Source organism: Dermacentor albipictus, chromosome 5, assembly GCF_038994185.2.
Source record: "Dermacentor albipictus isolate Rhodes 1998 colony chromosome 5, USDA_Dalb.pri_finalv2, whole genome shotgun sequence".
In the NCBI taxonomy this organism is placed as follows: Eukaryota; Metazoa; Arthropoda; class Arachnida; order Ixodida; family Ixodidae; genus Dermacentor; species Dermacentor albipictus.
This window is the reverse complement of record NC_091825.1, coordinates 54,802,297-54,874,385: the sequence shown is the minus strand read 5'-3', so window position 1 is coordinate 54,874,385 and position 72,089 is coordinate 54,802,297. Positions and strand designations below refer to the sequence as shown.

At 46.4% G+C, this 72,089-nt stretch overlaps 2 protein-coding genes and 1 pseudogene across 2 annotated transcripts in view; 1 reads left to right on the top strand and 2 right to left on the bottom strand.

Moving 5' to 3' along the window:
* Window positions 1–26,191: 26,191 nt before the first annotated feature.
* On the top strand, window positions 26,192–43,713 carry LOC135913241 (uncharacterized). The gene is made up of 5 exons (XM_065445844.1): window positions 26,192–26,368; window positions 33,180–33,328; window positions 39,267–39,334; window positions 40,539–40,622; window positions 43,455–43,713. Exons 1-5 carry the CDS (start codon window positions 26,255–26,257, stop codon window positions 43,604–43,606), a joined length of 567 nt encoding a protein of 188 aa, XP_065301916.1. The 5' UTR covers window positions 26,192–26,254; the 3' UTR covers window positions 43,607–43,713.
* A 3,779-nt stretch (window positions 43,714–47,492) lies between these two features.
* LOC135913240 (piggyBac transposable element-derived protein 3-like) lies at window positions 47,493–50,251 on the bottom strand (annotated as a pseudogene).
* Window positions 50,252–69,382: 19,131 nt separating this feature from the next.
* The window catches only part of LOC135913237 (uncharacterized), a 17,439-nt gene continuing 14,732 nt past the window's right edge, over window positions 69,383–72,089 (bottom strand). Inside the window, exons 4-5 of the mRNA XM_065445842.1 lie at window positions 71,243–71,329; window positions 69,383–69,688 (exon numbers count right to left, since the gene is read on the bottom strand). Of these exons, the coding sequence (XP_065301914.1) occupies window positions 69,549–69,688; window positions 71,243–71,329 (227 nt within the window). The 3' untranslated portion in view covers window positions 69,383–69,548. The remainder of the gene's footprint in view (window positions 69,689–71,242; window positions 71,330–72,089) is intronic.

The window sequence follows — 72,089 nt, the reverse complement described above, 5'->3', positions numbered from 1 at the left end:
TAAGCCTAATACGCTGCACGCTCTACAGGCGGCAGAACGACGTGTGCTACGGGTGCGGTGACTTGGGTCACAGAGTCGACGTCTGTCCTAATCCTGACAAGAAGAGGTGCCGCGGCTGCAGAGCCAACGACCCGGCTGCAGACCACCAGTGCTCGCCCAAGTGCGCCCTCTGCGGGGGCCAACACCCGACGGCGGACAGCAAGTGCAAGCAACGATACCAAATCCCTTACGTCGTGCGGCGCAGGAGGCGTCGACGCAGAAATGCGAAGAAATCGCAGCTGCAAAGCCATCCGCAACAGCTAGAGAGTAGATCACGTGATTCCAGCGTGTCAAGTGCCCCCAGAGGAGGACGTTCGACAATGCCGACACTACAACAGCGCAGCCGATCGAGAGGCCGTTCTCGCTCCAGGGGGCGCTCCCGCTCCCAAGTGCGCATTCAAGAAGGGCCGACCTGGACGGACCGGGCCAAGCCAAAACCGCCTTCACAATCAAACGTAACGCAGGTAGCATTGCCAAAGCATAACAAGGAAGACTCTAGAATAGCTCAGCTAGCGGAAGAAAACGCGCGCCTCAAGGCGGAGATTCAGCAAATGAGGGCGGATTTCGAATCGTTTCGGAAACACGGTTCCACTCCTCAGCTAGTCGACCAACAGCAGCAGCAGGTACCGCAAAGTACACCGACCCCGCAAGGGGAGCAGTCGGTTCGCTTGGTCAAACGCAGGGCCCCTCCCCTGACGGAGGAGGGAAACCCGGCGGAACCCGAGTCCAGTAGCGTCCTATTGGGAATTAAGCAGTCGATTAGCTCATTGCAGCTAATGGTCCAGCAACTAGCGGAGAGCATGGTAGCGCTCGCGGCGAGAGTGACGCGCATCGAAGCACACGTGGCGCCTGTGGGTGCTAAACAAATCCAAGGCATCAATCATGGCGACCAACTCAACTAGAGAGCTGTTAGTGTGGCAGTGGAATTGCGCTAGCTTCAAAAAGCGCAAGGCTCCGCTGCTACAGTTCGTTGCCTCACGGGCGGACAAACCGCACGTTATAATCTTACAAGAAACTTTGGGTAGCGAGGTGTCCCTGCCCGGCTACCGGGTCGCCTCGTCGAAATTCGAACAGGGTAAGCGCGGAGTGGCGACCCTCGTCGCGAACAAATGCTCCTTCCAGGAACGTGATTTGAAATTAGGCAACGCGAAAGCGGAAGTAACCGTGATCGAACTCATACCGAACAGTTGGCTGAAAAACAGCGTATTCGTAGTGAACGTGTACAGCCCGCCCTCTGACCACAGACAGTCGTTCACATCGATAATAACGAAGGCGGCCTCAATGGCCAGGGGGGCCCCTCTCATAGTGGCAGGCGATTTTAACGCGCCCCACGGAGCATGGGGTTACGCAAGGCCAGTGCCTAAGGGAGAGCGGCTATTGGTGGCAGTCACTACGTGCTCTCTAGAGCTGGTGACGGACCCCCGCTATCCGACTCGACTAGGCACGTCGGTGGCGCGGGACACGACGCCCGACCTGACCTTCGTCAAGAACGTGCGAGGGGCCGAGTGGCGCAACCTGCACGAGAACCTCGGCAGCGACCACTACATACTGGCGGTCACGATCCCCATCAGGGCGGCACCACCGAGAGAATTTAAGGACACCGACTGGGACGCCTTCCGCAAAATAAGGAAGGAAGACACAAACGAATACGCGGATCTAGACAGTCTTTTTAGAAGGCTCAAAGAGGACGTTAACACCGCGACGAGGGTTGTCCAAACTGAACTGAACGTGGAAAGGATGGACGCGAGATTGGCACACCTATTAGAGGCAAAGAATTACATCACGGCCAGGTGGAAAACGCAAAGACTGAATCGCAGACTACGAAAGAAAGTAGCGGCACTAAACCGGGAAATCGAAGCGCACTCGATCGAGCTTTCCAAGCAACAGTGGAACGAGGTGTGCGCGTCGGTAGACGGACAAATGAGAACCGGGCGCAAATGGAACCTCCTAAAGCAACTGTTAGACGACAAACAATCCAAAGGAAGTCAGCGATTGGCAATCGATAGGATTTTACAAAAGCAAAAGGAGCAGGGCAAAACGGAAAGCGAGTTCCTAAAGGAGCTGGCGGAGACGTATCTGCCACTGGGCCCGTCAGGCGACGGCGACTATCCACAATACGCCGGGGCAGAGGTCGAAGAACTCGACGCGCCTTTCACGGAATCAGAAATTTGGGATGCCTTACAAGGCCTCAACGGACGCTCCGCTACAGGCCCGGACGGGGTCTCGAACAAACTGTTGAGGAACCTAGACGGAAGGTCGGTCGAGAAGCTCACCGAAGAAATCAACAGAGTGTGGGAAACGGGAGAAGTACCAGAGGTGTGGAAAGAGGCCTCGGTTATACTTATACCGAAACCCGGTAAACCACTTGCGGCGGAGAACATGCGGCCAATATCGCTCACCTCGTGCGTAGGCAAGACGGCCGAACATGCCATACATAACCGAGTATCCCGGTACATAGAGAGAGAGGGCCTCTTCCCACATAACATGGTGGGCTTCAGACCGGGCCTCTCCACACAGGACGTAATGTTGCTACTCAAAAAGCATATAATTGACGGCATGACCAGAGACACCAGGGGCATACTGGCCCTGGACCTAACGAAAGCGTTCGACACGGTCAAACACAGATTTCTAATGGAAACGATCCATAATGGAAACGAGCCTATATCACATGACTCACTGTTTGCCTCGATCCTACTATCCCCTTTTCATGTTTTGTTAGGAGGTCCCCCCGACAGTTGTTACTTCGGGACCTCCGAATGTTGTACTTATACCCATCTTGTATTTCTTTTGTCAAAAATAAATATTGATTGATTGATTGATTGATTGATCTCGATGATGGGGCTCGGCCGGAAATTCCACTCTTACATAGGCTCCTTCCTCAGAGACAGGAAAGCCATGATCAAAATTGGACAGGCCACGTCCGATTGGTACACGCTGGGCGCGAGGGGCACCCCACAAGGGGCGGTGCTCTCCCCACTATTATTCAATCTGGCAATGAAAGGGCTCTCTGACCGGCTGACGAGAGTGACCAACGTCAATCACGCCCTGTACGCAGACGACATTACGGTGTGGTGCCCGGGAGGGTCCGACGCAGAAGTCGAGCAGGCTCTTCAAGAGGCGCTGGATACAACGGAAGAGTACCTGAAGGAAACGGGACTCCGTCTGTCACCCAACAAATCGGAACTGTTGCTGTACAGGCCCTCAAAACAAGGCATGAGGAATTTGACGCCGATCGATCAAATACCGATCAAATTACATACGAATGCCGGCCAGCCGATTCCCAGAGTGGACACTATACGAATCCTGGGGCTGCTAATTGAGGCGAAAGGTGGTAACACACAAACTGTCATGAAACTAACGTCCAAAACGGAGAACATGCTCCGGCTGATCCTCAGAGTGACGAACCGCAGAGGAGGGCTCAGCGAGAGCAGTCTCAGTAGACTTTACCACGCCTTCCTCATGAGTCACGTCAATTACGTAGCCTCGGCGCTAAAATGGACCAAGAGAGACGCGGCCAAAATAGAGACACTGATGCGCAAGAGCGTCAAAAGGGTGCTAGGTCTCCCGATCACTACAAGCACGGAGCAGCTCGATCGGTTAGGGGTCCACAATTCACTATCAGAAATCATCGAAGCGCAGACCAAGGCACAGGTCGTGCGGCTGTCGACCACCAGGGCCGGCAGGCGCATCCTAGAAGAAGCAGGGATAAATGCCGAGGCAGAGTGCAACGCACACAAGATTGCACTCAGCGCGGCGGTAAGGGGCACTTTCAAGGTAGAACCGCTTCCGAGAAACGTCCACCCGCAATTCAACGAGGGGCGCCGAAAGGCGAGGGCCCGAGCACTGCTGAAATCGACCGCCAACTGCCCGGGCCTGGCGGCATTTGTAGACGCGGCCCAGTATGGGCGCAGCGACCGGTACGCGGCCGTCTCGGTACGCTGGGATGGCACAATAATTAACGCAGCATCGGTCAAGGGGGTAACGTCCGAAGTGGCCGAACAGGTGGCAATAGCCATGGCAATGAGAGACCCCGAACGTCCTCACGTCTACACAGATTCGCGATCGGCGGCAAGAGCATTCGCCTCGGGCTCGATATCCCGGGAAGCGGCGGCCGTCCTCGGCAGCGAGGGAGCCGCGGGTCAGCACCTCGTCACATGGTTTCCAGCCCACATGGGGGCCGACGTGCACCCCGAATTTCCCAACGCCAACGAGCTGGCGCACGGACGCGCGCGAGGACTCACGCACCGCGGCGATCGTGGCGAGCGAGGTGGCGGGGAGGGAGGGGAGCACCGAGACCCGCTGCTCACCTTCAACGAAGTAACAACACACTATCAGCTGTCGAGGAGGACCTTCCCACTCCCCCACGCTAAACTCACGAGACCACAGTCATCGATATTCAGAATGCTTCAGACAGGGTCGTTCCCCTCGAGAGGCAGACTGAGCCGTTATTCACCAGAAGTAGAGCCGCAGTGTACGGATTGTGGCGAATCTTACTGCTCGCTAGCGCACATGCTTTGGCAATGCTCCGCGTTAAGCGGCACCGTGTTCACTAAAGAAGAAGACTGGGTGGACGCCCTGCAAAGCGATGACCACCAGACCCAGCTCCGGGCCGTCCAGAGGGCTCACGAAAGGGCGGAGGCTCACGGGCTTCCCGTCCCAACGTGGGTGCGGCCCGCGACCCCTGCCGCCCACTAAACCAAGAGTGGGTGGGGAGGGGTTCCTCAGGACACATTAAAGTTATTTCCTCCTCCTTACTGTTGCTATAGATCTAGGTCACAATACATTCTAACAATATACTGTCGAATAAACGTATGCTGAACATTCGAAGTCTCTGCAGTGTCCGCACAAAGTGCTCTGTTTCCTATATTCTCCAACAAGTATATGCTATCAATTGATCAGAGGAAGAATCAACCGGACTTTGCAGCCTTAGTTTCGCATTCTTGGGTAAGTAACAAAAAGCCTTAAACCAAAATCGTAGATCCCACGCCTTTCTTTTCTTTAAATCAATTTCACGCGAAACATTTTCACGCTTGCGGGAACTATTACTAGGTGACACATATGCGCGATAGGCGAGCAATTATGTGTGTGACGTGAGCTTCCCTGTGGCGATTCCTGCACGACGACGCCAGCAGCATGGAGCCAACGACAAAGGCATGATGATGACAACGACAATGACTCAGCTTCCTTTTAAGCAGCAATATAGCCACCCGCTTGGGAGATGCGCTGTAAAAGTGGTGCTAATTGTGAATTCATGGCGGAGCATGCGCGCCAATTTTTTTCCAAGCGCTAACTGGAACGAGTATCGCGTGTAGCACGGTTCAGTCACGCCTTCTATGCCTGCATGTGTGACCTTATGGGTGGAGCGTGTGGCCATGACGACGGCAGCTGCGGTTGAAATCCCAACACCAGCCACCTTTTATCTTCGTTGAAAAGATTCGGGTTGATGAGGCAGGACAGAAACATTACTACCACGAAGTACCTTGTAGCAGTAAGAGAATTGGTGCATAGTAATCTAAGTTTGATTAAAACAAAGATCCACTTTTCAATACCTAACGTCTCAACTGTCGTAGCTTGCATATTGTGGTATACGTATCACTCACCTGCCTCATCTCTAGCAGCAGTAGTTATTTTCTCGCACTCACAGATGACGTTACGCATACGCAAGCTGGAATCAAAAGCTAGCACGGGAAAACGAACCAGAAGTCGAAATTATTTTGCCACGTTTTCTATGTTTGTCATACTGTTCCTTTGCAAACGCTTACTTCCAGCGCCAGATCACTCTAAGGGGCTCCCTACGCCAAGATGACGAGATATCGATTTCAATTTGTTGCGTCAAAGACATGTTATTGTTTATTTCTTTTTGCTTGCATTTCACTCTGGCATGATAATAAATAAAGGAAGAATGTTACACTCATAGAGACAGATACAGTGGTGTGTGGTAAAGTGAAATCAAATTATGCACATTAAAGCGCACAAAATTCACTTCATACAAATTACAGCGACCTCCCGACACATAAATTTTTCTGTGACAACGAAAGGAAGTAAAAATAAATGTAAACGACGAAACAACGCTTAAAATTCACAAAAAGGGGCTTGAAAATGCAATGGCATAGGAAAACGTTTCCCGACAGGCTCGTATCTAAGCACATAGAATCCGAGAAATCGTTTTCCCTCCTATTGTGCCCCATATTTTATGAAGATTACTGTATTTCAGAAAAAAAAATATCATAAATGCCTACGGAAAGAAGTTTTTAAAATAAGAATAAGAAGAGAATATTTAACAAAATCCTTTAATATTGGGAAAGAAAATATCTAACATCATAACTATATACAACATTGCTGCGCAACATTACATAAGACATCAGAATTACAGGACGTCTATTATTGTGATATCTGTTCTCGGCAAGGGGTTCTTGATTTGTAAAGTTTTCGCTGAGAATTTTAAGCTGTGACATGTTAGTCAATTTGTGCGAAAGAATGTGGGGCCCATTATAAAATCTGTTTGCTGCTGCCCCAAGAATGTGTCCACTGCTATTAAGTGGCAGAAACCTCATCAAGATGAGATCACCGGTTGCCCAATTAGACAATTTATGTGTTTTACGTGTATTTAAATGGCCAATCTGGAATTCACCCGGTGGTCAAACTTAAGGTGATTTTAAGATATTTGATAAATAAGAAAATACTTACCAGTTGACGTCAGAGAAAATACAAACTAGAAGGAGAGGCGGCGGCGAGAGTCTGATTATAGGGCACTACTTGGTAGAAAAAAAATGCGTTGGCAGAAGCGTAATTTCAGGACACCAATTTATGGCACATCAAAAGATCATTGGAGAACTAAAGCACATTTTACAGTAAATGTGAACTGAAGGTTTAGTTAAGTTAGTGAGTGCAATACAATTAACTGTGAAGCAAATAAATCGTTTATTTAGATCCTACGCAAATGCGACTTTATGTCATGTTAGCTTTGCCTTTGCACCAGACAAGTAACAACTATCACTTTATGCACCGTTTTAGTTTATGCGCTACACCGCTGACATGCGTTGCCGAAATTCAAACCCCAAATCAGGTAGATACAAGTTGTGAAACTAGCGCTGCGATGTATGAACGACGAAGATGGTCTATAATATTTGTGGATACTGTTACATATCACTAAGAGCTATGTGTGCTCTAGAAATACCGATTACTTCAAAATGTAGGAATATGCTTTATGTCGTGAGGTATTATATATATCTGCTGAAAAAATGACCGAACCTGGAACAGCAGCAGCTACGCCAATGCTGGGAAAGTGGGAATGAAAAAAGGGAGTTTCGCTTTAACACTATGACAGCAATCTAGGCGATCAACCTCCTAACAGTAATCTTCTTGCTTTGTGCCCAAGCGCATTGACAGCAAATCTGATAAGTCAACACACTGGAGCTCTATCGTTGTGGGCTCTATCGCCCATGCTGGACTAATCTTTATATCCATTGTCTTACCCCCATATGCAGAGATGCAACTTAAATCGAAGCACATGCTTGACTTGATCCGAGTGACGCCTATCGGGAACGCGCCGAAGGAAACGCAGTGAGCGTCTTTGGGCACGTTAACGCCAGGCGTCATCTAAATCAAGTCAAGCATGTGCTTCGACTTAAGTTGCATCTCTGCATACCGGGGTTATAGTGCATTCTTAAAAAGATGAACTCAGGCAAAGCAGGCGGTAAAGCATGATTTACCATAGCGCACTCAGAACAATTTGGTGGCACAATAGCTTTTTCTTGGGCGAATTGGTGTTTGCTGAACGACATAACCCAATTTACTGGAAAAGAAAGATTCTAAGGGATAGTCATAACAGCAAGAAAGGTGGCGCTAGGACTCTGCCCACTCGAAGATAAAGTTAAAGCGAGGCAGCGATGTTCTGCCTAGGGTCCGCGCTTGGAAGGAAGGACGCGTGTTCACCAGCTACAGTCTAGTTTCGAACAGCACGTGCAGCGGCTTGTAAATGTCTGATTTCCTCATTCGGTCATCACAGAAGTGGCAGAAAAGTTGCTGCAGAAGCTCAAACGCAGCAGTAATCCCAAGGCTGGCGAGGGAATTAAGCAGTGTCCCCGAACAAAGGCTCAGGTGGTATCTTATTTGCACAATGTGACCCCCAACCTCAACAACGTGGCGAATGTGGTACCTGTCGTGCTTTCACCCCGAATAAACTTGCTCGCCTATGCCCCCGAATCACGGGATCTGCTCGGAAAACGTGTGAAGTCAAGGACGAAACACGCTACGTGCAAAACTGTGTGTCACTGCGGCGGTTAGCCAGATACTATGTAGTTGCAGAAAAACCTACGTCGAGCAGTCCGACCGTTGTGTGAACGACCGAATGAGAGAACACGCAAATAATTTCAAGAAAACGATATCAGTACCCGTCTCTCTGCGCATTGCAGATCGTGATGCTTTAAGCCTCGCTTTTCTGATGTGAGAATCCTGTAGTATTAGAGATAAAAGCGCGCGGGAACTGCTAGAGGCGCATCACATTCATATCAGCGGTCAAGCATGTGTTAGTTTCGTTATATGAGGCGAAACTGAAATTGCTAGGTTTGTCGCAAACAAGACAGCTTGTCCCTGTTTTTCTGGTGTGGGAATCGCAGGTAGCAGTAGACATAAAACAGCGCGGGAACCTCTAGAGGCACATCACATTTATATCAGTGACGTCAAGCATGTGTTAGTCAAGCACCTGTTTTGCTACATGATGCGAAACTGAAATTGCTAGGTTTGTCGCAAACAACATGAGTTGTCGCTTGCTCTTTGCGGCTCCATGGTGTCAAGAAAGCGCATGGTATATATGCAGCAAGCTTTGTACCTAATAAAATGCTGTGAGTAACGCCGCCTTTCTTGCTCTTCTGTCTGTCATTTAGAATATTATTCCCTTTTTTGCGCTAAAATATCATATAGTTCAGCAGTGTAGCGGCAGTTTCTAGCATTTGAAGCCATGACGCGCGAGTTCATGGTCCATGCTTATTCGTACAAATTTTCTAGAAAGGATAATAACTCTAATGGTGTTAAGCAAGTTAACCAAGGTGGGTGATCATTACTGAATATTGCCTTTCAGGAAGCATGTTGGTTTCCACCACACCGCTGGGGCAACGCCGGATGCAACAAACTTTACAGTTGGCAAAGGTACCTAAATTTAACATTCTCACTTCATAATCGTACTTGTCAAACTCAACTCTTGTTCGACTGCGTCGTAACGACGGCACAGTGCCTGCACTTGTCATCCAATGCTCATCGAACAGAGCCATGGGGCAATGTTCGACAAACACCCGTGGAAATGTTTTCTCTCGTACCATAACACAATTACTTGAATGTATGCCGCCGAAAGAAATTTTCCGCACTTTACAGCAACATGTGCCAATCAGTCCTGTGTGAAGGTGCAAGTGTATGCGCTAAACATTGGAACATAGTTAAAAATCTTCAGCAGGACCGCTGCATTCGAGGTTTCTTCCTACGTTATAGCTCACGTACTTGCGACGGGAGCTCAACGTCAGATGTCTTATGGCATGAGACGTTTCCAGTACAGGTAGTCCCTTGTGGCTGTTCTACATCAGCTGAACGCGAGTGTCTTTGTTCATGGCACGTGCATCACAAAACTCATGCACATCAACTCCAGTGTCCTGAAGTTTGGTGACAATTAGTTCTAGTGGCACTGCCTTTAAAACGGGGAGTAGACGCCTGGCCTGCTTGGTCTGAAGACATTCTGCCGCACTAATTGCAGTAAACGCCTAGCCTACTTGGTGTGATGACATTCTACTGCACTAATTGCAGTTAAGTATTGTGCCAATGTCTAGTTGATTTTTTTTCTTTATTAAAGCGTCTACACTATAGTTCAAATTTATCTACAACTGTAACGACCACGGTATGTGGTCATGTTATTTAATGCTTGCTTTCCAGTTGTCCTAAACCTCTGTCTTCTGAATTCCAAATTTTCGGTGAAAACTCAACCAATCTGCATGGGCAACGCCTGCTTACACGATAAAATTATTTTGCCTTTATCTTACACCTTCTTCTTGAAGGAACATCCAACACCTCTCTCCCCACTCTGCTTCCGATCATTACTCGCGGTTTCACAATTAAACATATACGTTTTTATTATTTAAACTTCTCTGACCCACCTCCACGCGCGCGGTTAATCTTCTACCCATGGCGACGAGACAGGATAGTGTTAGTTACATAAATAGTGGAAAGTAAATTAGCTGTTGCTCTTGAGATAACAAATTTCTTTATAGTAACGTTGGCTCCTGTCTGGCGCACTCCCATATTCGATCACTGCTGATGACTTCCTAATTCTGTCAGAATACGCGTACTGTAAGCTTTTTTTTTAGCCTGTAGAACTTTCTTTGTGGTTTGATAACCCCATAGACTTACTGATTTACTTCGAATTGCTATCTTTTTGCAGATTCCAACAAGGTGGAAGTGGCGTACATAATTTGGAGCGACTACAAAGACTGCGCCATTACGGAAGTTCCATATTACACAGAACGTAAGAATTCAGTCAAAGGGCACTCAATCCATCGCTCAATCGAATTACTTCTTGCGGTTGACCCTAAGCATACGTGACGGGTGCACCATTAATACTAACCAAACAATTAAAGAAAAGCAGTTTGGACAGTTTCTGAAATGGCGTCCACGCTCCTAAAATTAGGTGCCGAACGTTTCTGCTTAACTACACCGAAGTATACATAATAAATGAAGTAGGCGCATTTTAAACTTTCCAAAGCGGCCATCTTTGTGTTTTTAGCGTGAAAGAGATTGCAAGCTTATCAGTAACTCAGGGCTCGTAGCGCCGCTATCTGAAAAAAACAAATAAAAAAACCAATTTAGCTTAAAAAAGAAAGCGATGCCAAAGCGAGTTTTTCTGCGTGTAATATCTACGTGCAGACGTGCTCAACATTATAATCATAGAATGAAACATAAATACAACGTCATCTGCGATTATGAAATTGCCAACATCGGGGATTCTGCCAGTGCTGGAAATCTAATTTTGATCAGAAATAACCATTTCATGCCGATTTGTTTACCTGAGATAGGTCGCATGTCGAAGCCTCGAGGTGAGCGAAAGGTGTTGCATGAAATTTAACAAAAATTGTGCATTTGTCTTAGCTAGAAAACAGGCTGAAAGTCTTCATTTATGACACTGTTACATAATCTGCTAACCAAGTTGCTGGGATGCGCTGAAAATAAAGGAAGGCACTGTATGTATATATCATAACCCGCGATGGCGAGAGACCTGGCCGGTGCCCTTGCAACGACGATCGGCGAAATTTCTTTTAGCGTAAGAGGTGAAATAAGCAGTAGTTCTCAATTCATCTGACACTGTGCTGAGGGGATGCGTGGACTGCTCTGTGGAACTGACTTTTAACTGAACTGAACTGATATTTCTAGAAAAGCATGAGACTTATTCGCATGAAAGAACACAAATTGGCGATATAAACTTGTCTGTCTTTTTTCACTTGAAGCTGTTGAAAACATCAGTTGTATGTTATCAGGCGTGGTGTAATCTCGATCGACTCTCTAAATCATTTATAGAGAGCAACAACCGTTTTGCCAAGAAGTCTGATGGCGGCGAGCTTTTAGACATCACAGCTTGTGTGTTTTTGTCTATATCCCTAGGCTGTTTAGTGGCCAAGGCATTGCATGACTGAGTTATGCATTGCAGGATTGGTCGCGGTGGCTACACTTCCAGGGGGCAGGGGCGAAATGCAAAAATGCTCGTCTACTTAGATTTGAGATGCAGGTTAAAGAACATCAAGTAGTTAAAATTTATACTGTGTGCGTCGCAGCGGCATGCCTCATACGTTGACAATAGTTTTAGCAAGTAGAACCCCAGAACTTTATTTTTAACAACGTGCTGAATTTTGGGTTATTATTATAGCATCAGACTTGCTGGCGCGACCGCCACTTTTCTAAAGCATTAGTTTCTATCAATAACTCAAGGGAAAGGAACGACGTTTGAAAGTTTACATCGCAAGCAATAGCCCAAACACTGTCTTCATTGTACCTTCATTGTACCGTCATTGTACAGAAGACGATGTACATAGACCATGTAGCATGGACTCGAACCCTGAGAGCCGTAATTACTTTCTGAAATTTGACTTAGATCGGACATTAGCTAGAATGATGACCCACAAGCCGCGCCTGCCCAGTGTTACTCACAAACCAGTGCGAGTGCTCGATTTCAGGAATTGGTCAATAAATTCAATGTGAAGGGTCTTCCTTATATTATATCCACGTTAGTGGACAAAAGCATACGCTTTCATTGGATCAGCCACATTAAAGCACATGAACATCTTTATGCCCCAGCATATAACCACAACTAGAGGTGAGGTCATAACAAAAAAGAGCGATGTTTCATCATCATCATTTTTTTTAATCACCCAAGGGAGGAGTGTGTGTGTGTGTGTGTGTGTGTGTGCGTGCGCGCAAACACACACACACACACACACACACACACACACACACACACACACACACACACACAGTACAAGTGATGGCAACCCCGGCAGTAGAACTGGGAGTACAACCGGCAGTATAATAGAGCAGTCAGAAAGGTGTTACGTTAGAGTAACAACGCAATGGTGGCAGGTTAAGGGTTTAAAAAAACAAGACAATAGGTCCCTAAATTTATCTGAATCACTTTCATTTACTATACCGTTTGGTAACGCATTCCATAGTCCAATAGCAGTAGCTAAGAAAGCTTTGTTGAAGGCATTAGAGGTATCATGCAGACGTTGTAGATTCAGGTTGTTGAACAGACAATGAGAAGTACGGCTTGGCCGAAGCATAATACTGTTCCTGAGGTATGGGGAATTATGTTGTGAAATAAAAAAAATTGAAATCTGCCTACGAAATGTTAGACTAGGGATGCTGATGGATGATTTAATGCCACTTATACGCCAGTAATAAGAGTTTGAAAGCGATAAAACATGCCGCGCGATTTTGTACTGCTTCACACAAGTTAATAATGTAAGTCTAATGAGGATTCCAAATTGCTGAGGCATACTTAAGTTCAGCCTGAACGGACGTTTCATAGGTAATTTGGTATACGAGAATAGGAGACACAAAAATGGATGTTTTAAGCAGGTCAAGTGATTTAGAACAGTCGTTCATAAGATTCGTTATGTGTGCAGACCATGCAAGTCATTAGCATTGTAACGCCGAGATAACGGCAAGAATAAACTTGAGTGAGGGCTGTAGAATTTAGAGAGTACTAGTGGTTAATGATTTGCCGCTTGCGAGTTACACACATGTACTTGAATTTGCAAACGTTGAGGGATAAGAGCCAAAGAGAAAGCCAATTTACTATTTTGCTTAGGTCTTCCTAGAGTATTAATTAGTTGGTCGTTCTGGAAGGATATGCGCCGATACAGGGCGTAGTCATCACGATTAACCGGACTTAAGGTACAATGGGAGTTTGCGAGAATGACGGCCCAGGAGCTATTCTTTCAGAATGAACAGCCGAAGCAATGATTTCGCTATAGCTGTTTCATTGAACATATCACATACCAACTAGCCCGCATTGATCAATTTTCGCGTTACAATATCTTGGCCTCGGTTAAATTATTCTGACGCACGGTGCACTAAAGCGGGTGAGCCATTCTACAGAGGATGCTAAATCCTCAAGCTGCAACCATGGCCGCACGAAATCATGGCCTAACAAATCTGCTCCCCTTTCTGAGAAATTCACAGGTGCTTTTATATTTGACAACGGAACGAAGAAAACACTGAAATGTGTCTTCTGCCTTTCCTCTTGCAAGAAAGACTGAATGTCTAGAAAGTATGAAAGTTCATCTGTGAACTGGCGTAGAAATCTGCTGCCCTCTCTTTGTTACCCTCCGTACTAAAACTAATTATTGTGCCTGTCAATCAACCTGATACCTTGCTCGTGATGGTGAGTCGATGCAGTGTAGTCGGCATCATCTGCCTAGTTGACAATATTTGCACTCATAAAATTCGGTTTAACATTTCGATTCAAAGCACCAGCAGTGTACTTTCCTAGTATTTCGTGGGTGTCAAAGCTCTCAGAAGATTCCCTTTTCGTTTTCTTTCTCTGCAGAATGCACCCTATGGGTGTCGAAAGAAGTGGAGAACCTTGTACCTCTGTACTGTCTCGAGCAGTTTCACGACATATGTGGCGTCGTGGTGCCTCTTCACGACAGCGACCTCTGCGAGGATGACGAGAATGACGAGGAGGACGACGACGAATAAGCGTCGAAAGCACACACTTGAAAAGCCGCTGTTTATATCCCTACGGCTGTCACGGTTGCACACTGAACGCGGCCGAGTTCTTTACCAAATAAAGCTTTACTTGGAAATATTGATGATATGATATTACGCCCAAATAAACTTCCTGTAAAGGCGCGTCCGCGCTAGCGGAGAACATGCAGTAACGGCCATCCGGCCTCCAGTGGTGTGGACCGTCTGCCGCGCGAGAGGTGTCCAAAGTACCATGTCCAAGGTTCAGCCGGTGCATTGCCCGCCGCACGACCGACGGACCACTCGACGACCGCAATGTGCGCCTCCCCACCACCGACACCAACATAGGCTGCAGCTTCTGTTCCAAGCAAAATCATTTCCGATAGATAAAGTGATGGGCAAATTGTATATTTTCTGAAAAAAAGATACACACTGTCAGACGTTAAACACGAACGAGAGCTCCGATACTTGTCGAGCTCAGCTGCAGTGCACGGCCACCGGCGGCAGACGACCAGCTCGACTGAGCTCGCATCGCCGCCGACGGCGCCGGTAATATTAGCGCATTTACTTCTTTGTGTATAATTATTGCGAGGACTGAAAACAAAGGCAAGAAAATATTGCGGCTTGTGAGTGTCGGTGATTTAATCGAAAGCGCCGTCAGCTTTAGCTTTGACGTGAACCGGGTAAGGGCGCCGCCCAGCGATCAGTGGTGGTGAGGTTGCTGTCGGTGCCAGAGTGATCCCTCCTCGGCTGCTGATTGGCCACTTCGCTATACGGCTGCCGCACAAATGGGTCATGAACCCATCCTCTCTACTGCAAATCTTTCCGTTCGCGAGCAAAACCACCGTCGAACAGTGGTGCGCGAACGGCAAATAGAATGCGGTGAGTTGCCGTGCTGGTAACGTGGACGGACCTTGACGAATGTGACGTTGGCACGAACGCGTAAAATATGCTCTTGAGTGGGATGACACAGCCCCCTGAAGCTGTGAAGCAAAGTGCCACATCATGACACTAAAGAACGCAGACAGTGAGCGCTTCGGTTGTCTCCGCGCAGTGGAGGCTACAACGCAGTGTAGCCTGGTGTAGGCGGCGTAGTCCTTCTGCTGACGTGACGGTGCGATTTCGGCACATGGTTTGTCTTTCGCGCCCGATTAACCTGTGACGCCTCGTCGCCTGTGGAGTGGAGCTGCAACACGCAATCCGCAGTGTTTACACGTCGCCTGCTGCTGCACTTGCTATGACACCAAGTAAGAAAAATGCTGCACCAAGCGGTGCAGAACGCCAACGACGTCGGCGGGCGAATCTCACTGTGGTTCGGCAAGAAACGCGCCTACTTGAAGCAGGACGCCTTAGCACGTTCGTGGCGCACGCTGCGAACTCTGCCACTCACATTTCTCAAGTCGAGTGCGTTGCTAATCTACTGGCTGCTCAAGACACTACGGAGCCTGACCAAAATGATCGTACCTTTAGCAAAGCGACTGAGCAGCAGGACGCCGCTCGCCAACAGGGCGCCCGGCACCAAACAAGCCTGCAAGACGGTCGCGCAGCGATCTACCTACAAGCCGTTCAGTTTCGTTTGTTCGGTTTGCGAGCCTCAGTGCGCAATAGCAGATTTGCGCAGTGCTCTGGCGCGAGCTACAGCGCATACAAGTGTTCTAGCTCGTGCTTTGCCGGACGCGGCGTAACGTGCCAGCCGTGTCAAAGAAATCTAATGCACTGGAACGGCTTTATCACGTATTGCTTGGGGCGTCCGAAATCCTTCTTTATACAGGCAACGTCATTGTAAACGTCGCGCGGCGCACAGCTCACAAAAGAACAGGGACATGGTTAATTCGTTGGTTATACAGGTCATTAAAGCGGAGCGCAGATGTAGTTCGTGTCGGCATGAGGGAAGCATAAATACGGTTTGAACATCGCGCTGCTGCGTGTGTTGCTTCAGGTGTTTTACCCGGTCGCGAGTCATTCGACAGGTTTAGCTTGTGTGACACCTGTGCTGTGGTAGGGTGCCGCTGATGACTTTTGCAACCTAATTCTTCAGGTACAGTAAACATGATACAGCTTATGCGAAAAATCGTTTCACTGAAAACGTCAATCTCGATAAGAGTTCAAGTTTTGCTGGTGTTCCCTTGGCCTGTGTTTGGGGTATCTGCCGGTCTGCCCTATATGTCGCACGAGAAAGGGAAGCGATATACGACACCTTACGTGCACTGCACAAACGGCAGCCAATGGTTCTTCGCGCAGCCTCGTTGCGTATTTCTCAATGAATCGGTGGCCTTACATATGCTTGATTGCTTTTGTGGGGCTCAAAATACGACGTCCGCCTCAACTTTTTGGGCCACGTTTTTAGACCATGTGATATCCCATGCATGTACGGTACCACCACCTTTTTTGTCCTTTCATCGCTGCGCTCGCGTTTACCACCCTGTTCAGCTAGTTCTTTTAGCGCATTTTCCGCCACTGATGAAAGTACGTGGATAGGGTAGCCTGCTTCCAGTAGCCGCACTTTTCATTTCAAGAAACTCCCCGGCATCCGGTGGGGGAATGATTTGCGGAGCGCATTCCCAAAACATAGGTTTGCCATTGCTCACTTCACCAACTTTGAATGTGATCAGGCACGCGGAAACAGCATCTTTGTTTCCCTTGGGTGATATTCCCAACAGCAATTATTGGCGGTCAAATGTAGTGTTACGTCTATAAACTGGGTAGCATTATTGTTAGGTAGCTCATGTGTAATAACCAGATTGTCGAGACATTCATTGAGCAGGGCAACCACGTCATTCACTGTTTCGTTGCTATTGGTATCGAAATCATATATCATGAGGTAGTCGTCCACGTATCTAACCATTTTTAAAATCTTTGGAGTTGCGAGTTTTTTTTAGTCGTCTGTCGGGGTGGGCGAAAAACAGATCGCTAAGGGCAGAGGCCAACCATGACTTGATACACACTCCTTCGTCCTGAAGATAGATGAGCCCGTCACATTCAACATAGGTATAGTTTAAATGAAACGCTAGAAGCTCTAGAAACCAGCTGGATGAAATGCCGGTATGAGTTTCAAATAATATTACGCCATTGTTATCTATGCATTTGTCAGCCGTGGCTGGGATATGATCCCGTGGCCTCATGCTTTACAGCGCAACACCAAAGCCGCTAAGCTATTAACGGCGACTGATACAAGCACTTATGGTCGATTATCAAAACGTGAATTATGAATAACTGTGACAAAAAAAAAATCCAAACACTTCCCATTCAATAGTCACGGCTTTTGACTACACGTTTACAACGAATACAGCAGAGAACTATGATAATAGTGAATATACATTATGGATACCTGTGACAAAAAAAAAATCCAAGCACTTCCCATTTAATAGTCACGGCTTTTGACTACACGTTTACAACGAATACAGCAGAGAACTATGACAATAGTGAATATACAGCGAATAATACTGACACATTTAAAGCGAAGCTTTCTCTGCCTCCTCCTTCGACTTTTCCGCTGCTGCTTTTGCTGCACGCCGTCTTGCACGCCGCATCGGGAGGAGGTTCAGAGTGCAAATATGCGTGGACAGAGAGCGGAAGATGAAGAGAAGCGGAAGAGGAAGATCGACGCAAAAAAAAAAATCTCCATCGGACCTCTCCATCGCGTGGCATGTCTACAATGTCCTATGGAGCTCCCTGGGCGTCGTTACAATAGCGTCTTCACAGCTGTAATTATCTGTGACCCAGCGCAAACGTATTACCGAAACTGCAGCCCTTACCTTTCTATTAACGAGCAACTCGAAAGGGAAGGTAGGTAGAATGGTTGAGAGGCGGGAGGGGAGGAGGGAGAGAATAGGTAGAACGACGCAGTGATCAAACAAATGAAGAACAGCCCTTGCCACTGGCGCAGTTCCCATGAAGAGGGAGAACGCCGCAAAGAAAAATATAACTTGAGAAGGCAAGGAAATGCTTCTGCTATAGACAAAACAGTGGTTTGTGGGCAAACTGGATGCATTGTAACCTATCTGTTGTTTCTGGAAAATAAATACCATGTAAATTTATCAAGTGGACTACTGACGCAGGGCGTGCAGACGCAAAGCCGCATTAAAACACCGTATGGCTTAGGCGACACTTCTGTGCCCGCAGCAGTAGCTTTGCAGCGATGTCATTCCTCAAGGTCGCCGGTTCAATCCTCACTGTGGCAGCCGCATCTCGACAGACGGGAACAAAATACAAAAATGCTAGTGCAGTTGGATTCTGGCGCCGGTTAGAGAACACAGTGGTGTCAAAATTTATCCGAAGGCTGCCACTACCGCCTGCCTCATCATCCGATCGTGGTTCTGGCGCCTACAGCCCCATAATTCAATTAAAGTTTAACGCTTCTGCGAGGATGCGATGTGCCACGTGAACAAATGATAATGCTCAACCCTGTGAGAGGTTACGAAAAATGGCGCACAACAATGCCTCAAGCAAACACGTCTCACTGTGTGTAGTCTGTACTATGCAGACAGTCAGGAGTGGTGCACGAAAGGAACGTTTAACACCAACTGACTACTCTGGTATTAGACTAAACGCTGATGACATTCAACATTCGCGGTCAACAACACCACTAATAATCGACAGTCAAACCAAACAGTATAAAGAATTTCGCTTACATCGGTTCCCACAGTGCGTGGGATTGGCATAATATTTTATCCTTGTCTCTCTTTAGTCGAGGCGTACTCATATATCAACAACTTAGTCATCTTTTTATACATGTAGAACCAGATTGAGCTCACGATAAACTTTGTGCAGGAGCAACAGTACAAGCGCATAACTCTACACCGGGTGTTCCTACGAAGATGCAGGTGACATTTAAGAAATCCGCCTCCGCTCCACCCTGTGAAAGTGAATGTACAACGAAGCTCTTGATGACATTAAACAAGCTCAACCGGCATTGCACGCGATTACAAAAGCACCACCACCACGAGTGATGTACGTCACGTGAGCGTTTGCGGAAGTGCAACATTCTCCTAATTCTCTAGAATTCGGCCTTCCGCCAAGCCCAAGTGCCTTATTGAAATGAAAAATTCTTCAAAGTAAATTGCGTCAGAGAATTCATAAAGTACGACTTACACACACACTGCATACATGACAGCTTCTGAATGTAATTCGAATATATGAAAAACATAGTCCTGTTGAGCGGAAACCTAAAAATACCTTCCTTTCCCTGCAGCCGCTTGAGGTCTGTCTAGATGGCGACGACCTATAGGTGGCGCCACCATTTTTTGTTGCTGCAGTATTTGCCATAATCTAGATTATGGCCGCAGCAGACGCTGTGCGAAGGATGCAATGCGCAGATCACGCACGCATCAAGGACGGGCACGTGCGTCACATGCGCACACATGCGTGCGGTAGTGTAGCATACACCCAATCTCGCAGGCCTCCGCCAAGCCCAAGTTAGTTAGTGAAATAATTAAATTTCTCAAAAAGCGTCATAAAATTCGTGAAGCACGCCTCAAGCAGCAGACGTGATAGATTCCTGTTGTAGTTCCGATATAAAACATGATTCTGTTACGCGGAAACTGAAAGACAAACACCTTTTCCACCTGCCGTTAGACGTTTCTCTTAGTAGCCACGGCCGCTAGGTGGATATGCTGTTTTTGCGTGAGCATAAAACGAGCCCACGAAAAATTTGTACACACTAGAGGCTAACTGCTTCGTTGTATGTAGCAGTTCTGAAATAAAAAGACGGTTCCCTCGGATACAAGTTGTCCGCAGTGCCAACCCTGGTGTGGCGAGTTATATATGGTAACTGGTTGCCAGTTAAAAAAAGATCAATTGATAAACTTTTCGAGCTTTACTATTAGCGGGTTCACGTAAGTGGGAAAGTTAATCGACCTCTCTTTAAAGCTATATTATCTTTTGGATTTGTGAAAAATTCGATTACGGCCGCAACTGTTGCACAATAAAATTTGGCTATCAGAACAAACGAAACTGAAACTGGGAAGCTGCAGCGAGCGCAAAAAAGTGCCCCTCGAGGCGACTTTCTGTTGATGTCACCGAACAACGGGTAGGCGCACTTTCGGCTTTATGCTCCTCGCTGTCACAGCGCGCTGGCCTGACGTGTGCTAAACCTAAAGCCGCTCCAGATGGAATAGAAAGCAAGGGCAGGTAGGATCAAAGCTCACATAGAAACCATAGCCCCAAGCAAAACTAGTTATGTTAACTACTTCATATAATGAAGACTCAGCTTGCAATAGTTGGCGGTCCGCTGACAGCTCAGTTATTCTGGGTAAACCTGGAATGTTGTGAACAGGCAGGAGGTCAATGTTTGAGCCAAAGTGGGGTCCCAGGATCTGTAAACGATACACGCAAGCTTTAATTATGGGGTTGTAATTGATGGTACCATGATGTCATTATTAGGCACGCCGTAGTGGGGGACTCCAGACAAATTCTGACCACCTGGAGTTCGTGAACGTGCACCTAAATTCAAGTACTGGGGCGTTTTTGTATTTCGCCCCCTTCGAAATGCGGCAGCCGTGGCCGGAATTTGATCCCGCGACCTCGCGCTTTACAGTGCAACACCAAAGTCGCCAAGCTACCACGCGGGTGATACACGAACTTATGGTCGAGTCGACAGTCTCATATATATAGCTTTGCCTTGTGCCCAGCTACTCACCTCCGATCAACATTCGCATAAGAGTTGTGCTGTCAAGCAAAGAGCAGTTAATGTCCAACACATTGAAGGTACTAGCCAGCAATTTCCAATGCTGATTGGTGCGCTGGACTACAGAGAACAAAACGGCAACATTGCATAATTTGTCTACAATGTATTATTGTTGCATGATGGATATAAAAGGTAATTTCACTTAACATATAGCATTGTTCCTATGCCCTCAAACAAAAATTCTGTACTCAAAAGCTGACAATACAGTGACATATCCATACTCAAGCTTTTATAACACTAGGACTAATTGCTCATGACTAAAACGCTCGAAATCCAACTCAAGTAATGCTTACACAACAGCGAACATGAATGTTACACGAATTTAAATTGAGTCAGCGTAATACAACAGTAAGTAGGACGGAGGCAACAGTCCAACGACAGGGGCAGCATACACAGCTGAACTAAGCGGTACGTTCGTCGAAGCAAACGAAGTGAGCCATTCGTTCCACCAATATTCCACTCGGCTGTGATCACGTTTTCACGCATTGTGCGCATAACCAGGATTGAATCGGATTGAAATGAACCTTCGCGCAAGCAATAATCGCCAGAACTGATTTCTCTGTGCGCTCACATCATGAGCAGACGATGCCGCGCAGCTCGTAAACCACGTTTCGGTCGCTTCAGTCCTAAAGGTGCACTTCTGTTGTGCCCTCCCAAACAACATATCTGACAGTAGCAAGTTGGAGCACAGCTTCAAACAGCAGATTTAAGGACACTGGTTATCCGCCTCTCAGCGCAAAGACTGAAGTGAATGTATCATCAGTATGGCCATAGTGGGTCATGTTGCTGGGGAGGACGTACAGTGGTCGGCCGCCGTGAGCGTCGTGGGTGATGAAATGGTTGCTGTTCTGTAACGAAATACGCTTTATTTTGTGGCTGTTGTCGGAAACAAACTCTCAGGTCCTCATGGTACTTTTTAGTGACGCGAACGGTTAGCCGAAGGTGATCTGTTCATAGAGGGACATGCGTTTTTCTCCTACAATTGTAAACAAAATTATCTTGTTACCGCCGTTCTCCTGTTATTGAACTTTTGCATAAACGTTTATTAATATGTTCCTATTTGTTCAATATAAACGTTTGACCAGCTACTTGTCTCGTCTATAATAAGAACAATCGCGGATAAAGCTGCTGCCAAGCTAGCGCTAGCATACACTTGTTTCTCCACCTATCGGCAGCTGCGAAAAACGCCATACCAGAATGTTTGCGGCATCGTTCCCACTTCTCTGCAACTCGAAATAACTCTACCAGTACGACTGCCATTTCAGTATCACTACTAAAAGCACAGTCCGTCTTAAACACGCTATCATCCCTGCGTCGCATTAATCTTTTTTCATAAGTTTTAGTAGAGCTCACTTTCTCACGCACAATTTGTCGTGGCCCCACCCCCATGCCGTTCCCTTCGTACAGGGCACCCCTTACAAGTAACCCCTACACGCAGCCATACTACAACCTTCTCTGCATCCTTCTTTTGCTGATCGTCGACCGACTTGAACGGCCTGCCTCGTCATATCAACGAAGTACCCTTAATACTAACATAGTTGTTTGAACCCATGTGGCCACCGATTAGAAAAATTGAGATTTGCGTCCCACCCCTTATGCAATACCCCCAGGGAGGTGTCTTTAAGGATATAAAAGTGAAGTGAACGTGGAAGGTTAAATAATTTCAGGCGATCAAAATGAAATGATGTCCTTATTGCCACGTGCCTCAAATTGAGATTTTGCGCTTGGCAAGAAGAGCACAAAATTTAAATTATTGTTCAACACTCCTTCCACAACGCCTTGCGCTATGTGAGGCAGTGGTCGTACTCCCCTTATTGCAGGCTATGAACAATTGCGCACAACAACGTCCTAAGAAAACACGACTCGCTGCGTGTTCAGAGCAATAATTTGGAGCAAGGGGAACACGCAAGTATCGTTTAATATCAACTCAGCACTGTAGCGTTGCACTAAAGGCTCATAAACAGTCACCCTAAAGATCACCACCAGTTATTGTCAATCGACGCAAACAGAACAATAAGGTTCGTTTACATCGGTTACCACAGTGACTGGGATCCGCATAATTTTTCGTTCAGAATAAGCTGTAAAGCAAAATTCAGCAGATTTTGTACGTTGCTTAGTTCTTAGACGAGTAAGCTCGTGCGAGGTTGAGTTAGGCTAGTGAGACAAAAAAAATAGTAAGGTGAAGGATTTTAACGAAAAAGAAAATCATCGTCAACTCGGAAGTATCAGGTGCTTCCGCATGGTGTAAAATAATATAATTAGCTAACCTTGCGCCTTGTACAATAACCGTATGCTACTTAAGAGTCACCAAGCTTGTTTGCCATACGTAAAGAAACGTCATATGGTATTTTTCATAGCACCGGGCATACTATGTAATGTCATAACAGTAAGGTACATCGCCAAGTCCTCAAGAACGTGGATGTTGTTACCTATTTGGAGCAAAACTTAATGGAACTTCAGTAAAAGTCGGTGCAACCTAAACCCATGCGTATCATCGTTATTTTTTTTATTCGTATAGAACATTCATTTTCAAGAAATATTTATGTTTACGCAATACACAGCTCGCAAGCTATTCCGAATGGAAGCACGAGATGACGCGAATGCCCACTGTGAGATGAAGCAGCGATGTCACGCAGGACGAAGATGATCTATAGGTCTTGTGGGAAGAAAAATGGTAATGAGAGGCCTATACATAGGAGCAGTATGGCGCACTAATTCTAGAGTCATTGTGTAGGAATGGTCGGGACTGCTTGCATTCCCAGTGGCAAAATCGAAGAAAATCAAATCACGTACATCACTGAAGTCTGTGTGGCTCAGGGATGTACCCTTGAGCTGACATAGTATGACATGTTTTATGCCATGCACTACTGAAACTACTTTGTCGGTAGGCACACAGGGCTAATATAAGCCCTTTTCCTGGCGCTTAAATCCAGCGCACGTATTGCATTTGCATATATTCAAATAATTTGGAATACCGAAAGGCCCAGCAGCAGCAGCATCCATGGCGAACCCGACGGGTAGGCAAAGAAAGATTCGCGTAATTATCCTTAAGTCGGGTCCACGTTATCTTGAGTTTCACGTATCACAGAACATTGTTGTGCCATCTCTTGAACATAACGAGTCTGTAGAACGACGTGAGGGCAGAGAAGGCGCCCAACTCGAAAAAGACAAGGTGAATCTCCGCACGTGAAAATTGGCTCTGCCCCATTTTCAGTGACACTATAATTTCGAGAGCAACGCACGCTCTGCCATGAATCCTTAAACGATAGAGCAGAGATCGCAACTACAGGCATGCGTTGAAGGCGCTGTTACCACGCCAATAAAGTTCGACCTACATGGAAGAGGGCACCTGCGGTACAGAACGGAATTGCTCATGTGTCTCTATCGCAAAGAGAGTGGAAAATTTTTAATTTAATATTTATAATTTTGTCGCTATCAAACGAAATGTCAAGAATGCCATGCAAATGTGGCATTTAAGTTAACGAAAAGTAATAAGAAATTCCTGATTGTTTCACTGCGCATACTTAAAGATTTCAGAGAGTTTCAGTAGAGTGCGTGGCATTGTGCTGGATGTGGTGCTGTACGGAAAGCAATGTTGCATCTTTCCGCCACGAAGCCGCATTGTAGTGGTCTACAAAAGAATTGGCGCCATGATCGCGAAGAGAGCAAACATTATGAAAAATGCCCTGCTTAACCTTTGATTAGTGCCTGTAGAAGGCATATTGCATTTGCTGAACTGCAGTCAGTAAGTTGTCAGAACAAAAACCTCTAGCTAAATACTTCGTGCGGCGCACCAGTATTGAAGAATACGGAGCGATAGTTTCAAGGGAACGCATTGCTGTACCAGTTAAGTATCTGCGGTATTGCTCTTTTAAAGTGTGAAATTATATTTACTGGAAAAGCAATGCATTTCGCGGGAAATGTTGGGTACCCGTTGTAGAAATGTTGCAGAGTACATTGTTCCTTGGAAAAATAAAGATGTAATTCTTTTAGTATGACATGACTCAAACATTACAATTGAAGCATGCCGGCTAAAGCTATGAAGAAAAACTATTTAGCAAAGCCTCGCTAATTATATGGGCAATTTATCACGCAAATACTTGTTTCCGCCTTTGATATGACGATGTGGCTGTTGAAAATTGACATTTTGTCTGGACTTACTGATTATATTATTCTGAGAGAGTTGTCGCTGGAAAGAGTATATGATGCCTCAGGGTCACCATCGGTAATTAGTGAGCAGCTTTGCCGAACACGCGTAGTCATCCTGTGTTTTTCCACGTGCAGACCCCGCCAAAACACTTCAACCTCCGCGCCACGTGTTTGAAACGCGGGATTAGAAATTGCGGGAATTCAAAATGAATACGTGCATGTCCTGTCACTTTCTGGCTAAAGGCGATCCATCTTCTCTTTTCATAATACAAGCCACTGTCAGAGGAGAATAATTCCATTCCAGGAACAATCACGCGTGTTTTTATTCGCATAGATGTTCTGTTCTCTTTACCCGCCATGGTTGCATAGTGGCTATGGTGGTGGGCTACTAAGCACGAGGTCTCGGGATCGAGTCCCGGCCATGGCGGGCGCATTTGGACGGGGGCGAAATGCGAAAACACCAGTGTACTTCGATTTAGATGCACGTTAAATAACTCCAGGCGGTCGACATTTCCGGAGTCTTCCACTACGGCGTGAATCATAATGAGAAAATGGTCTTGGCAGGTAAAACCACATAATTTAATTTTGCGGTTCTGTTTCGCCGTTTCATGATGTGGGCTTCTCAAAGTGTAAAGTATTTTCATCAACGACAAGATGGTCTTTTTCAGTGGAAAAACATTGGGCTATGTTACACGTGGACACTAAAGTACCAAATAAACGCGTGGCCGGAAACAGGAATGATTTCGCTCTCCTTACAGAGATGTCGAGGTAATCTGACACGCATAGCAACACCACAAAGAAAAACAAGTGTTCTTTTTCGCAAACGTTGCACACGTTGCAGCCAACCTCATTTACCTTTGTACAGTTTGTTCGCTAAAAGGTTGCCAAATTAATAATAAGCGGCGTCAGTTGCGGAGACCCACGAGCGAAACATACGCAGCGGGCAAAGGAACGACGGGCTAGCAAGAACAAGAAAAAAAAAGTCGCCTTCATTGTGAAGCGAGGGTGACAGTTTTAAACGGCGGCTTCATCAGTGCAAAATGTAACGCCTCAGCCCATTCTCGTGCACAGCCACCAGGAAGTCATAGGCCAGCGTCAAATTAACCCGAAAGAGTATAAAGGACCCGCCGCTAAGCGCTGTGGGAACAATCTGCTAACAGAATGAAGCAGTCGCTGATTGTGTGGTTGGCTGCTCTGACCACGGTGCTGCTGTCTAGATCGGACGCTGGCAAGGGACCCAATGTCCTGCAGCGCGACGTACCAGACGCTTTCAAGGTAAGAAGGAATGGTATATAAAAGAGTACGATTAGCTCTTCTGAACGGATTAATACGAATGCTTACTCTTTTTGGCAGCACTGGCGCGTTATAAGATCAGCGAAAATTTGGTTATCACAGTTTGTTGTTGGAATTGCTTACATGCGAGAGTTAAAATATGAATAGCGCTATTGTTTACCTGAGTTGTGTTGGTTTCTATTTCTCGCAAAATAGCATGTCCGCACGCAGGATGTGAATGGAGAAGCTAAAAAGCTGACGTTCAGAAGCGGATTTTGTTCCAAATTTGACTCCAACACAGAGCAACAGTTTCAATTGTTCGAAAATGTGGGCAGCTTGATTGCAGCCTGCATGAATGCTGCGCGCTTGCGTGCTGATGTGTGGATGGAAAACTTTATTGTAAGTCCTGAGGTACACGATTATCGCGCAGCGGGCGACAATCTCGAAAATATTTTTGGTAGAGATAGAATAAGTCTTATTGTTGCCTTTGCTGCCTAAATTAAATCAGGCATTTCGTTAGAGACCCCCGTCATTGCTAAGTGTAGCTATGGTGTTGAGCTGCATGGTAAGCACGAGGTTGCGGGATCAAATCCCAGCCGTGGCGGCCGCATTTCGATGGCATCGAAGGGCAAAAACGCCTGCGTGCCGTACATTGGGGGCAGGTTAAAGATCCTGAGGGGGTGAAAATTACTCCAGAGTCCGTCACTACGGCGTTCCTCATAATCAGATCATAGTTGACACACAAGAACCCCGAAATAATTTTTAAGTAGTATCGTGTTGAAGGGCACCGAATGAAATGGGTTTTTCGTGCTGCCAAAGTGATCATCAACTCTAGAGAAGCAGATGCCGCTTTAGTTGCAGTAATGATAAGCACGCTGATCAGTGCTGGCTGCGCAGCAGTAGGCACTCGTCACCCCAAAACACACCAAAGAAATACTAACACGAGGGAAACATCTATCCCGTGGTTGAGCGTGCTTGTGCCCTACATATGCAAACGCGAGCCATTGCAAAATCAGTGAGAAACGTCGGACGACTACCGCAAGGACACTGCCGGATCCGTCCAGCTTACCTCTAAAGAAAGTTGTAGACAGATGTGAGACTCAACTTTAGCCACAGCCAACATTATATCATGTTTTGTTACATGGGGTCTAGGAGGCTAACATAGAAAAAGACATTCAACAAGAGCGCACACTCCCATATAGCCCAGCGGCCGAATTGACCGTAACGCACTAAGCGGATGGCATTAACTCCTTCCGGTTTCGGTTTTGGTTGCCACGTTTTGAATGCTAGCTGCCAGGCGCGGCACCGGATGCACTACTCGGCGCTTTCTTTTTGTTTATGCTGGTCAATCGCACGTGGTATTAGTGGGAAATCGTTTAATTAAAATGAATACGAAGGATCTTTACAAGCCTCCATCGAATCTGTACCACGTGCAATTTCCTAAGGTAGAGGCAAAACACCTTGTAAATGAGGAAATGTTTATTTCGTTCCATATAAATGCTCACTCCGGGCTTTTTGGGTGCTGATCCAACGCTGTGGCACCAGGTAAGCAGTAGTTCCCATACGGAGCTCCAGCGAATGGTATCAGCTAAAAAAGTTAATTACTAGTATGTGTCATTTTTGTATTCAGAACTTATAGGAATACTGCGTGTAAAGGGGAAACGTGCGAAAGTGGTCAGTAAGTGGCATTAGAAACAAAACCAATTCGCTCTTTCTTATATGGTAATAGTACACTACGTAACCAAAGGCGGCCTCAACACAGGATCTCAGCTAGGCCATGCTAGACGCTCGACGAATGTATGCTACCCCCACTCAAGAGAAATGGGTGCAAAAAGTGTTTTCAGCCATTTCGAAGACAGAAGTTTCGAGTTCTTGGTTTTTGAGCTCCTGGGCGTCATCTTTTGCGCGTTCATCAAGCGCAAGCAACACATTCCAGTGTTATTACAATTGGCAATCGCTCGTTGCGTCTACGACAAGCGTGAGTACCGAAAGCAGATATATTTTGCGGTGCCATAGAAAGCATCACAAACCTGTCTCACTAAGATTCAGTACACGTTAAATTAACTGTCATCACGGCCTGCTTGCACGTTTGCTAACTGCGTCACAACCACAGGTCCGGCCAGCGTGCCTCAAAATTTTACAAAAATGTAACGAAATTAATTACAATAATTTTGGGGGTCGGAGAATGCGTCACCAACTTGTCACTGTAAGATTGAGTAGACGCGAAACTAACAGCATCACACGGCCAAGCTGTTTTTCGCTGACCGCGCGCGGCGGCGGTGCATGAAAAGTACCCCAAAAAGTAACGAAATTAGTTACAATAATGTTGTGGTTCAGATAAAGTTCCAAAACATGGCCCGGTAAGAATCAGCACACGCGAAACTGCGTCACACGGCCGAGGTGCTTCTCGCTAACAGCATCATAAAGACGGGTGTGGCGAGTGTGCCTAAAAACTACCGAAATAAGTTATAATAATGTAGGGGCTCATCACAAAGCATCGAAAATCCTCCCAGTACGAGTCATCAACTCAAATTAACTTCCGCAGGACCACTGACGTGTTTTCAGTTAATTGCGTCACAAGTATTCCGAGCCGTAAAAGCCAAAATCGCTTGAAATACGTCGCAGAGTGTTTAAGAAAATTTCTCACCTTTCCGTAGTACAATAGTGCAGTAGCGCCATGTCCAAGTGCAGAAGGAACGTAACAATACGCCGGGAACCCAACACACAGGCTACATCCAAGAGACGGGTTGCCGATGAGGCAGACTTCACACACGCAACCGGCCTCGCTAGCTTCGGTGGCCTGTCTGGCGCATGATGCAAGCATCTGTCGCGCCTGGCGTGCCGTTAGCGTGTTGCTAGCTAGGTAAGGCAATACATATAGGTTGCAAAGTGTAAGTTAATTCATACGCAAAATGTTTTAGTTTTAGCGCGAAAGGATAATATTAATAATAAAACGTTGTCTGTAAGTTAATTTCACATTATTTTTTTCTGACGCTCGCGTGAACTAACGGATGGGATTAACGCTAGGCGTGATGTGTTTTCGGTTGCCAGTTTTCGCCCACCGTCACCTTTTGTCGAATTCCTTTCTCTATTAAGCTAATCTTATGCTGACTAAACTTTAAAAAACATGTTTCAGGACGTAGACATAACAATGTCGTATTGTACCTAAAGTAGGTCGGACGCCTTTGAGATATATGTTTTAACGAGATAGCGTCAAGGTTCCCGTGTCGGAGAAAATTCGCTTTCGGCATCAGAGGTCGTTTCGGCAAAAAGATTTCCGGACCACCCAACCTAACCAGGCCCTACATGTGGCGATGAACTTACTGGACCAATTGTATTTCTAAAGCTAAATCACGTAGAAAAATAGGGAGCTACGACTTGCACATAACCTACAGACACAATAGCTCTCGGTCTGTAATTTCAATATACGAGAAAACACAATTCTGTTACGCTAAAAGGCAAACAAGCCCCTTTTCTAGCGTTTTTACAATTCATAGACCGCCGACGGCGTCTGTCATTTCCGCACGCCGGCACGTGAATATCTCGGAGTCCACATAGCGGCGCGCCCACTTCCTTGAAACACTTCTAGACGGCGCTCGCCTCCGCCACATCACCGCCCTCGCAAGAGGCCGCCTTTCTACTAGAAAGCCCGCCTTCGTGCCTAGCGTTCACTGGAAGCGTTTCCCAGTAAACATTGCGGTTACGTACGCTCAAGTTGCCGGGAAGCGTGAGAAGCACTCCAAGATCTTTGAATGCTGTTGCGTTCCAGTCTTAAAGGCGAAGCTTAAGCGGGTTCCAATTTTTTTTTGTCGGAGCCTCCTTTTAGCAGGCGCTGACGGACACTTTCGCAAAAAAATATTCTAGTGGAAGAATGTCTACCCATGGGTGGCAGTGGTATACGTGCACGAGCACATGATTTGCTGACTGCTCTAAAACAGGCCTATCCCTTGGTTTATGAGCTCAACCAAGCCGTACCTTTTTTTTTATATGGTCGACCACTTGTCTTGGCACACGCAATGATTGTTACCATCCGGGAGGTGTAACTATGCCATTTTCTGCCATTTCCTACGTTAAGGTAAAATATATTCTGACACAGATGATTACAGGATCGTCGATGGCTTTAATTCAATTACAGTAATGCAGTTTAGCGAAACACGGTTTTCCCACCTCCGGAACACCTTACGAATGAGGCTTGTACTGCAACCCGGCTGCTCTGTCTCTGTACACCGTGGATCTAGTGGCTTCACCACATAGCGCATGCGTTTCTGAATATACATTCAGAGACGATTGTGTAGATATATAGAGTGTCTCAGCCAACATTGGCGAAGGTTCAGAAATTTGCCGAAGCCACCAAGACGGAGGTTGTTCTCTATTATATGAAGCAAGAAAACTATAATTTTTTTTGTTTTCAGCCTAATCGCATAATTATTTACCATTATTTAGGCATCTTCACAAACATTAACCTTTGGGCAACTTTCAATGAGAAAGTTGTAAAGTGTCTAGCAACGCACAGTCGGCATCTTGTATATTATTAATTGTTACGGAATATTCTTTTCTTCAGGCGTTTGCTGGATTACGTTGAAGGCACGCAAAAAAGAAAAGAAATGGATTGCCTTGACAAAATGAAAGCACTTAGTAAGCATTAAAAAAAGTAACACTTAATAGGGCTGCCGGCGGTGACACATTAGGAAAATATTGCCAAACAAGCTACTGGACCACTTACCATTGCGCAAAAATGACAGCCAATTGAGTTTGGCCGTTTCTGTGGCGGGCCGGTTGTGACGAATTTCTTGCATTATCGACGCCTCTCGGGGAATACCAAGGCGCACGGTTTCCTGTGCATGACAATAAAGTTATCAATTTCACGGTATCCGCTTCTCTCTTCATACTTTAATTTCACAGGAAAGTTCAACTACATGGTAGAGATCGGAAGATATAGCAGTTGGTACTCTTAACGCTCCACTTTCCGGGAAAATGTTTTCCTAGTGTTGCCTAGGTCTCGACATAAAGTGATATCCAGAACATGGCGGCTATGATGTCGTATTGCCGTACCGTCATTTGCTGTACAGTGAAGGCCAGCATTGGACATATGTTTTTACTAGCCGCTGGGGCGCGCATTGTAGACATTAAAAAGGGTGCAAATGGCAGCATATTTGCAATTTTTCAGAAACTAAGGAAGTGACCAAGCGAAATGTCGTACCCGACAATGCGGATCGTAAGATACAATCTTGCAACAAAATAAGAGGAAGAGCAGGGGGCTCGTTTCGGAATCATAACTTTCTTTTGTAGCACTTTACCTGCCCGCTTCTTGGGTGGTTGGGCAAAAGCAGATAAGCTGATTCGCTGGCTGACCATTACGTCAGGCGAAAGCGATAGTATCGCCGAGAGTGATCGTCCGTGAATACGTCCCAGAGTAGTCGTAAGCGCAATGCTTTGTGTATTTTGTTTTTGCAACATTAAGGGGAAAACGCGCACCTCTGCGCATTTAAGCACAGGTTCCTCGATACCTGGTGCAGTCTGGTATTGTGGGCGGAATTTGCAATGACTTCCTAGGTTGGTCACGGGGTCTATTGTTTCCATGAAGATGAAGAGTGCCGGTGGAAATGAGCACCTTTAGAATGAGAATGAAATGAGAATCTGTAAGCGCGACAATTCCTGAAGGCGATACCTTATTTACTTTTTTTTCTCTTAACCTTATGAGTACTGTCATCACTGCACAGACGTTTTGTCATCAAAGTTAACGCAGATCTACAGGTGCAACAAATGTGAAGTACGTGTTCTACGAAGATTTAACCACGAATATTTACGACCGCTAACGTGCCGTCTTTGTATGTTGCTTATACCCATTGCCATTTTTCGTATTGTGTATCGTCATGGGCCAATACGTACTCTACGCATATTGAACGTCTGCTGCGACTTCTGAACGAAGCTATGAGACTAATGACTTTCAGCCAATTTGATTTATCCTGGAGGTCACTGTTTTTCAAACATAACATTCTCCCGTTACGGCAATTATTCCATCAGAAACTATCCATAATTGCATATAGGCTGATCGCACACGACATCTTCGTCGAATGTATTGATAATGAACCCATTACCAACAACAATACTACCCGGTTTTGCTTGCGCAATAATCTTTTATTTGCGATAAGAAGGAATTACGGCAAGTTCACATCCTTCTTCATTGGCATAGCAATGTGGAATTGATTACCTTTTTTGATAAAATCATCACACAGCGTCCACAAATCGTCCGCATGCATGAAGAAATACCTAATTCAGGAATCAGCAAACTCATATCAATTTCTTAATTAACTATCAATGTTTATCTCATTTTGCATTTTACCTGTTGCTTTTCTATGACTAATTGGTATTATTCATAATAAACGAGGTAGGTCACTCATGTCGGATTGATTATTCGTTGTTATACTGCTTGTTCACACGCTTTCGATGGTTTTTCATGTTTTTTCAATAATTAGCATTACCAATGACCAACTTACCTAGTTATTATTTCTATCGCTGGCATAATCGTACTTCTTTGCTGATTTTAGATAATAACCGTATCTATGTAATCATAGAAGGTCCTCCTGGCAAATTTTTTTCAAAACTCTGAGACCTCCTGCTGTAATACTATTACCACGTAACCCCAACATGACTGTTGCAATAAACTTGAGTTGACTTGACTTCACTTGAACGTAGGGTATGCTCTGTGACATCCCTAGATCTTCTGAGAGACGCGTCATCTCCTAAGCGCACTGCCAACCACCGATATTTATCAGCAGGCATGATACCTGAACTCTCGTTTCTTTATTCTTAGGTCTTCGCTGCGTTCCCTTATGCTGTCGCCATTTCCGACGCTGACAACGATACCATCTTTGAATGCCTGACGGCTACGCGCAAGGACTTTGACCCAGAGGCGAAGACAGTAACCTATGTGTGGTCAATAAATGAGGGTCCTGGAAAGAGGTAAGCCTTGGGTAGCACTCGTTTCGGACAAATAAAATAAAAAACGCGCTTGCGCTCTTCAGCGCTACAAAGGCGCCATAGCTCGGCACAACATTGCCTGTGAAAAAATCGTTAGCCTCATCCTACTATAGAGATGTGTAAGATTTCATGCTAGCTTTTAACAATATACTAGCCGTAAGAAAATATCCTGATCATTTGAGGGTTTTGCAGTGTTCGTACAAAATGCTCTGCTTCCTGTACATTCCGAAAAGTAGTAGGTATAAAGTGAAAAAAAGAAAACAAGAAGCCGAACGATGTAGGCTCAGCTTCGCTATTTTCAGCAATTAATCGAAAGTGTTACATGAAACTAAAATCGCAGATCCCGTGCTTTTTTTGAGGAGGCAATAAATCTCACACGAAGCATTTTGTGGAAAGCTGGTTGTCTAACCTCTTTCAGGGTTGCGCGAAATATTACGACGTGAACATATGCGCGAAGGGCGAGCAATCATGTGTGTGACGCGAGCTTGTGCGAGACAATTCCTTCACGACGACGCCAGGGGCACGATGGCGACGACGACGGCAAGATGGCGACAACGACAATGACTCGGCCCGCTTTTAAGCAGCACTATAGCCACGCACTTCGGAGATGTTTTGAAAACGTGATCCAAATTGTGAATACATGGCGAAGCATGCGCGCCAATTTTTCCCAAGCGCTAACTGGAACGACTGTCGCGTGTAGCACGGTTCAGGCACGCCTTCTATGCCGGCCTCTATGACCTCATGGGTTTAGCGTCTGGCCATGGCGATGACGGCTCTGGTCACATTCCCAACACCAGCCGCGCTTTTTTTTTGTTGAAAGATTCCGGCTTATGCGGCAGGATGGAAACATTACTACCGCGAAGTACCTAGTAATAGGTAATGAATAGTTCACACTTATATAACTGTGATTAAAACAAAGATATTTCATCATATATACATAGGGGGCCCCTAAGAGTGCTCTGGCGCCAAAAGTAAGCTTGTGTAAATGAACAGTTTGGCAAAAATAGAGAACGTGGCAAAATAATATCGATTTCTAGCTCGTTTTTCCGTGTTACCGTTTCATGCCAATGTAACATTGCGTAAAATTGTGCATGAGTGCGAGAAAATAACTAGTACTGCTAGAGATGACGGATGTAAATAATACGTAGCTCACCATATGCAAGCAACGTTAGATGACACGTTAGGTATTGAGAAGAGGATCTATGTCAATTTACTGGGTCAAGTAAATGTTTGTGTTTGCTTTTTTTGCTGGAATTTTATTCCGGCATCATAATAAATGAAGCAAGAACTTTACGCTCATACAGAAAAATACAGTGGTGTGCGGCGCAGTAAAATTATATCACGTACATCATAAGGTGCAAATTTCCTGTCATAAAAATTTGAGTGGCCTCCCTACAAATTTTTTTTCTCCGTCCCAACGAAAGCCAGTAAAATAAATGTCAATGCAGAAAGAATACTTAAAGTTCACATAAATTTGCTTGAAAAAGCGATGTTATAAGAAAACTTTCTCTCAGAGGCTTCTATCTAAGCACATCGTTTTTCTCACCCTCCATGCCTTACATTTTATGTGTACTGCATTTTAAAGTGAAATATCGAATATACCGACTGAAAGGAGGTTTGAGGTTAGGCCAATGAACATTTCACAAGGATTCTTGAATATTGCGAAAGACCCATCTCTGGCATCACATTTACAGCAATACAACCCAACATTAGTTTGGACATCCCAATTACGCGGCCACTTTATTGCGGTATCTTTTCTTGGCACGGAGTTCTCGATATGTAAAGTTTATGCTAAAATATTGAAAATTTGAAAGGGAAGCCAATTGTTTCAAAAAAAAAAGTTTGAGACCCATTATAACATCTGCTTTGTCCTCTCTCTAGATTTTGTCTAGTTCTATGAAATGGAAGAAACCTTATTAAACTCAGATCAACAGTCGCCAAATGAGACAATTTCTGTGTTTTTGTGTATTTAAACTTCGACTTGGAATTGACCTGGGGGCCAAGCTGAAGTTAATTTCGGATATGTTTATTGGCCAACTACAATGAAATCAGCGACCGCGTAAAAAGCCAGTTTGAAATAACGTGGACATAGAGTAGCCTCCATGGAACATTTTACGCTTGAAATATAAGTGCGCACTTCCCAAAACGCTCGCAAAACTCGATGTTTTTCATACCGAAACTGCAAAAAACGCCGCCATTACCATTCGCAGGAAGTGACATACTATGCGGACTGTAGAGAACCAGTGCCCAGGGGGTCTGCTTCCCTTGCTGGTTTTCTGTTTCCGTGTAACAGCGAACACGTCCCGTATGTCTGCTGGTCACAGAGCTAGTACACTACGCTGCATACGACGTACTCGAATCACCTCAAGATATACGTAGATGGCTCCGTCAAATGTAACGAAGATGCCAATGTGCGGCTGTATTCTATATTCCTTCTCTGAGGTATGCGTGGTGTAGCCGTCTGGAGCTGTATAGCTTCGTCGACAGCCGTTAGAGGCGTGGTAATAGCTGCTGCTCTGCGTAAACTACAGACAGTGCCTCGAGAAAATGTGGTCCTCTTTACGTACTTGCGTTGCAACACCTCTACCATGACCTACTGTCCATTAACTTCTCCCACAAATCAAAGCTGATGCTCTTGCATATGCAGCGCTCCATCTTCCTCCCGAAGTCAAGGTCCCCAAAGGCGATCAAGTTAAGAAATCTGACATTCGAAATCACTTTCGATCACTTTGGGTTCCACCACATATGCCATGCGTAGCCAAGATATTTCGTCGAGAGGAAGCCTCACTTCTACATAGAATGAATGAATGAATGAATAAAGCCTTTATTTTAAGGAAGGGGACGGCTCCAGGCCGCTGATGGGGATTAGGAGGGAAGGGAATATGGGTACCCAGACTGTTGGCTGAAACACTTCTTCATCTCAGTCTGGGATCTTCCGCTTTATGCAGGCTCAGGCGCATGTTCAGTTCCGCCGCTCTCACATGGGCTGATCGACCCCTTCTACACTACTCGAAACATGATCTGCTAGTACACCAGTGTGGTTATGTAAGACGGGACGCATAAATTATCCGAACTGTGCGACATGCCACGAGACAGGAGACTTTGAACACTTTCTGTCATCGTGCCAAAATTCCGAGCCCAAAGGGGCGCTCTCCTAAAGAAATCTGCAACAAAAGGGCCTTCCACATACGTGCCTGCAACACTTTGTGTTCCCTGAAGGGCCAGTTATAGACCGCAAAGAAACTTCACGTCTCCTTATCGGATTCTTAAGCGATACTGTTGTAGTGAAACAGCACAGTGATGTAATAGGAGCCGCTCGGGTGGAGCAATTGCCGGCTTTCATCGCCGAGCTTAACCCGCCTCTTGCTACGCCACCACCTATACTTTGCTACTGCTGCGTGCGCTGTGTCGACCCCGACGCGCGCTCGTGATGTTCATTGAGTTCGACGTATTACACGCAAGTTAAATGTCACTGCAGTTGACCTTTAATAATCAATGAAATACTTATTCTGAGGGGCGATCAAGTAGAAGGGCGCGCACCAGCTACAGCCTAACTGTAGGGCACTGTCTGCAGGTGCAAAGCATTGACATAAGCGCAGTTTCAGAGCACCAATTTGCGGCACAAGATCAAAATAGTATTGTAGAACTAAGACATGTTTTACAATACATCTGAACCGAAGGAAATGGTAAATCAGTTAAGTGGAATACAAATAATTCCCAAGCGTATAATTAATTTATTTTCAGCTAACGCAAATGCAATGTTATGTGATATTAAGTTTTTTTTTTGCACTGGGCAAGTCACAACTACGAGTTTATGCGCTGTTTCAGTTAATTTACTAGAGTGTTGACAAGCCTTACCGCCATGCAAACACCAAATTAAGTCTACAGAGATTGTCAGACGCCAGCGAAGCAATTTCACAAGGACGAAGGTGGTCGACAATAATTGTCGCTGCTATCACATTACTTTAATGAACTCTGAACCATCGCTGGGGTTCGGTGAAAAAACACCGTCAGCGGATAGCATGCGCGGCTGCAAACATGAGACAAGTTTTGCATTCGCACGTGGCCTGTGGATCTCGCAAGCGGAGCGCGTAGTCACCTTTCTCTCAAATGCTCTCTTTTCAACAGAAGCCTGTTCCTTAATTTCTTTTGGACATTTCATTTCGTAATATAGCGGGAAGTTATCCATATGCGGCTGCTGACATCAGTCAACAAGGGTGTTTGGGTCGATGTGCTTCTACTTACTGTTGCGGTGTATCTTTATAGACAAAGTTCACTCAACAGGCTGCCGCAAGAGAAAATCTGCTTTCGAATTTCGATAATACGTACGTCCTCCCGGAATAAGCTGATTGTCGTCTGCTCATGAACGCCTGCGGCCTACCGCGCAGGAAGAACACTTTAGACCCCCTGCTTATTGCGTCGCAGCCTTCGTGTCTCCCTAATTTTGACTTTTTTGTTGTAGCCTTCGGGTCGCCCTTATTGAGTAGTTTTGAACAATCAACTAGCCTCCAACTACGCCAATGTTAAGGTCAGCCCACATGCACGCTTGTGAGCGCGCGCTCAGTGCTGTCTGCTCCTGGTGAGACGCTTTGGCAGAGTTCGCTTCTCAATGATCTTCAAAATTGGCAAGTTGGAAATGGCTGCTCTTCGTCGGTCAAGTTGGTGCGCGACAAAACCGCTCCACACCACGTAGCACAGCTGCAGGAAGGAGCATATGAGCGCGAGCGCACACCCTAGGCCTGCCGTACACAAAGCAAACGCTGCACTTGCGTGTAACTGTGGTCTCCCTCGCAGTCTAGAAACTGCGGCCGCCTTGGCGTGCCGCGACCAGTCCACAGGCTGAGTGCACTGTAGCTCGCTGAGGACAGCCGCGTTTGGCGCGTCGTAGGCGCCAACATAGGAAATAGTGGCTTCGGCGTGAACGTCCAAAATCAAACACGTACTGCGCGCCACGGTGACGTTCAGTAGGTGGATAATTGTCGGCACACTACGTTCCGCCGCAGCCTTCGCTGCGCAAAGCGTGGAAGAAGGTGCCGAAGCACCGCAAAATCATCGCCAATAACTCCGCTTCTCTTGCGGAGTTTTGCGCCAAAGCATTTCTAAAATGCCTAATTTACATTGAAATGTATTTCTCGACTTCGATAAAAGTGGTTGAGGGCGCCTTTAAGAGCTCTATCTGCTAGAGAGATACCGACGAGTTAATAATATAGGTGCCTACTTTATCTTGTGAAATATTCTATATGTCTGGTGTACCTGAACCAGTAGCAGCAATTGCAATGTTGGGAAAAGGGAAGGGAGAAAAGTTTCGGTTAGAAATTGTGACAGCTATCCCGGTGTTATCAAGCTATCTATTCGATTGGCTCAGGCGCACTGAAGGGAAATCTGATAAGGAAAGTCAACAGACGGCGGCTGTTGCGCCCATGCTTGACTCATTTTTAGATCCTCCGTCTCGAGGTGCTTGACGCGAAAGATGTACCCAGGTACATGCAGGAGCCAAAGTATGGTTTCTCATAATGCGCTCGGCAAGAAGCCTTGGAACTTTTTTAGCATTTGGAGTACCACTACACTGGCACAGGTGCATAAATGCAATTTTCCCACTTCATACTCGTACTTTCTAGCATTTGGTTATAATTATCATTACTGTATTTTCACGTCTTCCTTTTCGTCTCCGCTCTTCTTTCAGTCTTTACTTACCCTTTCCCTTCCCCTAGTGCAGGGTAGCAAACCGGATGATTTAACTCTGGTTAACCTTCCTGCCTTTCTCTCATTTTCATCTCTCTCTCTCTTTCTTTTTTAGCACTTCGAGCGATGACATGTGGCTTTCACGGGCATGCTCATGCGTATGAACTTTATTGAAAGCAGATGAACTGTATTAGGCGTTGTACGATATGGGTGCTCATTGCCGAATGTTGCCTTTCAGGAAGCATGTTGGTTTCCACCACACCGCCGGGGCAACGCCGGATGCCACAAACTTCACAGTTGGCCAAGGTACATAAATTCATATTTTCTCACTTCAGGATCATACTTGTCAAACTCAACGCCTGCTCGACTGTGTCGCATCGAGGAGTGCCCGCATTTGTCACCCAATGCTCAACGAAAAAAAGCCATGCACACTTCTGTAAATGTGTTCTTTCGTACCATGACATAAACACAGGAACTGATGTCGCCGAAAGAAATTCTCCGTATTTTATAGCAAAATGTGTTAATTAATCCTCCGTAAATCTGCAGGTGTAAGAAATATACCTTGAATAGAAATGAGAATCTTCAGTCGGTACGTTATATTCAACGTTTCCTCCTACGTTATAGCTCCCACACTTGCTAAGTCCGCTAATGTATATGCGCAACGCCGTCAGCATGCTCTAGACGGCCGTGGCTGGACGTGTAAACGTCTGACGTCTCATGGCACGAGACCTTGCAGGTGCAGCTTGTTGCTGTCCTACTTGAGCGGCATGTCGTCGTCTTCTTTTGTGGCACGTGCGCCATGAAAGTTATCCACGTCGATTCCAGTGTGGCATAGTTTGGTGAGAATTAATTCTAACTGTGCTGTATTTCTAACTGAGAGACAACACCTAGCCTACAAGAAGTAATGCGATTCTACTGCAGCTATTGCAGCCTAGCATACTGCCTATCTCTCAATGATGTTTTTTTCTCTTCGCGAAAACCTTTACCCCTACATTGCAAACTTGCCTATGCTGGCAACGATCAAGTTATGTGTTTATTTAATGCTTGTTTTCCAGTTGTCGAAAGTCTCTCTGTTCTTAATTCCAAATTTTTGGGGAACACTAAATGAATTTGGATGGGCAACACCTGCCTACATGAGAGTGATATTTTGCACTTATCCCACAGCTACTTCTTGCACAAACCTCCAAAACTTTCATCCCCGCTGTCTTTTCGATCACTTCCCTCGTTGTCACAATGAAACTCAAGAGCGCGATGTTATTCTCATACCTATGCGGAATAGGATAGTGTTAGTTACATCAACACTGCCAAGTAAATCAGTTGCTGCTCTTGCAAAAACGAGCTCCTTTGTCAACTCGTTGGCTGTAGTCCGGGACATTTTAAATATTAGATAACTGCTGACTACCTGCTAATTTTGTAAAAAAATACTTGCAGTGTAACCTTTTAGCTTTTAGAAGTTTCCTTGTGTTTTGATTTTCTCATAGCTTTACTTCAAAACGTAACCTTTTTGCAGATTCCAATGCTGTGGAAGTGGGGTATGTCATCTGGAGCGACTACAAAGACTGCGCCATCACGGAAGTTCCGCACTTCGGAGACCGTAAGAATGAAGTTAAATGTACTCAACCGCTCTCTCGATGGGATTATTTGTTGTGGTTTAAGCTAAACTTCTGTGGCGTACACACCATTAAGAGCGAGCAATTATTAAAAAAAAAAGGTGTTGAACCGTTACTCAAATAACGTTCACGCCCCTAAAATTATTTGCCGGATGTTTCTGCGTTCCGGCAAAATAACCAATGAACCCTCCTCTAATACACCGCACCATAAATATTGTAGGAAGTAGGTACACGTTGGACATAACAATGCGGCCATCTTTGCGCTTTAAATGTGAACGAGTTTGTAAGTTTACCAGCAAATCGGGGCTATAGTGCCCCCATATGTGATAACAAATATGAACAAAAATATCAATTCAGCCATGCTTTAAAATTTTACGCAAAAGCGTACTTTTGTGTGTAATATCTGCGTGCGGACGTTCCCTAAAATTTTATGAAACAACGAAACTTCAATACAGTGCCATCTGTACTTAATAATTTGCCACTATTAGGGATTTTGCAAGCACTGTATTCCTTATTTCTACCAGAAGCAAACATTTCATGACAGCTTTCTTACCTTAAGCAGGTGCATGTCGAAGCCTCGAAGCGGACGAAAGGTGTTACTGGAAGTTTAACAAAAATTGTACATTTCTTTCAGAAAGCAAGCAGGCCGGAAGGCGACAGTTCTGACAGTACTACTTTACCTACTAAGCGAAATAGCTGGGATGGGCTCGAAAAAACGAAGTGCTGTATGGATATATCACAACACAGGCTTTGCGTAGCCCTGTTTGCATACCAACGATTGGCTATTATTTGCAATACTAGTAGTCATGTGCCACTAAATATTGTAGCATAAAAAAACAATTACAAAGCAACGCGCTTCAAAAAAAAGAAAAAAAAAACATGCTGATGCTCGCACGCAAGGGCGTGTAGCACAGCCAAGAAAAATGTATCAGCATACTTCATGACAGCGTGACACATCCTTCTCTAATCATTAGTTAGTAATCATGAAAAGAGAGGGAAAGGAGGAAGGACAGAATGTGGTTTCCCATGCAGTCATTTATGTACCATTCACAATGTGTGTGGGCATCTCAAGTAGTGCGAAAGAGGAAACCTTACTATTCGCAATTCATTGAGAGCTCTATTTGCTGTTTCGATGGCGAGCGAAATGTCACCGCTGCCTTTGCGTCAACTGGCGAAACTTGTTCAAGCTTAGAGCAGGAAGTTAGCAGAAGTGATCAATTCCTGGATACTCTGTCCTGAAGGGGCCAGACTAAGGCATTTCCAACAAAGCACGTTACTCACTTGCAGGTAACGACACAAATGGACCATATAAATTTGTACTTTTTGTAATCTGAAGCTCCTGAAAACGTCGGCTGTAGGTAATGAGAATTGGTGTCGCCTGTATGGAGTATCTAAATCATTACAGGTAGTAACAACCCCTGTTCCCAGAACTGGGACTGCGTCAAGCTTTTAGACACCTCAGCATGTGTGTTTTTCTCTATATCCAGTGGTTGTTTAGTAGCCACGGGACTGCGCGGCTGAGCTAAAAAATTGCGGCTTTGGTCATAGCGGCTCCATTTCGATGGGGGCGAAATGCAAAAACACTCGCTTACGTAGGCTCAGGTACCTGTTAAAGAACCCCAGATCATTAAAATTTATTCGGCTTCCCCCACTGCGGCGCATCTTATAATCAGATATTTTCTGCATGTAGAACTGTAGGAGCTTAATTTGTTTGATAACGTGCATAGTGTTCAGTTATGAATACAGCATCCAACTTGCTGCTGCAACGCACACTTTCATAAAGCGTTTGTTACTAGCAATATCTCATGGAAAAAAAGGAAGTTTCAATGTATAGATTCGAAAAAAATAGCCCGAACGCTGCCTGCTTCTTCGCGCTGGTGTCCCAGTAAGAAGGTGATTTGCATAGACCACCTAGCACGGACACTAGGGCCAGAATCCTGACTGAGGTAATTACTTTCTCTAATTTAACGTAAAACGGGTATTTGCGAGAATGACGACCCACAAGCCGCCCATGTCAGCTGTCACAAACTACAGTGAGTGAGGCACACATAGGCAGCGATAAATAGATTCGGCGTTAAGAGTCTTCCATGATTCTTAGACACTTTGATGTACTAATACATAAGCGGTCATTGAGTCAGCGACCTAAAAAAAGCAGATAACGTAAAAGAGCGTTGCTTCCAACTATTTTTCCTGAATGAACAGACGAAGCTTTGATTTCACGAAAGCCATCTCATTAAAGATATCACATGACAAGTAGCCCCCACTCATCAATTTTGTCACAATAACAGGGTATCGGATAAATCGTTCTGACACAGTGTACTAAATGTGGTGGGCCATTCTAGAGAGGATGCTAAATGCACAATGTTATTAGGTTACAATGTTACACGAAATCACCGCATAATAAATGTTGACCCCTTTCTAAAAAATTGCATACTCTTTTTTTATTAGAGAACGCAAAGAAAACAACACTGAAAGGTGCCGTCTTTCTTCCCTCTTGCCAAGAGGACTAAATCCATTCAAAGGATGACAATGAGTATGAAGGCTCATCTGAGAACTATCATGCAAATCTACCCCGTCTGCTTTTTTTCACCCTTCGTGCTAACACTAATTATTGTGCTTGTCAATCAGCTTGATCCCTCGGTCGCGTTGATGAGTCCGTGAAGTGTAGTCGGCATGTTCTGTGTGGTTGACAATATTTGCACTTACAAAATTCGGGCCAACTTTTCCATTCAGAGTACGAGCAGCGTGCTTTTGTAGTATTGCACGGATCTCTAAGCTCTCAGAACATCGTCCTTTATTTTTTTCTTGCTCTACAGAATGCACACTATGGGTGTTAAAAGAAGTGGAGGACCTTGTACCACTGTACTGTCTGGAGCAGTTTCACGACGTATGTGGTGTCGTGGTGCCCCTTCACGACAGCGACCTCTGCGAGGATGACGAGAATGACGAGGAGGACGAAGATGACTAGGCGCTGAAAGCACACACTGGATAAACCACTGCTGATACTGATATGAACACGGATGTCATGGGTGCATAATGATGGTGGTCAGGATCTTAACCAAATAAAGGTTTGCTTGGAAGTATTGGTGATTTCTTACTACGCCCACATTTCTTTGTTTTCCTTGTGTGTAGTGGCAGTCGACGCTTACGTTATATGTTATGGCAAGTACTTGTGACTGATTCTCGAGCGAGGTGAAGAGGCAACAGACACACATGCAGACGCTGTGGACAAGCCATTGAAAACACGCTGAAGCCCAAATTCAAAGCGAAGGTGCTCGAAGTGTGGTCTTGCGCTGTTGATAGAAAGATAGAAGCTATAACGGAGGGAAATAAGCAAATGTTGGCAGACAGAATTCGTCTCTAGCCTTGGTGATAGAAAATTGCGTTCTTGTAGTTAAGGATTCATTGTTTGAAACACTGAAGTGCGGAATCATTACAGAAAACGGCTGCAATTGCAAATATTTCTCGAATATCGATTCAGTGTCGGTCTATGGATGTTTCTATGAGAAAGGTTTATATGCTAGGAAGATTTCTTTTTCATAACTGGACTTCAACGATGATTTACCCCAGAAGAAGAAATGGATGGAATGCTACTCCGTTCGATATTAGGTCTACGGTATACAAATGAAAAAGTACTCTATAAATGAGACGTACTATGTTTTTATTAAACATAATCACTGTGGTAACTATAGACACGCAAAGAAAGGACCAGGCACGTACCAAGAATTTTTTTTTCGGGGGGGGGGTGCAACCCAAGGTAACTTTTCTATGCAAATGAGGAGGGTACCCTTAGTAGTGCAAATGTGAATAACGCCCGCCATTCGCCATTAAGACCTGTAAACCCGCAGAAGACAAATTAAACAAGGTGTATCTCACACGTAGTACGCCTGTGAGATACACCTCTTTTTGGCAAACGAGGACCCACATGGAATGGACTTTCGCGGGGAAGAAGCGCAGGAAGAACACTGTCAAGAACAAGTAAACAAACGAAAGAGCAAAATGAAGATTTCTATCAGCATCATCAGCCTAGTTTATACCCAATGCAGGAAGAAGGCCTCTCCCTGTAGTAGATTTCTATAGTAGCGTATAACCTAAAAGAAAGAGCAATTCGAAACCAAGGTACACGGACCGCGCGGGGTTGTGTTACTCCGCCAGCCAATCACAGAAGCAAACTAAATCGTCGTCATGTGGCCTTTTCAATATGGTGTTCTACTTGACACCTCCGGAGCGTCTGCAGTTCTTAAAGAGTATTTTCATCGACTGAAGCAATGAGGTGTGCAACAGACATGGACAAAAGTATGGAGGCTGAGCATGTCACTCTTCAGAAGTCTATCCGCCATGGTCGCTAAGTGGCTGTGGTGTTGGATTGCTAAGCATGAGGTCGCGGTATCGAATCCCGGCCACAGCGGCCGCATTTCAATGGGAACGAAATGCGAAAACACCCGTCTACTTAGATTTAAGTGAACGTTAAAGAAGCGTCAGCCTAAGGATACGCAGGCTCGCCTGCCAACCCTTTGATCGAAAGGGCCAAATGGAAATAGAGTGCCGCACCCCGATTAAAAGATCACCTCCCCGTCAAGGGAGTACGTTACTAAATGCATGGCTGAATCATCAGGGGCAGACACGCCACATCCCGCGAAGGCCCATAGCAAATTGAGGGCCGACGTGAATGCGCTCTCGAATCAAAAGGACGCTACGGAAGCGAAACTGGACTCGCTGGCATTAAGAGTCGACGCCTTAACCAATGAATTTACGGTATTCCATAGTCAGGTAACCATTATGATGCAACAAGTGATGGAAAAACCCAATACGTAGGACGCTCGTCTTCCTCCAGTGTCTGGCTTAGCCGCAGCGCAACAAGAAACTGCGCATCATCATGGTCCTTCGCCAACACACTGAGGTGCGGTGATGGAATTGTAGGAACTTACGCTGCAAGCGGGGGGACCCACGGTTTTACTGTCAAACCCTGCAGGGTCCACTGGACGTCATAGTATTACAGGAAGCCAGTGGCGCGGTATGACAACCGGGCTATAAGGCGTATCTAGAGCCAGGGTACGATACCGGAACCGTCAGGGGGAGCTTCACCGCATTTCTCGAGCAGCACAGCATTACAACATAGCATTGAATAGCTCACGGAAGGACCAAATCCTTCTTGAAATTGTACCGGGAAAAATTAGTGATGCAAACCTCTTTATTCTTGATGCTTACAGTCCACCCAAAGACAAGGATACGAGTATACTGGAGGTCTTGGCCAGAACCCTGAAGCTAGCGGTCAGGGCTCAGTTGCTCATTGTAGGGAATTTTAATGCGCCGCACACAGAATGGGGCTACGTCAGAACCAGCACGAAGGGTAATAAAGCGTGGCAGGTGGTTCAAAAATTGCACTTAACGGTTTCATTCAACCCATAGGGATGCACGAGGCTGGGTAACAGTATCAGCGTTGACACTTCCCAGGTTTTGACCATGCTTACGAACAATCCAGATGTCATGGGTGAAAATGGGAAACACGTTAGGCAGTGACCATTGCATCCTGTCTACCACCTTCGGAACGGCCAGACACAAGACAGTCCAGACCAAGTCGCGCACCATAACTGGAAAAAATTCAGAGATCTAAGGGGGCGCGTTGATCAAGCAGAGATTGTTGACCTCAAAGAATGGCTAGAGTCAGTGAAAAGAGACGTAAACAAAACCACGGTGGAGATCTCTATGCAAGAGAAAGTGCGAATCTCCGACTCCAAACTAGCGTACATGTTGGAGGCGTATCTTAGTATACAGAAGCGCTGGAGAAGGACTAAGCATAACAGACCGCTTAGAAGGAGAATATCACAGTTCGAAAGGCAGATTGAAGCTTATACTATGGTGCTTCAGCACAAGCAATGGCAGCAAGGTTTGGGTACGGATAGTTGGTATTCCATTGATTCAAACGTCACTTACCGCGCATACAAGAACAGGGGACCGAAAGAACAACGAAGACAAGCGCTCAATTCCAGCTGATTTTTATTTTGAGTAACAAGCATATATATATACTTAGACACCAAGACTAAAGCGCCCCCCACAAAGCATCAAACCGACATGAGTATGCATTCAACATTTCAAAATTCGAAGGAACCATGACTGCCGCCTAAGACGAATGAGGTCCCCTGTCTTTGTATGCGCTGTAAGGGATGTTTGAATCAAGTAATGGGGTCAGATACGTGATCGCGAGAATGCACAGCCGGGGTGCAAGAAGACCTCGCAACTGCTCAGGCACCTTCTGGACCCTTCGAAAACTAAATTCACACAGAAGAGTCCGCCTACGAGGCTTATACATTAGTATAAAGGCACCATGGAGGAGATCTTGCAAAAGTTACAAGACGGAAACTTCAGTAAGACCCCAGAGGTCCAGTTACCACGATATAACGGGTTCTAGAACACGGAGCTAAATGCCGAAATCACGGAGCCTGAGGTATGGTATGCCGCGAAACAGCTCGGCAGCACGAGCGCGGCCGCACCGGACGGAGTTACAAAGGAAGCAATTGGGAACCTGGACGCGACGTCGGTGTGGGCTGTTACCGACCTAATAAAGTAGTACTGAAAGGAGGGGGAGATCCGCAGGAGTGGAGGCGCGCAAAGGTAACCTTTACCCCAAATCCTGGGAAAAAGTTGTCCATAGAAATCCTGCCTCCTATTTCCATCACTTCTTGTTTAGGCAAGTTAACCTCTTCTAGCCTGAATTTAGCATACTGCATAAAAAAATTATTTTTGCTGTGGCTTTTTATGTTCTGGTTATGAGGAAGTTACACAGCAACTTTTATGCGTGTCGGGGTTTTAGGAAGAAAGTTACAGCTATGTCGCGAAAACGCGACAACAGGTCGTAATGGATCAAAAAATGTTTATTTTCAAACACACTTGAGAGCTCATTTCTTTGAGTTTAGCACATTTGTATCTCAGTTCTTATGAAAAGAAATGAAACAATTTGAACTTTTTTTTATACACAGATGAACTTTGCACTTTGTGCAGAAGGAAACAGGTTGGCCTTTGCAGCCAGGCATCTTGCATCGTTGTCGTTGCTGCGACACTTCAGGCCAGTGGCCAACATTGTCTTGACGGACTTCAGCATTAGGTGTTGGAGCTGCTGGTCCTCTTCTTTTCTTCTTCTCAAGCTCTCCTTCCACGGAAAGAGACGGCCGGCCCCTCTTCTTCATCACGTCCTTGTTTTGATTGCACAGGCAGCTGGCTAGAGAAGCCTTGAACGCTAGAAGATCCAGTTGATGTTTCTTTGGGATTCCTAGAGCATCACAATCCCTCCGGTAGAGCAGCCAGCTGCTCACAACAGCCATGTCCACAAAATGAAAAAAAAATCGCAGGTAGAATTTCTTCGACTTCAGAAAAATTCTGTAGTACGCCATGAGCCCATCGAGAAGGTCGACTCCACCCATAAAAGTGTTGTAAGCCTTCACAATGGCTGGCTGCTCAACTCCACATCTTTCTTTCTTTTTGCGGTCATACCGCTGGCAGCTTCCTAGAGGCTGGGCACTCCCGAATGTGCTAGCAATATTCACTCCCCGGCTGTCGTACCACTTCACTACTCGGACTTCGACCCCTTCAATAGTAGCCTGCCTCTCCACGTGGCTTCCTCTACCGTTCTTCTTCATTTCTGCATCGCTGGGCAGTCGGCATCCAGAAATTATGTTTGCGCGTGCAGTTCCCATTGCTGGAATACCACGCTGATGCAAATTTACCAGCAGTTTTATGGATGTGAACCAGTTGTCAAAAAAGAGCAAGTAGCTCTTGTTCTCTGGGATGGAGCGCGAAAGCTCGAGCACAACATTAGAGCTTGCTCCAAGGTCAGGTAATCCAGGAACAGGGCGGATGTCCCCTCTGTATATAGAGAAGTCAGAGACAAGTCCGTGGGTGTCGCAAAGTACAAAAATCTTGTAGCCCCACTTGTGAGGCTTGCTAGGGACGTACTGCTTGAGTGAGGAGCGGCCTTTGAACGGCACAATTTGCTCGTCGACCACCAGCATCTGTGACTTTGGAAGGATTTGAAATTTGAGCAGCAGATTGTCAATGAGTGGTCGAATTTTGAAGAGCCTGTCTTTGCCAGCATTTGCTTGTAGGAGATTGTTGTCGTTGAAATGAAGGCTGTTCTTTATCGCTTGCCACCTGTCACGTGACATAACTTCTGCCACTTTTTCTACTCGCATCTCGCGGTTCCAGTACATGCGCGATCGCGGAAGCCTGTATATGGACATATACATTGTGGCCCCAAGAAACTGCTCCAGTTCAGCGCGTGTTAGGCACAATGCTTTGTTGGCATTCTTCTGCACTGCATAGAGATTGGACTGGTCTGTAATCTCCTCAAGAAGCTTGTCGTCAAAAAAATACCGGAAGTACGCAATGGGAGCTTTCGGCTCATCTGGAGGGTCTGGAAGACCGTCTTCCCATTGAGGGTGGCATGTCCGCGGATGGTTCACTTGCTTCCAGAGGAAATTTCTTGCGCTTGACGTTGACGGCTCTTCCGTTTCACCTTCTTCATCTGCAAACAAAAAAAGAAAAAGAAATCACTGCGAGGTCGCAAACCACATTTGAGAAGCCACAAAAACCTTGGCTTGAAAAAATTGGCTGGGGCTTAGCTAAGGGCCTGGATATCTCGAAGCGAAAAGCTGCGGTGATCCGCGATAAACACGCGCTTGCGGCGAACGTCAAACGATGACGCATAGCGCGCGGCAGCGTGCGCCTGTTCTATGGGCAAGCGCGCCTTATATACCCCTCCTTTCAAATGCGCACGGCTGCGGCGAAAGGTCAAACGGTGGCGCGGAGAAGCGACGGCGCACATGGGCAGTAGCCTGCGCAGTGCATGACGTCACTCGTGCTCCGACAAACGCGGTGTTGACTATCGTAGTGAAGCTTTTGGCTTCAAAAGAAAAAGACGCGCCACTGCAATACAACACGAAAGAACGCTGACGGCGTTTCACATTGCAGCCGAATGCAACTCGCCCAACAAACAAAAAATTGCGCACCTGTGTCGCTCCCAGACTGCCCAGATTGATCTGATGGGGCAGCATGTACTGTGTCAGGGCTGTATTCCGAATCGCTGTCGCTGAGGCAGCTATCTTCGCTTTCTTCAACGGGTGGAACCCTGATCCCGTAGAACCTTCTGGTGTCCATCACGAACAAAAAGCACCGAATAACTGCAAAAAACAAAAATTACTAGTTTTTTGACCACATGCCGAGGAAGACGAAGTTGTGCACAAATCGGGACGCTACAGCCTGTTGATGCGAAAACGCGACAAAGCGACACACGCTTGAAAAAACAACTAATCTTCAAAAACAAATTATTTACGTGATCTGCGTGCATTATTCAACCAAGTGCCTATCATGCAAAATTTTTTTATATTCAAAAAACTTACATACCTTGAATGGAGACGGATGTCAATGGATGGATAGTGAGAAATGTTCTTCGTCGGCATCAACTGGAGAAATGGCAGCCGTCAGCTCTTTACTGAATCGACGATAGATGGCGCTGCCTTTTCCACGTGTTGCCAGACATCTGTGGATTCCCTCTGAGCGCAGGGGTAGCGGCTACAGATGTTTTCTTCTGGTGGTGCGGCTTAAAACCGGTATGATGCGAAATCGCGACAACAGGTCATAAGAGGTTAAGCGAGAATGTGGTCCTTAATATTCAACAGGAGACAAATTTAGGATAACGACCTCATTCCATCCACCATGTTAGGGTTAAGGCCCACCTATCAACGCAAGGCCTTATGATTCAGCTTAAAGGGCAGCGGAAACGGTTTTCGAATTCCATGAATTGCTCGGTTTGGGAAGAAGAGACCTATTAATTTACGGTTCTGAAATTTTTTCATCGTTTTGTTAATATAAGGGCGGAAATTGCCTTCTAAATCACCCCCGTGGACACGCACCCGTCGCTTCCCGGAGTGCGGGGTGACGAAGCAGCCGGAGAGGAGAACCGGCGAGAGTGACGTCATTCCCGGGGAGCGTGCCGGCGGACCGGCGTGCTCGCATGGGCTGGCGTGTTTCTTTCCGTCCTGCGCTTTAGTAAACGATGCTACGAGAGATTTACCGCCGCTGACGTTTGCTTTCTTTTGCGATTTTCGTGAACTGGGCTGCCGTCCTGTGCTGCGTGAGTGCCTACACCCAAGGGCTCCCAACATGCCCTCGTTCTGTGCAGCATTCAGCTGCGCGAACACAGGCGGGCGAGACGATGTGGTGTTTCACATGTTACCAAAGGACAAGAAGCTTGCAGTGCAGTGGGTCCGTGAGGTGAGGAGGGAGAATTTCGTGCCGACAAAATCAACTGTGCAGTGCTCGGACCACTTCCACGACAGTGATTATCATCGGAGCTTGACAACGATGCAGGCAATCGGTATTCCAATTCCGGTGTTCCGGTGCCCACATTGATGCGCTCGAGAAATGGCAACATTTGCAGCCATGAACGTCTGGTAACAATTTTAGCTAAGCCGGATAGCCTTATGACCAATGCGGAAACACGTTGTTGCTAGCGTTGCTAGGCTTGCCTAGCGACATTCGACGTATGGTTGCAGTTACCGTAAAGTTACCGTGTATACCACACGGCGATGCTAAATCTGCCTAATATATGTATGTCAACACTAGCATGCAGCACGCATACCGATTCTTGATCGAGCCACAGTCGAAAAGTCGTCGAACCATAGTCTGAATCATCATCATCAGCCTGGTTACGCCAACTGCAGGGCAAAGGCCTCTCCCATACTTCTTCAACTACCCCGGCCATGTACTAATTGTGGCCACGTTGTCCCTGCAAACTTTTAAATCTCATCCGCCCACCTAACCTTCTGCCGCCCTCCACTTAGCTTCCCTTCGCTTGGAATCCAGTCGGTAACCTTTAATGACCATCAGTTTTCTTCCTTTCTCGTTACATGTCCGGCCCATGCCCATTTCTTTTTTTTTTGATGTTGCACCCGCTGTTGCAATTGCACCCGTGTTTACAATTTAATGAGAAGTTAGTGCTTCGGCGTTCTTCCAGCAGCAAGTTCCCAGTGACACTTTAGCGCGTTTTTTCTCTTGTCACTGAAACGTGCAGCTACATGAAAACACATACGTACCAGCTATTATTTCCAATGCGCAAGAAGGTGCACACATCGTTCTCGCTGTTGGCGCACTCAACATTGTCGTTGCCGCTATCGTTTTCTGTATAGGCTGTCGGTTCGAACACGTAAAGCGAAAATACAAGCTGTCCGAGACAGCGAGAACGTTCCATAATGCTTACAATTCATCTGTGAAGCCAGACCAGAACAGCGTGCTACGCTCTGAAACGGCGGCGCCAACCCGTGATCCCCGTGAATGCGCCACAACGGTCCCGACCAATCACGGGCAACAGCGGCGTTCGCGCGATGCCCTGAGGCGCTGGTGCGCGTTTTCTTGGAAAAAACAGCCGCTTGAGTTTGTTTCCGCCCTTGTTCAATTAGATATATTCGTGTTCAATGGACTTAAAACTGTAGAATGCCGTAGGGAAGTCATTTTTTTTTCGGAAAGTGTTTCAGCTTCCCTTTAAGGCAGACACTGTAGCTCTTGAGCACGGTTCAGGAAGCAAGGTCATTCTAGGACTGGATTTAAACAACGCTCTTGACAAAGTGGTGTACGATGCCGTTCTGAGTAATCTTTCGTGCATCAATCTGGATAAAAAGTTTTTCAGTACATCCACAGTTTTCATACAGACAGGACCACCGAAATAGCGGTGGGAGCGCTCGGATCGGACGCGTTCTCGCTAGGGGGGGGGGCAGTGTAGAGGTTCTCTCTACACCCCCCCTCCCTCCTTGTTCATTCGCCTCATAGTTCGGTGTTATCGACATTCGTCTACAATTTCTCTCTCATGAAACTTCCACCCAAACTCTCGCAGCCATTCTCGGGCTACCACCCACATTCTATGCAGACGATGTCAGCAGACCTTTGTCCGGAGTGGTTTACTCACTCCAATATCTCATACTAATTTCCGCAGAAACGAATAAAGCTGAAGCGATCATTAGATAAGTCTACAAGGCCGTGCTAGGAGACCGCTCTGGATAGCTGAAATAGGCACATCTAACGATGGACATTACTAGACTCACGCGCGCGTCTGCTGGAAGGACCATACTTGAATGTATCGAGATAGGAACCGAAGTTCGAGCGCAGGGCGCTAAGGCGCAGGTACCCTCTTGCAAAGAACACGCACCCTGAATATCATGAAGGCAGGGGGAAAGGCGAGGCCTAAGGCTCTGAACAATAAATCCGATCGGTACGAAGGAGCAGTATACGTGGACGCTGAAGAATACACACGGGACGAAGCGTTTGCACTGGAGGCGGTGCACTCGTACGGACTGCTGATCGTCTCTGGCAGGATCAAGACAAGGTCCTCTGAGACCGCGAAAGAAATGGTGATAGCTTTAGTAATAGTTCGCACAAAGCCTGATGTAATGTTCAGTGATTCCAAATTAGCCATCCGCAATGTTGCGCGAGGCAGAATTTCAATGGCGTCGGGGTGCATTTTGAGGAAGGCAAGTCTCTCAGCTAGGGAAATTCATATCATCTGGGTTCTAGCCCATTCCGGAAATCGGGGAAGCGAGGCCGTTCAAAATATGACTCGTGGTTTTGGCTATTCAGCCGGGCACTTGCTCGTCTCCACGAGCTTTTGGAGGGATGGTCTGGCTTCTTTTTATGACATAGCCAATCAATACAAATTGGGAAGATGCATTTTCCCTCCTCCGGACCAGTCGCTCGATAAGGCGCAAGAGACAACTCGACCGTTTCAGACACGCTCCTTTTCGAACGATTACCTATTATCACGCATATATCCCGGAAACTATGACCCGCTGTGTAGATATTGTGGCCAGTTAGCCACTTACGACCGCATTCTCTGGGAATGCTATTAACAGCTGCCGCTTGTAGCACAATTACCAATTCGTTCTCTTGAGCGATGGGAGGCCGTGTTGGCCAGCTCCGATCTGGACACTCAAGTCCAGGCCACCGAGTGAGCCACCCAGGTCGCCGTCAGACATCGGCTGATGGGCATCTAGCATGGATCGTCATCATCTGTAATGTCATGAAATAAAGTTTTCCATTCCGTTTCGCCGTCGCGGTTTCCTGGGCCTTGTGAACGGTTGGCGGGGCTCACCGTATTTGAAACGCCCGGGTATCGCCATGTCTTAGGCATGCGCCACAAATTGTTCACCACACAGTCCAGTCGTACCAGAGTGCCCTGCCGGGGGAGGGAGATCCCAATAGGCAGGGGACTGCATCCGCTGTCCGAAGGGATTGCACTGCTGTTTCTAGCTGCAGATGGTTGTTCTACAGCTAGCATCCTGTAGACAATTGGAGAGTTTCTTCCAACAAATGCTTTGTTCCGCGTCGAGAAGACCACAGAATTCTTTCTGAAGCCGAGCTGCAGTCTCTGTTTAGCGGAAGGCTTCAGTCGGAAGCACACCAAAAACCTTCCACTCAGCCGACAAGATATATTCCCACGGAACTTATTATATATATTTCACCAGGGGTGCTATGCAGGATGCGCCGAGTTTCTCGTTCACCCGAGTTTTGCCCGAGTTTGCTCGACGGCAGTCAGTGAACGGAGATAGCGCGGAACGCGCCGAAGGTGCAGGCAAAAAAATATGTAGACAAAGAGCCGCGTATGAAAACATGAGCGCACCCTGCGCGGCACGCTGCTTCTACGTTTCAAGCGCAGAAGGCTGCACAACGAAACGCGCCAGCGCCGCGTATTGTTATCAACGGATTATCGCAACTTAGCGATACCGTGACTGCCCCGCTGTCTGTCAGCACACTTGCCGTGAGCCGCTTGTCACGCCTTTCCCGGGCGCGTCAAGGGCGTGCCTCATCTTTCGGGCGCTATCTATCTATCCTCCATCGAATGCGAACGGGGTACATGCGGCGCATTCTTGCACCTACACTTTCACTCAAACGAATACGTTAAGATACAACAAATAAAATAACGCACATTTTTATTTCTTTAGGTATCTGTTTTTCGTTTTCAATGCTAGAAATTTGTGATGATAAACGGAGATCGAGCAAATTATTAAATTTTACACTTCTTGCCGTGAGTGGCGACAGGGAGGCGAAAGCTTAGAAGCGGTACATTGAAGCGGGTCGCACGCACGAGGGCGCTCATACAGTGATAAGTCGCCTAGGGACGCTGCAGTGCTATTCTCAATAAAGTCGGTCATGATCCATGGAGGGTCATGGCCACTCTTTCTCTATTAGGGGAATAGAAACGCAGCGCCGCGGTACGGCTGTTCATCGCAGGCGCTTCACTAGGCTATTAAGGCCCCCGCTTGACCAACTAAACACGACACAACAGCTGTCGCTGCAAAATGGCGGTATGCTATTTTAGAGTGCGTAGTGACGCAGTTCAGTGAAAATGTACCAGTTTATCTTTGTGCGCGAAGCCTCTGCGATACATTGCCAAACGTGCGTGCTTCCCCAGCGACAGAATTCATCGCTTGTCAACGGTTGCCCAGTGAAGGCGCCTCTGAGCGCATGTACGCAGTATATGAGTCTGTTGTGCAGTCGAAGGTGCTTGCGGATTACCTCTGCTGGAGCCAGCAGCGATCGCAGATGGATATCGTAACGACACCGCAGCACTCGCATTTTGGCAGGTGAGGGCTCTTGTGTGCAGTTATGAAATCAGATTTCGAACGGAGAGAGGTGTTGGAACTGTTGAGTGCGCAGTGCTTGTGATGAAGAAATGCCATTGCACTGGGCCTAGAAGAGCGAGCGATTCTCGGACGCTGATCGTGTTTACGACGTTGTGGCTCCGTTTCATCACCGATGACAGAGCAGCCATCTGAAACGACTGCTGCAATACGCACTCCTCAGCATCGTCGTCCCCCTCGACGCATTGCAAGCACCTACAGTGACGTGCCGATAATTATTTACTGTGCGCTACGCGCCACAATGCAGGCAATGAAACCGTGTTGTGCGGCCATCTCAGCCCGAGAAGATGTATGCCAGCGACAGTCAACGCTTTGTTTTTGATAGTGGTGCTCAGTACATCACCGATGACAGTGCGTTGTGCGTGTTTTGTGTCGGCGGTCAAGATTGTTGATGCCTCTCAGCTCGACACCGCGTCGCTGTTGCCGGAATATAAGTTGGGCGTGGCCCAACTGTAGTGGGTGCGCGCGCAATAGTTACATGCCTCGCGCGGGGCGTGACCTCTAGTTTTGATTGACAGGCGAACTCGTGCTAAACTCGTACATCGCGAAACCCCCTCCGAGTTCAACTCGGGAACATGGCGGCGGCAGCAGCAGCCTGTTTCATTGCATCCAGCGGCAGCAAGCGTCACTATGACCGTCCGGACCCGTTCACCTGCATGACCGACGGGGAGTTTCAGCGTCATTTTCGCCTGTCGAAGACATCAGTATGCTGGCTGTGTGACGAGCTAGGCGAAGACTCTCGTCTGCGGAGACAGCGTGGCGGGCTTCATTCGCTCACCGTCGTAGAGCAAGTCATCTGTGCCCTCCGTTTCTACGAGACTGGGAGTTTTCAGGGAAGCGTCGGCGCCGAGCGTTACATTGGACGCCATCAAACTACTGTTAGCAACTGTGTCAGAGATGTGTCTGACGCGCTTATCGATGCGGCAGTGCGTAAGCTGTGGCTAGCTTTCCAGAATACTGCGGCGGAGCGGGCATATATAAAAGAATGCTTCCTACTTCGTGGGAACATTACGAACGTAGTTGGGTGTGTCGACGGAACGTACGTAGGAATTAAGGCGCCTTCAATGTCAGCGTTACTGTGATTAACAGACTTTTTCGCTGGTTGATCACGTTTTGCCGGTTGTTCTAATTGTCTGTCAGGGTGCCTTCCAAATGGCTCACTTTCTTGGGAAAGAGGTTATTTAGGCATAAATAGATAAATGGATATCACAATTGTGTGAAGTAACCTATGAATCCTAATCTCATAAAGAACTTGGGGTTCTTCATTGGTGAAGTTACTAAGTATGCACAATGCTGAATTTTGGTCATGCGTAATCTATCGGCCGCACTATGAAACAGCGAGACATTGCACAATTTGTTGAAATGAAAATGCATTGAGGATCTTAGTGTGTTGGCTTGCATGAAGCAAATACTTCAGATTGTTTGCTTTGTTCACTGTCGATGCATGTGCCACAGGTTCAGTGCATCTTCTTTTTTTGGGGGGGGGCGGCGTTATTCTGGATGGATAAATTGTATATTTTCGTCTGATAATGGGGCTCTAATTCTTAAGCAGTAGAACAATGCACATCTGATACTTTGCAGAACTCTCTCTACGTGAAGATGTCATGAACCACCAAGGCAAAATTACATATCGGGAGAAATGTGGTGCAGATGCCAATGAAAAGTGGGTCTTCAACCCACCATGATAAAAATAAAAATTGCAGAACAAATAGACCATTTGTACAGCTTTAGAGCAATGATTACACAAAACGTGTCTATGCCCAAACGAGTAAACGCTTACCGCAATGCCAAAGTAGGCTGAGCGACATGCAGCATATATTGGCATTGAACATGTCTCGTAACCGTTATTTTTATTGTAAGCCCTCGCTGTCACACCTTTCCGTCCAGCACTCCCTTTACTGAAACGTGGCACTGTCTTTCCATTGGTGTCATGATGATCATGGTAACGGCAGCAGCAAGGCTGGTTAATGCTTGCCTCTTTGATTCCTGTGAGTTCAGTGGTAAAGCATATGGCACGTGCATACATACAGCTGTGCTGCAAAATTTAACATTTGTGATTTTTTGGAGAGCTAATTTGTGTTGCGAAATTTCAAAGATGTGCACCATTGTGGCCTAATAACTAGAGCATTGGTGAGGTTGAAGACGGTGTATTGGTATCGAAGCTTGAAGTTTAATTGCACAACAATTTGACGGGACACAAAGAGAAATACACACAGCAGAATGCTTTGCTGTGTGTGTTACACTTCTTTGTGTGCCGTTGAATTGTTGTGCGATCCAACTTCAATTAGAGCATTGGGCTTCTTTGATGCAGGACCGAGGAAGTGTGAGCTATTCGACAACATGCCAGTGCCTTGCCACACAATTATGGAAGTCGGAAGGTTTGCAAACAAAGCTTTGCTTTCAAATCCACCTGCTCATATAATACAAGCACTGATTGAAAGAACCATCATAGAAAAATAATGGTGAAATCAATGGCCTGTGAAAAGTGTAATTCGTATATAGGCACTGTTGACATAATAGGTGCCATACCGGCCTCAAAATTGTACTCGACAGAGCAGTTGGTTTCCTATGTGAAGCACAACCTCCCATTACATGCTGTGCAAATAACCAAGCTCGGTTTGTTTTGACGTGCTACACAACATTCAGTGTAATCTGTTTTTGATTCTAAAGAAGTGCCAAACACCACCTCTTTTTCAAGGATGTCATGGGAATATTTGGCGACACCTTTTCCAGCCCCTCATAATGGATGTGTGGAAAGCCAGCTTTGCTTGGATGCCTTTATAGATTTCTGCTCCTGATCATTGTGTGCTATCAAGTTGCAGAAGTCTATGCAACTGGTGCAAGGCATTACGTGTTTCTATAGTCGGATACAACTTTAGGAGGCTGCGGAATCTGCACTTTAAGGCAGGTGAACACAAGCCTGCACCAATGGGCACGCACTCTAGACTGACATCGTGCCGCCGGACAGACTAATATCTGCTCGTTGGAGATGGACTACTTCTTTAGACGTGTAAGCAATCGGCTGCTGCGCTTTGGTCATCTGGGTGGGGCCTCTCCTGTCTTCTGAAGGTTTATACGACTGTAAAGGCTGCTGCTTTTCATACAACACAAAAGGACAAAGTGTACAATTACTTGGCCTATGAAATGGATACATCAGAAGTGTGCTATGCAAGGGCTTAAGATGGGTGAAATATGGTACATGCAATTATAAGACAATGTTAAAGAATATGTGGTATCGAACATGCATGTAATGGCACATTTGAATCGGGGAGTGTTGCAGTCATATGCACAGTCTATAGGTGATAGCATTATTAAGCTCCTGCTGTTTCCTGTCTTCATTGTGAATTACACACACCGTTCTACTTGTGGCTAATCAACACGCACTGTATTCTTGCACATAGAAAGAACAAACAGCACGATGACGTGTATGCTGCATTGGTGTATTCTTTATTTACATGGTCCAAGAGTGGCACAGGTTGTCTTACGTTTCTGCCTATTTTGAAGGGACACCAAGTGCATGTTACAAGTCTCCTAATATGCACAGCAGAATGTTTACTGCAATAATTTTATTCATGTTCTTGAATAATAAACAAAATATTAAACTGGAAGCTCCTTTATAAGGTGCGTTCTGTGGGCTCAACAGGAGAGCAGTGAGGGCACCGATACTACTGTTGCAGAGCAGCGCTCTGGACCTCTGCCACACTCTCAAGAGCACGTGCCTGGCGCTCGCCTACTGCCACCAGGCAGTTGAGTGCCTCCAGCAGCAGAATGTTTTGCTGCAAAAAAGTGTATTGGAATGAATCAGCCGCATACAAACCATTATTTACAAAGAAAAATGCTCGTTGCACTATTATTACTAAGTGCCCTTAACTGTGGAAGCCTCTAGTGTAGTATGCATAATAAAACAATGCGTTGGGACAATGTTGCTTTATTTTTCATAACTGGGGTTTTCTTTTTCAGAGCCAATTGTCATGTTGATTAGTGTGCCAGCAGCTGAGGTGGCACCGCACCTTCACGAGTCTCTACTGTCAGCACCACAAACCTATTTTTGTTCGCTGCAAAACAAATGCCTCACCCTACAATCCCGTCTTATACGAGCTGATTGCATCCTATGCCTACAAACATCATATTTTTGTCCCATTACGCAATTTTCTACCATCCTCGGCTGTGGTTTTCTCTCCTTGGCATCCATTCTGTCATGCTTATGTAATCACCTGATATGAATTGGCAACAAGTTATCAAATACGTGCATGGCCTGCCTGCCGATTCCTTTCTTTCTTAATCTCAACTAGCATGTCAGTTGCCATGGTTTACTACGCCACTGTCTTCCTGCCTTAATGCTATCTCCAACAATTTTTTTTTTACTTCGCTTTCTGCACAGTCCTTGACATCTCAAGTTTCTTTGTTAACCTCCAGGTTTATGTCCAATATTGCATAACCGGTGGAATGCAATGATTCTAGACTTTTTTCAAGGATATCGGTCACGTGGCGATCACGATTCGGTAATGCCTTCCATGTGCTGTTCAACCCATGAAATTTTTGTATAAGTTTCCTGCTTTATATAAGTACTTGCTATTGATATTTCACTTGGATAAAGATACTCTTCCATAACTTTTGCTGGCTTAATGTCACTCATGAATTTATGTTATCTCACCAAGTTAGTGAAGGTTACCTTCATCTTTTCCATATTTTCGGGGGCCCACTTGCATGTAAAAGCACGAACACTCATTGGATCTCACTGCCTTCTTTAAGCTGCTAGACATTCAGTTCGTTACTACGAAAGTGACTTAATCCGTGCACTCTTATTATGCTAAATATGAAACAGTAGAAATATACTTACCTGCAGTTTGTCGATGTCTCCTTCACTGTGTTGGTAGCGAGATCCATCGTCGGTACCACCTCCTTGTCGCATCGTCGCTATATAGGATGTCTGCCTTTTGCACACACTATGTAATGTTCGTGACGCTCGCAGTCACGCAGAGTGGAGGAACTCGGCGCACTCGCAGAAGCAGCACCGGACAAGTTGTTGCACTTCGCCGTGAATAGTAGGTAGTAGGTGCGCGTTGCGATCTGTAAAATCGCCGAAGCTATTGGCAGTCATACCAGGTGCACGGGAAGATTGCCCACGGAGGAACAGGACTATCCAAGAAATAGTGGCCATTGTCGAGCCTGATCACTGCGTCGCGCACTGCAAGCTCGCTGTACGGGTTTGTTTACACTGGGCCTCTCTGATGCTTAGCCGCCATGCTTGCCCGTTGAATGGATGTGATGATGCCACTACAGCGTTCCCTCGTGGTATAATGCGAAGCGTACTAAATTACAAATTAGTCTAAGACGCATTCAGTGCACATCTCGTAGGCTTCAAAATGCTTCTAAACCATGTTAAAGTAACTAATAATACTGTACTAAATGCATTTGTTTTACAACTTGCTTCTGCATGCAATGCACTCGGTGGAACGACAAACAAGTGAAAGTAGGCACGACCATGCACCGACGGTATGATCACGTGAGCCCCAGTTTGTCGACCGCCCAGAAGGCAACGCCCAAGGAATGATAGCCAGCCAGAGTGAACCTTGATAAAGCAATGAAACTGGATGCTTGTCGAAAGATAAACTGTGTCTCGGTACCATTCGTGCTTTCATCTTGGGGTGTCGCCAGAGCTCGTGAAGATCCCGAGTTTCGCCAAACTCGACGCATCCTGCATAGCACCCCTGGTATAGAATTTCACTCGTTTATTGATCGCAGCAAATAACTGGTATGGATTGCATTGTTATTAGGGCAATCGTTATTAAGCTGGTAGTGCTGTGGTACTTATCTATAATTGAAGATCTACTGGTGGTCCAAAATAATCCGGACTCCCTCAGTACGGTGAGCCTCACAGTGAAATCCTGGTTTTGGGACCTTAAACATTTGAATTTAATTAAAACATAATGAATCAAGTTGAGCGATTCTGACCCGCCGGGCTGGCTTAGAGGCTATGGTGTTGTGGTGGTAAGCACGAGGTTACGGAATCGAATCCCGACCGCGGCGGCCGCATTTACGTGGGGGCAAAATGCAAAACGCCTGTGGTCCCGTGCACGGGGGAACGTTAAACACCCCCTAGTGGTAAAAATTATTCCGGAGTCCCGCACTACGGTGTGATTCGCAATGAAATCATGCTTTTGGCACTAAAACTCCAGACATCATCATCACCGAGCAAAAAGCGAGTTGGTTCATTGAAGGTATGAGTGACAGGCATCCGCTGTGAACTGTGGGCTATCCTTTATGTGACTCAATGGAGGGGCGCCTTTCAAGCATGAATTTGCCGTATAGGATACAACGTACAGATTCTTGAGCCTGAAATGGCTTAAACTAAGTCCAGGAAGCTTTTTAATCAGGTTACCTGTTGGGAATGTAGTATCTCAATTGGTATGCTTAACGCATACCTTTTTCCACTTTCCACACGAATATAAAACCGTAATAATGCTTTATGTTGGGCATGTTAGTATTTCAACATGGCGAACATATTAGCGCTAGTGAGCATGGATAGAAGGGACACGTAGACAGCCCGTTGCACTAACATTGAGAGGTCATTCCCATTCAAATTCACAGTTTCATATATCATGCGCAAACTGCCCCTCCTGGTCAACACAGGAAACAGCTCTCACCAAAATCAAGAAAGTTGGTAGACACAATGCTCGCAACGTTTTAACCTCTCCACTGGATAGCCGGCCTCTACCATTTGATGCCCATCCTTGTCTCTGTACATGGAAGAGTCGCGAAATAAGTAAAGAAAGAAGCACAGCCCCACTCCCGACTGCGAACAGATGAACGTCATGGTAGTTGTTTATATTAAACTACGTCATCTGAGGCAGTCTTTAAGACGACGTCTCGTCTAATCCATGTATTTCCTACCACTGTACAATACCAGTTCGTACCCCACTGCTTCTTCAAATTCTTCAAAACTATTTCGGTGTGTCTTCACGTTTATTAGATGTTTGTTTGGTGCATATAAAACAACTCTTCCGTCCACCTGACTAACAATATTTTTCACACAGTGTGCTGTCCTATGTACTTAAGGTAAAACCACATTCTTTAATTTATTTGATGCCCATGAACATAACGTACATTGAACGCTGCTTTCAGTATTACACCTTTTAAACAAACCCTCTGCTTCAGAAACTTGAAGGCCAGGCAGGAACCATGGGCTGCAGACAAAGGTCTAAGCATATTCTTTATGCTTGCATAAACCCTATTGTAACGGTGCATTTGGACAGGATCGCGCGCGCAATGAGAAGGAAGTGGTAGACCACCTCCTGGAGCTGTGACATTTGTACCAGCCTGCGTAATTACCCCTAAATTTCCCCATGTAAATAGATTCGACATACATTTGTGCGTCGGGCTTGCTCTTCCTAACATTTTGTGGAGGCGCGAGATTACGACTAAGGACGGAGCTTCGCATTGGCCGCCGCTTCGATTCTTCAGCGATGATATTGTTGAACTAGGCACGGTCAGAGACGGTGACTATTTCGGCAATGCCTGCATCGACCGTGTCGATTGTCATACTCACACATCCGCATGATCCAGGAAACTTCTGCGGCACTGATGGGGCCGACATCGAGGATTGGCCTGACATGTATGAGCGGGTTAGCAGCCGCACCAAACTGGATCCCACAGTACTAGTGAGGAACGTAATTTTTTTGGACCTATCTCATAGATGAGATCAGTCACTTGACGTGAGACGCGGCGTAGGCCCTTGTACAAAAACAGATTTTAGGATAGTCCCGCTCAATTGGAAGGGGATCATAGTCACACAAGCGAACCTGGTAAAAAAAGTACGTCATGAGGCACTGATTGCGCTCTCGGTTTTGATTTCTACGGATTCCAACCATCGAGTACGGGCAGGCGGCCGCGCATAGGTCAGCATGGGTATGGCGAACGCATGAGAGGAAAAGCACAGCGCCGCTCACGACAGTCTCTGTGGTGACGATGGCTACGTGCTGGCACCAGATTAACTCACGTCGTCTGTTTACCGATGACGCCACCGATACCATATATGGAAACACAGCGCTACATGAGCGGATGTCTGTCTGCGGTGGCTACTGTGAATCGCGCCCACGCGTCACCCACGCGCGGGCGACGCCTCACTAACAGCGATTAATGAAATAAAGGATAATATTGAAAAAAAAAGAAATGAAATAAATAATAATAATAATAATAATAATAATAATAATAATAATAATAATGTAATGAAGAAGGAAGAAATGTCATCCTGATCATCATCAAGAGCGGAGGGCACGAGATCAGCGCTCCAACACCACCATCTTGCTCTCCCGAAGTGCGGGGGCTAGTTTCCTTCATTTTCAGGGGCTGGTCGACGACGCATGGGCGACAAGGATCGGCGACGGGGTGAAGATGAGCGACGAGACGTGGGCTGCGGATAGTCACGTGAAGACGTGCTTGTTTGCGGACCCGGACTCTCATAACGAGAGCCGGGACAATCCATGTAGTTCTGCGAACGGGCGTCTGAGTATCCTGGCGCGCGACGGCGGCTGAATCGGGCGATATGACCAGGGCCACCGCATGCAAAACAGATCGGCCGGTTGTCGCACGTTCGCCAGGGATTCGCAGTGATGGGAGCAGTCCATGTCACGGACGGCTGAATCGGGGCTGCAGCATACGACACACCATGGGACGGTGAGGGCTGTTAAAGCTGCTGCCGCTTTACTACGTCAGCGTAACTAAGAGGCGCGGCGACAGCTTGCTGCTGAATGGGCACCGGCATGGCCTCGGAAATCTTTTCTTGGAAGACGTGTCGAAGCACGGGAGCCAACGGGATTGATCGCTGCAGTTGCTGCTGCTGTGGGAGCTCCTGGCGCTGAGCAAACGGCAGGAGAGACAACTGGCGGGCCACCTCCTCACGCACAAATTCTTTCATTTGTGCAAGAAGGTGTGACTGGTGAGGCACGATGTCCAGTGCAGCGAGTGGTTGACTGTACGTGTGAGATGAACGTCAGGTGAGAGCCCACTGCCTTCTCAATTCGTCATAGCTGCGGCACAGAGTTCCCCTTCGGACTCTGTGCCAGGAGACTTCGCGAGAAGCATTTGAAAGATATCGTTGTCGACGCCCTTCATAATATGCTGTATCTTAGCACTTTCGCTCATTGAAGCATCGGCGTGCCTGCAGAGACCGATTAAGTCCTCAATATAGGCGGTAAAAGTTTCGTTTGGTTCCTGTGCCCGTGTGCACAGCCGTTGCTCTGCGCGTAACTTCCGCACGACAGGGCGACCGAAAAGGGTAGATATTGCCTCTTTAAAAGCGGACCAGCTCTCAAATTCCGATTCGTGGTTCGTATACCAAAGCTTCGCTACGCCAGCCAGATAAAAGTTCGCGGTACTCAGCTTAGCAGCGTCATCCCACTTGTTGGGTCCACTAACTTTTTCGTAGGCCGACAGCCAGTTCTCGACGTCCTGGTATTCTGTACCCGAAAATACCGGGGGGTCTCGCTGGCGAACCGGGCCGGGGCAAACGGCGGCTGGGAGAGATGGCGGCGGTTGGGCAGCGTCAGCTTGCATGGTCGAGTTCAACGTACGCGATCGGAGTTCCAGGGTGTCGGCGATGTGCGTACCCCGCACGATCTACCAAATGTAAGGAGGTTTATTGGACGAGTCCAACAAACAGGCGGTAGCTGTGAACAGTAGTTCGGGAGAGCAAGGTGGTGGTGTTGGAGCGCCCATCTCGTGCCCTCCGCTCTTGATGATGATCGGGATGACATTTCTTCCTTTCTTCATTACATCATCATCATCATCATCATCATCATCATCATTATTATTATTATTATTATTATTATTATTATTATTATTATTATTATTATTATTATTATTATTACTATTATACGCCAGCAGAACGCTCACCAAGGCTGAGTCAAACTATAGCGTCACCGAGAAACAATGCTTGGTAATAGTCTGGGCGCTAGCCAAGTTCCGCCCTTAATTATATGGCCGGACGTTTGATGTAGTGACGGATCATCATGCATTATATTGGCTGTCTTCGTTGAAGGATCCGTCAGGCCGCCTTGCCCACTGGGCTCTTCGACTTCAAGAGTTCGACATCCGTGTTATATATTGTTCCAGAAGCAAGCATACCGATGCTGATGCACTGTCGCGGTCACCCCTATCCACCGAAACTGCGTCCATATCCACTATAGACCACCCATTGTCAGCTCTTGACATCGCCACCGTCTCCTCTGCACAGCGCCACGATCTCTGGATCGCTTCGCCTCTTGACGTTTTATCCGAGGCACCCACGCTTTCGACCACTCGAACACTGCGACGCCAAGCTTCGCACTTCAGCATCCGTGATGGCGTCTTGTACCGGCGCAACTACTCGCCAGACGGTAGGAAGTGGCTCCTAGTTATCCCCAGAACGCTGCGCTCTACAATCTGCGCATCCTTTCACTCCGACCCGCAGTGTGCTCACGGCGGTGTCTTCAAGACCTATGAACGCTTACGCCAAAGGTCTACTGGCGCGGAATTTTTCGCTTTGTCTGCAAGTTCATTCGCGGCTGCCACGAGTGTCAGCGACGAAAAAAACCCCCGCATCCTGCCGCAGCTTCATTACAGCCCCTTCCATGCCCAGACCGCCCATTCGACCACGTTGTAATCGACCTTTAAGGACCTTTACCTTTGACCATGGCGGGAAACCGATGGGCTATCATTTCTGTCGACCACCTTACACGATACGCCAAACCGCTGCTCTCCCCACCGTGACAGCACAGGACGTCGCCTCTTTCATTCTCAAGCGTTTTGTGCTTCGACACGGTCCTCCTCGCGAACTCATCAGTGACCGTGGCCGCGTATTTCTCTCTGATGTAATTCCCGCACTTCTCCACCAGTGCAACATTGTACATCGGACGTGTACTGCCTACCACCCTCAGACGTACGGTCTCACTGAGCGGTTTAATCGGACACTGGGCGACATGCTTGCGACTCATGTTGCATCTGGTCAGTCCAACTGGGACCTGGTTCTTCCATTTGCGACATACGCGTACAACACCGCTACGCAAGTCACAACCGGGTATTCCCCCTTCTTCCTTCTGTACGGTCGCCAGCCGACACACACTATCGACACGTTCCTGCCATACGCACCAGATGCCACAGAGTGCACGCCCGTGTCGGAAGCCGCCCGTTACGCTGAAGATTGCCGACAACAAGCCAAGCGCTTTGCTACAGTCGCCCAACAACGCCAGAAAAACGCCCGCGATAATGACCACTCTCCTGCCGCAACATTCGCTCCTGGAGCACTTGTGTGGCTGCTTGTACCACCCTGCGCCCCTGGCTTGTCGTCCAAACTTCTCCCAAATTATCATGGTCCCTACCGCGTCGTCAAGCATACTTCGCCCGTAAACTACGTCATTGAACCTCTTACGCTGCAGGGCGACCGTCGTCGACGTGGACGTGATGTTGTTCACGTAGACCGCCTCAAGCCGTACTTCGACCCTCTCGTCCCCACCTGTTAGATCGCCAGGATGGCTCCACTTTTCTCGATGGGGGCAATTGTAATGAAGAAAGGAAGAAATGTCACCCCGATCATCATCAAGAGCGGAGGGGACAAGATCGGCGCTCGAACACCACCATCTTGCTTTCCCGAACTACTGTTCTGAGCTACCGCCTGTTTGTTGAACTCGTCCAATAAACCTCCTTACAATAATAAAATTAATAATAATAATATTATTACCTATAGCGATGTCCCGATTGGTGAGGGAGCCGGGCCACACTTGACTCCATTTGTAAGGCGCTGCACGAAACAGATTGTCCGCACCAGACAATAATATTGTGGAATGACACGTGCCTGCAGCTGCGCTCAAATTTCGCATTATGCCGCAACGTATGACCGTACAAAGCTAGCGAGGCCACGCCAGTAGAAGCGATGGCGTACACGCTCGCAGGTGCGAGTGACACCAACTTGACCTGCAATGGGTGTGTTATGAAAGTCATAGAGAATGACTGAGTGAAGGCGTCGAAGGACACCAGAAAAAAGGCAAGGACCTCCGACTTGAAAATTCATCATCATCATCATCATCATCATCATCATCATCGTAGTCGTCGTCATCAGCTTCGTTACGCCCATTGTAGGGCAAAGGCCTCTCACATACTTCTCCAACCACCATGGTCATGTACTAATTGTGGCCATGTCGTCTCTGCAAACTTCTTAATCTCATCTCCCCAGCTAACTTTCTGCTGCCCCCTACTACGCTTCCCTTCCCTTGGAATCCAGTCTGTAAACCTTAATGACCATCGGTTATCTTCCCTCCTCATTACATTTCCTGCCCATGCCCATTTCTTTTTCTTGATTTCAACTAAGATGTAATTACCTCGAGTTTGTTCCCTCACCCAATCTGCTCTTTTCTTATCCCTTAACTTTACACCAATCATTCTTCTTTCCATAGCTCGTTGCTTCGTCCTCAATTTAAGTAGAACCCCTTTCGTAAGCCTCCACTTGAAACTTTCGGCCCAAGAAAGCGCCGTCGAGGAGAATGAACAAGAGGGCCTAACCAGTGATTATGGGTCAGAAGGCGCTGATTCAACTCGCTAAACGAGCGTACCCATGGTGGTGTCACGGCGTTCCTCATTTACCATGTACAGAAGTTGGCAGGTGGAAAGAATGCAGACTGAAGCGTCCGTGTCGTCGATACTGGGTGCATCTACGGGACCACAATACAAGCAGTAGGCGTCGGTGTACTGGCGCCTGAATTTGTAGACACCAAATATGAATATTCCTGAAGCCGCAAAGCATCGGCCAACCATCCTTGTTGGGCCATTTAACGACGAAATCCAATAGAGAGCATGCTGCTCGGTGATAACACAAAAGGAAGAGCCATACGGAATTTCACAACCGCCGAGACAAGAGCCGGACATTTCCACCAAGTTAAATACTTCCTGACGAACCACGGCCTGGATCAAAGATAGTGTTGCGGCGGAGTTGTCCCAGGGCGTGTGATGGGCGAGGCGGGAAATGCAGTTTTGAGTTCGCCATGCACAACACTACTCGTCTTGTCGCATGAGGGTGACGGGCTGTCTTGGTCGGTTTAGGAGGAGGTAGTGGCGGTACCCGAAAGACGTGAAAACTGGTGGGTGACACAGCAGTTCTTCGATAGCTCGAAGCTGCGGCATTCCGTTATGATGGAGTTGGCAGTTGAGACTTTCTTGCAAACGAGGAGGTTGAAGGCTTCATCCGCAATGCCTTCGAGGATATCTCTCCCTTTCTCGGATTCTGGCATGAATGTGTTGATTTTGTGACCAAGGGTGAGCATGCCTTGGACGTAGGAGGCATATGTCCCGGTGGCTATTTCGGTGCAGTTAGGGAGCTGCTTTTTGGCAGCTAGCGGATTGCCATAAACGTCCGACCACTTCTTGAACAATTGCCTGCGAGCGAGGTCCTCCTGATGTGTTTAGAACAAAACGCGCGTAGTTCCGTCAAGATAGAGAATGATATTGGCCAGCTTTATGGTCAGGACTCGCCTATTCCCCTTCCTGACACGTTCGCAGATGCTCAGATATTCTTCTAGTGCCATGCCATAGAATCCGGAGGCGCTGCCGGGTTCATGGTGTTGTGGAATTCATTGTCAACAATCCAGGTGCAGGCGTAGAAGATGTGTTGTCCTGAGGGAGCATAATCACAAGCTTGATTTAACATTTGCTATGGAGCTCCATCGAAAAGAAGACGGGTATGTAACACTTGCACCAAGTGTTACACGTATAAAACTATTTACAAGATTTATTTAGAAATAAAGAACTTTCTCACAGATGAGAGAAAGCCTAACCAGGCTGTCTCGAATTTTCATTGGTAGAGCCGTCGTCATTCCCTTCACCTAAAGATAACAATACAACAAATTTTTGTTTTGTTATCTATATGTTTCGTTGTGTCAATTTCTTGTGATGAGCATCTATGAAGATAAGGGAAAAGATAAGTACACTCTTACCATTGCTTCCTTGAAGAAAAGTGCTTCTTGTTTATATCAGTGTACTGGAAAAGTGTGGTACCTTAAGATCTCTGTTTATCCCATGATAACACAGGCAGGCAATACTGGTTTACCACGTGCTTTTTATTCTTCTTGATTTACCTAAACATAACAAAAAAACAGGATACTGTGCATATGTGCACCCTAACGCTACTAAAACAAAATGAACGGGTTATTGATGTTGCCCAAGCTTAAAATTGGTGGGCATGAGCTTGAGCAATCACGTGGTCTACTTGTTTTGTGTGTCCACGCCCTTACACTTGTCAGCGTCGTGGACGGATATACCGTTGCCGCATATGTCGGCAAACTGTTCGAGGCAGTGCTCGGGAATGGAATCCTGCACATCCTCTGTCACCCAAAGGGTGCATTCTGCAAGAACATAAATAATTGAACGTTTGTAGGTCACGTGAAACGCCAGCAAAACTGACAGAGAAAAGTTCACTGCATGAAAATTGTTCCTGTGATGCCCAAGTCCAGTTCCGCATCAAGAAAAATCAGAATTGGTTCACCACTGGTTATAGCCACAGCGAACAAGTACAAACGGGAAGAAGTATTTGAGCTATAGTTGAATTATTAAGACAATTACTTGCTGCGTTCTCTGCTGCCCTATCCACAACTAAATCTTCTATAGACAGTGCGTTAAATGCTAACATAGGCAATGCGCTAAACGTCCGATGCCCAAATAAGCATGCGGGGTGTCAAATTACGTTGGGCATTACAAGGGTTAAAAAGCATAATGCTTTGGACAGTATGCACGCGTTCGTATGCATAAGCAGTCGTACACGTGAGTGGAGGTCCGCAAAGGAGCACAAAGTGATAGCTGGATCCACCGGCAGAATTGAACTTACACAGGAAAGAAACATGATGTATTTTCTGCCCATGTTCGATCACTACATACAGTAGTAACAAATTCAGACCAGGTGAGTTCAGAGCTTTTGTTTGGCTTTCAACTGCATTCTCGAGAGTAAAGTAGTAAATTTTGTATAATTTACGGCACATACAGTAAAAGCAGTGAAGACTGTGTGAGTGTACGAACATTTTCGAAAACCAATTGATGACTACATAACAAAGGAACAGCTGAATAAATATTGGAAACATGACTGCGACGATGAGGTATCGTATGCCTACAGAACGTTCTCTGGCGTAGAGTATTTGTGTATTTCGCGTACCTTAAAATTATGAAGGCGTTACATGGCAAGCACGTAAAAAACACATCAGGAGCAACAATTCAAAATGCTTGTGTAGGGCAAGACACTTCAGGCTCACGCATTCCACTTCTGATGTATGGCCAAACATGGCAACTTATTAGAAACGAGAGAAATGGTCACAGCCACGTGGTCAATTTCCGCATTTCTGGCATCGCTCATGCTATGCGTAAGTTAGGAAGCTTGTAAGAGCGAGCTCATAGCTCACAGGTGTCGAAAAACTGCCAGAGAACACGCAATGTGAAGAACAAACACATATTTAAGGAGAGCCCAGGAGTGGGAATGTGATGCCGCCGATACTGATTAGCTGGAGTAAGCTAATCAACGCAGAAATGCAAGGATGCGGCCTGTCTTCCTTATTCTTGGGGGGGGGGGGGGTGAAGGGGGGGATGTCGTGAAGAGAAATACGAATTTAACATTTTCGCCAAAGCTTGAGCGCACACTTTACTATTGCAAAGTGCACACGTATTAGGGCATCCCCTTTACTGTTGAGTCGCATAATGGAATAATGTGCACCGTGCGCAATAATTGGGTTGTTGCATGCTATCTGAGGACCCTAAAGTAAATTTTCATCGACAGGTACCACTGTATAAAAATGTTTTCTGCAGTGTCGATATAACTGTTTTTGTGTATTTGCCGTGCAATACGACGCTTATTTGGCATTGATATAGTAACTCTGCAGTCCCGCTGTTCTAAAAATGTATGTAGGTTGCCTTACGGTCCCCAAAGTGCGGCACCTCCAGAATAGCACAGTTCTTGTAGTCCGTGTATACGAATTTAGCAGTACCAGTATCATCATCGCCGTCTGAAATCAAATGAGAGAAAAATGTTTTACTTTCTGTGCCAGCAATCATTAAAATATGCAACAGGCGTGTACCATTGAGGGAATATGTCAATACTCAATTGTGGTCATAACTTTGAAAGCTGAGAAGTAAAAAAGAACACACACATCCAGTCGGCGGCACTTCATTCCTACGTTCAATTGTTAGGCATTTATTACAAAAGGCATAAGCGGGGATTTAAGTTGGTCAAATATTTACATATTGAATAATGAATGAAGCAAACGACGAACAATATTATCCTAGAGCATATTTGACGCTGATTTGAACAAAGGTTTGTTGATCTTTTTACGTGGCAGTGGACTAGTAGAAAGACTATAATTATCTCGTCCTTTTTTTTGTCACGCCTTTCTTTTTTCCCCACTCTTTCCGTCGTTACTTTCAGTCTCTCTTCCCCCAGTGCAGGGTGGTAAACTGGAGGCTTTAACTGTGGTTAACCTCCCTGCCTTTCTCTCATTTGGGTCACTCTCTCTTTCTTTCTCGGTCTCTCGGATTTGCAGATAGCATTAAATAGAGCCTACAACAGGTGCGTAAACCTCTCAGAAGTTGTGAGGAAATTGTATTTTCGGGCGGTAGCTAATTTCTCTAATGAAAATTTAATACGTTAATTCTTCTCAATTCCTTCTTTTTCTTCTGCGACGGCATGTTTAGAGAAAAAACTTTCTGCGGCTACGTAAATTTTTCAAAATACCTTTCGATATATTGTTTAGAAACAATATCATATTC

Excerpts from the sequence above, each read along its gene's own strand:
- LOC135913241 (XM_065445844.1), top strand. The coding sequence starts at position 26,255 with ATGAAGCAGTCGCTGATTGTGTGGTTGGCTGCTCTGACCACGGTGCTG. Across the intron at positions 26,369-33,179 it reads ACGTACCAGACGCTTTCAAG|GTCTTCGCTGCGTTCCCTTA; the intron begins GTAAGAAGGAAT and ends CTTTATTCTTAG. Across the intron at positions 39,335-40,538 it reads AAACTTCACAGTTGGCCAAG|ATTCCAATGCTGTGGAAGTG; the intron begins GTACATAAATTC and ends ACCTTTTTGCAG.